At 36.9% G+C, this 72089-nt stretch overlaps 4 protein-coding genes and 1 long non-coding RNA gene across 5 annotated transcripts; 3 read left to right on the forward strand and 2 right to left on the reverse strand.

Annotated features, from left to right (window-relative positions):
• Positions 1-624: 624 nt before the first annotated feature.
• LOC125471318 lies at positions 625-1019 on the forward strand. Its single transcript, XR_007253567.1, has 2 exons — positions 625-832; positions 988-1019. It is a non-coding gene; the product is annotated as an uncharacterized LOC125471318 (long non-coding RNA).
• A 22348-nt stretch (positions 1020-23367) lies between these two features.
• LOC103929787 (formin-like protein 3) lies at positions 23368-23934 on the reverse strand. Its single transcript, XM_009339023.2, has one exon. It carries the CDS (start codon positions 23932-23934, stop codon positions 23368-23370), a length of 567 nt encoding a protein of 188 aa, XP_009337298.2.
• Positions 23935-25882: 1948 nt separating this feature from the next.
• On the forward strand, positions 25883-29516 carry LOC103929762 (guanine nucleotide-binding protein subunit gamma 2-like). The gene is made up of 4 exons (XM_009338995.3): positions 25883-26468; positions 28902-28954; positions 29041-29085; positions 29164-29516. The coding sequence occupies exons 1-4, from the start codon at positions 26334-26336 to the stop codon at positions 29246-29248; spliced, it is 318 nt and encodes a 105-aa protein (XP_009337270.1). The 5' UTR covers positions 25883-26333; the 3' UTR covers positions 29249-29516.
• On the reverse strand, positions 29424-33100 carry LOC103929761 (ADP-ribosylation factor-like protein 5). The gene is made up of 3 exons (XM_009338994.3): positions 32908-33100; positions 32411-32635; positions 29424-30077 (listed from the first exon to the last, which is right to left on the reverse strand). The coding sequence occupies exons 2-3, from the start codon at positions 32600-32602 to the stop codon at positions 29718-29720; spliced, it is 552 nt and encodes a 183-aa protein (XP_009337269.2). The 5' UTR covers positions 32603-32635; positions 32908-33100; the 3' UTR covers positions 29424-29717.
• Positions 33101-45251: 12151 nt separating this feature from the next.
• Positions 45252-49881, forward strand: LOC103929767 (pyruvate kinase isozyme A, chloroplastic). Its single transcript, XM_009338998.3, has 6 exons — positions 45252-45937; positions 46036-46126; positions 46226-46419; positions 47483-47604; positions 48011-48489; positions 49176-49881. The coding sequence occupies exons 1-6, from the start codon at positions 45368-45370 to the stop codon at positions 49475-49477; spliced, it is 1758 nt and encodes a 585-aa protein (XP_009337273.2). The 5' UTR covers positions 45252-45367; the 3' UTR covers positions 49478-49881.
• The last annotated feature ends 22208 nt before the right edge of the window (positions 49882-72089 follow it).

Genomic DNA, 72089 nt, shown 5'->3' on the forward strand with positions numbered 1-72089 from the left:
TTACCATTAGTCTCTTAACTCATCAAAAGATGTAGTTATGATCATTTTTTTCAACTTTGTCAAAACAAGTTATGTTGGAAGGACCATTACTACAATTGGATTAAGGTTGAGGGACTATTTCTTTAGTTAGATTAAAGTTGAGAGACCAATAGTAATGAATTTTTAGTTGAGGGACCATAGCTACACGTTTTGATGAGTTGATGAACCAATAGTAATAGATATCTAATTGAAGGATCACTGCTCCAATTGAGTTAAAATTGAGGAACCATTGCTTCAATAAGACAAACTTTAATTGTACAATGACTCCTCAACTTTGGTTTGGGATCAGGATCCTCGCCGGATCCATTCCCTAGGGATCCTAGGAATCATGCAATCGTGTCCGTTCACCGTATATCGCACGATTAGAAATCATTTAAAATTTAAAATTCAAATATAAATAGTACCTAGCGAAAACTGACTGCACAATATACGATAAACGGACATGATTACATGATCCCTAAGATCTCTAGGAAATGAATTCGGCGAGGATCCTGATCCTCAACTTTGGCCTTTGTAAGCAGTCACTAATTAAACGGATGGTTTCAGTAAAATGACTAATTTGGCCTTATTGGAAACGTGTTGGTCATCTGTTATTCCATTCTTCAGCTATCGTTGGCTCCTTTTGACAGCGAGAACCGTCGACCGCTCCTTCACCGCTGCTGCGTTTACCCTCTATCTTCCTTCCTCATACTCAATCCACTACTGCTTTAATTCATATGTTGTTCTGTCAACCAAAAAGCCAGAGCCCTGTTTCTCCAACTCTCTCCTACAGCAGAACCACCGCCACCATCAGGTGCGGCAGCTCTTTTCCTTTCCCCGTTCCTACTCCTCCACTATCCTCTGTCTTTATTCTTCTTGTTTCTTCTCTTTAATTTGTATTACTTTTTTCTATCAAGCTTTTGAAAATATTTTGGCTTAGAATTTTGTTTTGTGTGATTGTACTTGCAGAGCAAGGAGAACGTTACCCCCAATGATTACTTTAAAAAAAAAAAAAAAAAAAAAAAAAAAAGAAAAGAAGAGCAATTTGGTTCTGCCTCAAACCTACAACGAGTAAGATGAGTAAGTTCCTCTGAACTGTGATTTTTAGGGTTTCGAAAAAGGTTATCGGCTAGAAATAGTTTGAGATTTTGGGAGTTAATGTTTTGAGAAATAGCTCTGAATTTTTGGTTTTATTTTTGCTGATTTTCGAAGTGGTTGTGGAAACCGGTTCTTTTGAACCAGTTTAATCGGTTTTAGTGATTGCAAGTGGAGTGGGTTTTTGAATTTGTTTAGCCTATCTCAAAAGGTCAAGATTATATTTCCCTTCATTTTCTAAGTAACCAAACAGAAAATTAGCTCTCTCTCCTTTGTTATGTTTAACTTTACCAATTGATATTTTAAAATTTTCTTAAGTTACTTCAACTATTAAGTTTGAAATAATTGAATACTTGAAAATTGGGTTTTGTTTGATTGTTTGTGCCAATTGAGCTAATCTTTTGTTGTGCAGCAACAAGGAGAAATGAGTCTGCCGGAGGACTTTGAAGGATGATTGTTGTTGTTGCTGCTATGGATATGCCGGCGGAGCCTTTTGGAGGGAGAGTTTAAACTGGAGCTGTGCCCAAGGTGACCCTGATCCTTTTCCAAATTCTCACATTTGTGGTTGTTATTGAATGGTATGCATATGGAAGAAATATGGGAACCATTGAAATGTTGAATACTTTGATTTTGTGCATTTTTTCAAGGAATGGGAGAACCTTTGAATAAGTATGCTTCCTTAATTGAAGCAATTCATGTCAGTTGTGCATCTAATCTTATGTAGATCGGCATTATTCATGCTATCAAAAAGCTCGATAGTGATCTTCTAGCTATGGATTAGCGGTTTCACTTCATGCATCCGTCCAAGAAATCTGTTGTCGGATAATGCCTGCAGCTCGGGCTTTTCCTTTAGTAAAGCTTATGGATACATGGCAAGACTACCAAGAGGCTTTTCTGACCGGAAAGAAAGGCTAAAATCCATTATGATATATTGTAAACAAGGTTAGAAAACATATAAATTTAGTTTGAAGTAGCAATGTGGAATAACCTGCCACATAGATTCCGTCCAATATTCACGCCAAACATTTCCAGTTGCATCACGTCCCATTTTTTCTGAACCAAGCTCCTTGTGGCCAAACTCATCTGCAGCCTCCCAGTACTTATCTTGCCACCCAGTAACTTGGTCAGCACGACTCAGTAACTTGGTCAGCACTAATACCTCTGTTCATTGTCCACTTGCAATTCAACCCATCAGGCCTCTGCTCAATTCCAGATTCCTTCCACTACCTAGATCCATCCGTATTCACTCCATATGATGACGCCTCATCCACCGCATCAAGAGCCTGAGCTGCCTCTGCTGCATGTGCTGAAAACTCATCACCAAGTTCATGTTCCTCGCTCAAGGAAGGTGCCTCAGAGACGTCCACTTTCTCAACCTCCATCAGTGACTGTAAAGGAGGAAGAGGAGGGTTTCGATTGGGTTCTTGAAGCTTACTCTCCAAGGGAATTGAGAGATAATCTACAGATCGTTCTTTCTCTAGTACCGGATTGCTTAAAATTGACTTTGCTGAAGTTTTCCTCGCTGTCGGCAAGTAGCTGACACCATCTGAACCTTTATCACCACCCTGAGGGGGTTCCCATGACCAAAAATCAGGACCTGGAGTCCCGGTCCTTGAAATTTCCGATTGAGGCACTGGAACAGCTACACTCCTAATCTGCGCTCCTGTTGGAACTACAGACTTTTTAATATCCATTACAAACAAAATGCTGAAATGGCTGACATACAAGTTACAAGAAACAAAATAAATAAATAAATAAATAAAAAGGCATCAGTTCAATTGATAACAAAATTCAGATGCTCATCCACTGCCTACTTCAAATACTAAATCAGCATGCCATTACTTCCCACTGCAACTAAAAGTTGTACCCCGTCGACTGCAGGGTGTATTTCCTCGTATTATCCAATGCCAACATATGTTACAAATTCGCAACTCTAACTAAAATAAAAAGAGTTAATTGATAAGTGAGAAATGTATATTGAAATGTTAATGTGATACACTGTTCTAAATTTGTCGTATTTTATATTATCAAACGTATGAAATTAACAAATTGGCCTTGAAGCATGAACGTTGACTTTCGTTGACCACCTCAACGTAACGCGTATTACTAATTTTCTTAGTTTATTTTTATCCTACTCATTGCCACGAACGCATAGGCACGAACAGATTCGAATTTGGAGTTGTAACGAAGATTTTACATTACGAAACGTCGAACATTTTTTCGGATATTTCAAGTTTCGTCTTTAGCGACCTTGTTTTGTGAGCCACTAGGGCCCACATGTTTCCCCTTGTACCAATAAGTCCCCGTCCCCTTTTTTGAAAAAAATATCTAGCACTCTCTTTCTCTCTCTCAAACTCTCTCCTTCACCTCTCAGCCCTCTCATTTCTCTCTAAAAAACCAGCCCTCCCTGAAGGCAGCACAAACAACAACAACCATGACTACATGACCACCTTCCTTTGTAGTTCCTACGAGTTCCTGAACCAGAAAATAAAAGAAAAACCTTTCAAAAACTCACTTCCCAAGCTGCGCTATAGAAGGAACCCAAGGTCCCCCCGTAGGTTTTTCGACGTCCTGAACCAATTTACGATGTCCGTTTTCCCAAATTCAATTGTTTTAATAGAGTTTTATTAATTGGTCCTTTTATGTGTTTAGGTGCGTTTGTTAGTGGCGTTTCCGTCCCTCCTAGTTTGAACGGCTCTTCGACGACGGAGTATTTGTGGGTGGACCCCTTCCAAAATGTATCATTTTATTACTAGAAATGCATACATGAAAATCATGATTTTATGATTACGTTTTATGAAACATTTATGAGTAAATCGGATTTATGCTTTATGAAATATCATGCTTTATCGAATTTATGTTTACTGAGATATTTATGAGCATGATTTATGATATGATGTTTGAGCTATGGAGCTCCGATAAGATATATTTTGGAAAGACTATGTTCATGATTTTCTGTACTTACTTAGTGGATATTCATTTATATATGCCTTCGGGCAGGTGATTTAGGGCCTTCAGGCAATTGACACTTATATATGCCCTCGGGCGAACGATGTAGAGCCTACAGGTGGAAGATTTATATATGCCTTCAGGTGGGTGATCTAGGGCCTACATGCAGAAGATTTACCTTCGGGCGGGTGATGTAGGGCCTTTGGGCAAATGATATCTATATATGCCTTTAGGCAGGTGATGTAAGGCCTTCGGGCGAATGATACTTATATATGCCCTTCGGGTGGGCGATGTAAGGCCTTCGGGTGATTATGATACCACTACTAAGCACATTATCTATAATATATGTTTTACGAAGGTTTTATGACATGCTAGGGTTTTTGGAAAACCTATTACTTATTATGCTATATGAGTTTTCTAAAATTGGGGGTTAGTACGTTGAAGAGTAATTGTTTTAGTATTACATATATAATAACTTGGTTCAGTCATATTTTATTTTGCACCCCTTCAGGACCTAGGAACGAGGCATACAACCCGAGCTATGATGCATTCCCATATTAGTGAATTTGTGTCCTCCTCTCTGCGTCGTACATCTCTTGTAATTGCACTTTTTGATATTCCTTTCGCTTGTATTTCGAATTAATAGTATACTCTGAACATGTCATGCATTATCACTTTTAAATTGGTGACAGTTGAATATTATCTTTTATTAAGATTTGTACTTGATTACTATATTGCGTAGTTACACGCGAATTTATATGCATGTTTTACATGTTCTTTGTATATGCATTCATGAAATGACTTGCATCACCTTCAGTTGTTGGCCAGTACGTGGCCATCCCATTGTCCTTTGGACACCGGGATCTGGGTGTGTCAGATTGGTATCAGAGCATACTTAGGACTTCATTATTTCCACTTTGTTGTCATAATCCTTCGTGCAGCCACAATCTTTCGTCTTTCTAAATCTTGTTTGCCTCTTATCAAAACCATGGATATTGGTGGTGGGAATATGCCTCGTCGGCCTCGTTCTGGTTTGATGGGTGGAATTCAACAATTAACCTCCGCTCTACAACATGTTTTCCCTGTTTGTAAGGAGGCCAAGGATTGGCTCGAGAAAATGGACACTTTAGAGGGTATGTCCTGCCTAGCGGCTGATTGGGCAAAGACTGCAGGTTACTTTATCCAGGGTAGTGCGAGATTTTGATGGAAATCAATGAATAACTCTCGGCCATCTAACTCAATGATGACTTGGGCTACTTTTAGGATACTCTTCAGTACACACTTTTTGAGCCCCTAGTATCAGTTGAGAAAGATACAGGAATTCTCGAGTTTGCGCCAGGGCAATTTAACGATCATGGAGCTGGATAGTACTTTTCGACGATTGGGGAGACACCACTACCCGGTCTATGAAACCCCTTAGAAGATGATGGTACAACTTGAAATTCCTTTGAATATGACATATGTGAACTCTTCGCACCACAAACTTATGCATCTTATGAAGAGATAATTCAGGCAGCGTTGAGGGTTGAACAGTCACGTTGGAACGGAGTTACCCAGAATCACCTCGAAATCAGAATTAGCAAGGTCAAGGTTTCAGATCTTGGAGCACGAGGGAGCCTTCCACTCATTTCTCTTCTTTCGACCCTAGACACTCATTTTCATTCAAACGTCATGGCCAAGGTTCGGGATCTTCCAGTGAGGGATCTGGCAATGAGATAGCGAGACAGTCTTTTAGTCACTTTAATCCATGAGCATTATAGGTCACTTTGGTTGATCGTTTTGATCACCAAAATGACATCTTCTTACCTGAAGTAAGAGGCCTTAAACTTCAAGAATAAGGGCAAAGCATCCGAAACCATGGATGCAGATATGTGATATCGTTGTGGTTCAAATGATCATTGGTCCCATGTTTGCCATGCTCTCTAAAAGGTTGTAACTGAATAACATTCTCGTCGTAAGAAGTTTGAATTAAACTTTGTGCAAGTGGACGAACCAGAGAGTACCAAAATAGAGGTTTCTGACTTTCAAGAGACCATTACTCCTATGGAAGATTAGAATCTTAGATTTAAACTATTTTTCTAGTTGAAATTTAGACATTAGGGTCGAATTCCAACTAGTGGCCGAACTCCTTCTTGTTTTTGGTTATTTTTGAACAATTTTCCTTTATGTTTGGATTATTTGTTAGTGATTTGTTTTTTGGATATTAAGTTTTTAATTAATTACCATCCTTGAATACTTAAAATTATTTTGAATGAATATTTGTTTTTAGAACTTTTATGCATGTGACCGATTCAAATTAATTTTCATTTTAGGGATGATTAGTGGGGAAGTTAATTATCTGGCAGATAGGGCAACCACGCACACTGTTTTACGTGAACGCATCTATTTCACTAACTTCATACCTAAGAATGCACCTCTGACAACCCTTTCAGACTCATCCAACCTGATTGAATGATACGGAAAGACACGTATAATGTTGTCCAATGGTACAATTTTGACCATTAATGAGGCACTTTATTCTCCGTGTTCCGAAAGAACGTTGTTGAGTTTTAAGGACATTAGAGATAATAATTATCATGCTGAAACCTATGTAGAAAATGGAGTTCAATTTTTGTGCATAACTTCATACGAATATGGCCAAAAGCGTATTCTAGAGAAGATGAAACGTATCCTGAGTGATCTGTATACTAAGACCATACGCCCCATAGAGAGCCATTATGTGGCTGGCTCTACCTCTAGGACCACACACAAAATTACACTTTGGCATGATCGTTTGGGACACCCTGGACGAACAGCGATGCGCCTTATCCTCAAATCATCACATGGGCATCCACTAACCCAAAGTTTAAGTTCGATTCAAGGAATTGCATGTCAAACCTGTGAAGGAAAATTTGTGAAAAACATGTTCATTTAAGCAACATCAATAGCATGCAATTAACAATTAAAGGCGGAATCATGCTTGTATGCACTTAAAAACAAAACATTTACCCATGAAATTCAAAGCCTAGTAGATAGGTGAATCAAGACTCAACTCAAAACAAAATGAGTTGAGAAATCAATACCTTTGTAGATTCCTCTTTGCATAAGCAAAGGCTAATCACCCAAAGAGAAGGCCTTCATTCCTTGCATCTTGGATCCATGGATTTGGATGGATGAAAAGGTTTCTCCAAGTTCCCAAAATTGAGAACCTCTAAGTCTCCACACCAAGGTATATTGCAGAAGAAATGAGTGACCTAGAGGAAGTAAGATTGCTAGCTATTCCCCTCTAGATTGGCCGGCCTCTTTGAGAGCAAAGGGAGGTTTGTGTTCTCATCTTTTCTCCCTAGAAAACCCTTAGGATGAAATGGCTATAAAGATGTCTTTATACCACCTCACAATGGAGTGGCAAACTTGCAATTAAGCCAAGTTCACTACCCTCCTCTAAATGGCCGGCCTATGGGGATTAATTGGGCTATTTGGGCCTTTGTGAATCATTATTCATTAAGTTGTCATACAACTTAAGTCAATGGACTTGACGTTCGAAGCCCATTGGGCCTTAAGGTCCAAAACTATCCCGAGGTCTTCAACGAACTTATTCGTTTGATTAATAATCATATTAATTAATACTTGCCATAAATAATTAAACCATTTAATTATTCTTACTCATCTCCGTTGAATCTTCAAACTCTACCTTACACGGTGTACGATCCATTAGGTTCCTTTTAGCGAGGCAGTGGGCGATTCAAACTCTTTCAAATCGATTGTGAATTGAAACTTACTTTCAATTCTCCCGTTAGTGATAATACACTTTTAGGGCTTCCACAAACCATGAGTGACACCTAGCAGCATATCATGGTTACCCAAGCTAATCAGAAGAGGTGGAGAACCTATTCAGTTTAGGATTACAAATGCAATACGGTCTTTCTCTAATACAATACTCTTGACCACATTGTTTGGTTTGATAGTTTATTCATGTCTACTATCCAATGTGAATCTTTGTACTTATATGATTACCTTGAATGTGATCTGGAACGCATTCCAACATCTCATTCATACTCTGGCCAGAGATTCCAAATCATATCATAGAGTATTCTCCCTCAAATAGTTTGAAGGTTAGAGATCCCTTGTTGCGCATTCACTTGCCTTCATGGCTAAGTGGCTTAACCCCAACGATGCCGTGGACACCCTGATAGAGTGACGTTGACATAATCAAAGATTAAGGACCTAACCACAAGACAACTGTGATGCCTCGGGTCAAAAGACTAATTTGCATTATCCCAACCATGAGTTCTCATGTGACATGAATATGAGAACTCTTCGTTGATCGTGTTCAGTGAACTCATTCTCTATTGAGCACCTACGTACTTGTCTTGATGTCACACACACCAATGACTCGAGACTAGTCACTCTCCCTGATAGAAGACATAGCACGTACTGATCTTAACGGACTGTCAATGCCCAATTGACAATCCTATGATCAGGAACGTTTAGGATGTGTCAACGAAAGAATGGTCTCATGAATCTAACTTCTTTAGATCGCATTCTTCCAATCACATATTCCTTGGACTTATCGTTTTAAGCATATAACATTTATATTAGACGGCTCAAACAATAATCTTTGCCCTTTACATTTAAACTACATTAGTTTGAAATGAACTACATTAGTTTGAAATGTCCGTAAAGTATCATCATATGATTGGTTTTAGGGCACATTTCGAACAGTCTCCCACTTGCACTAGAGCCAATCAGCTTAGTCATCATTGATGATACCTCTTCTGTAATTCATTTCATAAATGGCTGAGTAGTAGGCCTAAACAATGGATATCTATATGTTATCCATAGAAGCAACCTTGAGAATAACGACGTCACCATTATACATGATTCTCAATCATGTGGTTCAGTCTCTCATTTGAGTTCGGACCTTGATGAGACCTTGATTCCCTGGCTTGAGCTATCGCCCCATTAGTGTCATACACTTTCTGGTTGGAACCGAATGAAGAGTTCATGAATGAACTTTCCCATCCAAACAACAATGTTGTAAGCTTCTATATGGCAATATATTTTGCATACATGATGGAACACATTAAAGTCATTTACTTTTAACGTTTCCACCCAAATATCTCTTTAGTCATAATAAAGAGATATCTCATTATCATTTCATTCATAATGAAGGGATATTCTATGATGGATTAGATTCATAATCTAATACATTTACGCTTCTATTACGTTACTCTAATTCTTCCTCATTCTTGAGGAATCCATCCTTAGTATTTCTCAAATACCTAAGGATTCACTTGACAGTTGCCATGGTTCTGATCCTGGGCTTGCACTGATATCATCTTGTACCATTCTAGGTACGACTTATATCAATGTTTTCATACAATATGAAATACATAAATCACCTTTCTACGTATGCATAAAGGATTCTATTTACGCATTATTTCTTTGGGAGTCAAATGGTACATTCCCTTTGAGAAGAACAACTTCCTAGTCTCACTAGAATTGTCATTCTAATTGAAGTTTATCATCATATGAGAAACTTCCTAGCATCTCTTGTCTATTTTAGGGATTGATATAATCCAATTATATCTTGAAATCTATCATTATAGATTTCCATCCCATGTATATAGACTATGTCTCCCATATACATTCTATCATTATAGAATGTTTAAAGTCATAACTTTAACGATGAAGAATTCCTTTCATTTTCAAAATTAATATATATCATGTATATATATATATATATATATTCTAATTTAGGAATATGATCAACTCTCACTAATCTTTTGTAAACCTAGTAAACAAAAGATTCATTTACATCTTTATGAGAAATTAAACAATTGATCTTTTCTCATAAGACGCTTATAGCTCCCACTAGCTTGCTAAGATCCATGATGGATGGATCTCTACAACTAACATGTCTTAGAAGTATATATCATATATATATGGGTAATTGATAATGTCCAACGAACTAAATCTTTATTCATGTTCATTCTTCTCCTAATGGAGAAATACATTATCTTACGATGCTACTTTCCTTGATATTTTTCAAGGAAATTAATCTTAAGTGTTACTTTTTCCTTGGATCAAATCTAAGGAGGTAAATACTTTAGACGTCTTACTCATCTACTTACATTTCTTGAATTCTTTGAAACCTTTTGCAAAGTATTCGGACTTGTGTTTATTCAAAATAAACTATAGTCCAACCGAGAGTGATCTTCGGTGAATGTCATACAACATGAGTAGTATTATGTTGTGGACAAGTGCCACTAACATCTAAGTGAATCAACCTCAACAACTTTGTGATTCTTTCTTCTTTCCAAAAGAATAAAGATTCGAACATTTCGCCTCTATACAATTTTAACAAGAAGGTATTGAATCCGGATCTAACGATCCAAAGCATCCATCTATGACCAACTCATAACTTATTTTTTTAGGGGTATCACAACTCAGTTGGGATTAGTCACTACCTTGCAACCTTTTGGGTTTTAAGCATCATCGTATTCTAAACAGTTAAACTACCACATCATCTCTACTATAGAGACAACCAATTAAATTACAATAATCTAATTATTGATTAATAAAGAACAATGTTTTTGTCAAACAAAACATTTATCCATCTCTACTATAGTGACGGATTTAAGTTCCTTAAAATTGGAATGTAAAGACAATCTTTAGTATTTTCCAATTTCTTTGATAGTTCATATGAGGAAGTAAGTACAATCCGCTTTCGCAGAGATCTATATTCGATTCACGTTTGGAATGTGAAGTACTTTCTCTTTTCTCATTAATCTTCTACTTCTTATTAGCACACTTTTACAACAATTGTAAAACATAGTTACTAATACGGAATCAAGCATTCAAGTAGAAGAACCAACTGTTTTGAACTATTTCAAGAACATATTACAACACCTTCGAAAGGTGTGTTCTTGACACTTGCAAGACATTTCTTGCAAATACCCCTTCCAATGTGTTGGAAGTATGCCCACAAAGCCACTCATTTGATGTAATAGCTTTTTGGAATACTTATTGTGTTAAACTTTTATATGTTTAATAGAAGGGCAAAGCTTATTGTTAATCACTATTTATAGTATCTTGTGTTTAAGCAATAAGGGAATCCAAGGAATGTATTTGATCTAAGAGACAAGTGATTTAAGTTAGTTAAATTAACGAGACCTTTCTCTTATGTTCATTCCTAAAACGTTCCTAGCCATAGGATTGCCAATTGGGCATTGACAATCCGCTAAGGTTAGTATGTGTTATGTCGACTCAAAGCGTGAGTATGAACTAGTCTCAAGTCATTTGGTGTTGGACACTAAGGCAAACACATAGGTGCTCGAAAGAGTAATCGAGTACACTGAACTACGATCAAACAAGAGTTCGAACATACATGTCATGTAAGAACTCAATAGTTGCAATATGCAAAGTAGTCCTTTGACCTGAGGCATCATTGATGTCTAATGGTTAGGTCCTTGATCTTTGATTATGTCAACGGCATTCCATTGGAGTGTCCACGGCATTGTTGGGGTCAAGCTATCTAGTCATGTAGGCATATGAATGTACAACAAGGGATCTCTAACCTTCCATGATGGAAGGAGAATACTCTAAGATATGATTCGAGAGTCTTTGGCCAAAGCATATGAATATGACTAAGGAAGATGTTCCAAATCTTATTCGATTGAATCATATAAAGAAGTATCACATTGGATAGTAGACATGAAACAAACTATCACTCAAACAATGTGATTAAGAGTATTGTATTAGAGAAGGACCGTATTGCATTGTAGTTGTAACTGGATAGGTTCTCCAACCACTTCTACTTAGCTTGGGTAACCATGACATGCTGCTAGGCGTCACCCATGGTTTGTGGAAGCCCTAAAGATTAGCAAACACTAATTTAAGGGAGAATTGAAATGTGGTTTCAATTCACAATCGATCGTTATGAGTAACATCGCCCACTACCTCGCTAATTGGAACCTAATGGATCGTACACCGAGTAAAGATATAAGTGAAGAAATTATATGAAATGGATAAGCAATTAAATGGTTTAATTGAAGAATGGTCAAGATTAATTAAATAGTTAATTAATTATACGAAACGTTCGTATTGGGCGTTTAAGTTAGTTTTGGGCTTCGGGGCACAAAAACGTTTTGGCCCACAAGGCCCATTATGTTTAAGATTGTATGACAACTAAAACAAAATGGGCAATTAAGCCCAATAACAACTAATGGCCGGCCATAACCTTAAGGGTAGTGAACTTGGCTTAATTGCAAGTTTGCCACTCCATTGTGAGGTGGTATAAATACATCTTTATAGCCATTTCACCTTAAGGGGTTTCTAATTGAATTTGGGTGAAACCTATTCTCTCATTACCTTAGGTGAGGAACATCTAGCAATCTTTCTTACCTAAGTCATCCATTTCATCTTCACACAACATCTTTGGTGTGGAGACTTAGAGACACTAAACTTTTGGTGTTTTGGAGAACAAATCCTCAAATCCTCAAAGAAGAAAAGGAGCACTAAAAGGGAGGAAATCACAAGGAAGATTCAAGGAGCAAGGAGGTGACTTGAAGGCCCTCCACTTGGGTGAATCCCTTGTGTAATCAAGGATGAGCTTCAAGGGTAAAGAATCTCTAAATTCTTATTCTCTTTAATTTTGTTAAAGAGTCTTATGGTTCACCATATACTAGGCTTTGAAAGTCATGGGTTTTATGAATTGTTTTTGAATGCATGCCTACTTTAAAGAGTTATTAGTTTGCATATGTATTCAAATGTTCTTACATGTTCTTAGCTAGGACAAAATTTTTCCTTCACAATGTCCATCCTTTCATAAAGAAAGTTTGTTCCCTTGGAGTTATTTTGCCTTCTTCATTTGACTTCCCTTTTGATTACCATAGTCATGGTCCCTAAACTCCCACTATCTCTCTTGAAATTTATTTCAAATGTGTTATACACATCAAACGATTTGGAGAGCGTGCAGTTATTGTTCACTATATAGTTTACAATAAACTTAGTGAACCATTAGGATAGGGACACAAAGGTGAAGTCCTTGCCTAGTTTCCGTCTCATTAAGTGGTTTAACACTTCAACACTCAATGATTCAAAATCATCATAAGTCCATATAAATGGACTATTTTTGTCAACCAACCATTATGTTCTAAACATAATAACAAACTTTCAAGAGTTGTTCAAGGCAACTCTCATTTCTTCATACAACATTTTGTAAGTGAAGAATCATGGCACATAAAGTGTCCATGCCCTTGTGCTTACTTCTCAAGTTCCTTGTTCGTGTAACAAAGAGACAAGCACTAGAGTTTGCATTGTCCTCTTCATGGTAGACTTATCTAACATGTTCTTCCATTGATACATTATCAATAGGAAGATTGTGAGGATGAGACTACTTAGGTACTTTTACAATCCATTCAAGACAATCTATGGGATTGTGATACCAAGTTCGGAAACTAAAGCGTTCGGTTTTTCTTTGTCAAGTTTTGGATAGCGTTTGCAAATATATTGGTAAACAAATACATAACGAATATAAATTGATTGATTTTAAGCCATTTGATTCGGGTCTTTAAATCAAATAGCATCACCCACTATTTTTGGCAAATTCCATATCCCTCATCGGAATTCGAGAGTTTTGGAGGAAACTCTTAGTAGGGTATGGGAGGCTCACCATTACCAAGCCCACCTCACGATGATACGATGTTGGTTAGCAAAAATAATGATGAGAGAATAACGTTTTACTCATTTACAACGTTTGTAATTACCCATCTTGTTTGGCCTCTAGAGAATGTTGCCTCACGATGATACGATGTTGGCACTATTGCACTTAGTTAAGTTATTCCCACCATGCTTAGTTCGTGTAGGGGTTCAAGAATAACCTCACGATGATACGATGTTGGCTATCCTCGTTGCCTACATTCACCTCATCATATGCGTATAGACTCCTCCTGAATGTAAGCATGCACTTTGTACTCCCCCATGATAGGGTGAAGCCGGTGTACAAGTCACAAACGATTGAAGCCTACCACGGTGGAAGGCCACGAAGAGATATTCAAAGCATCTCTCGCTTATCAACTTAATATTGATTTGGTTGAGGGTTTTTAGGTCTCATCACATATAAACATACATTTTAATCCAATTAAAACATTTTGGTCCTATTACAACTATTGGTCCATTTGATTGATTTAGTTGTGTATAATACTCCCACTAAGCTTTTAAAACGGTTTTTAAAGCAAGAGTATATGATACTACTAACATAAGGTTTGCATTCATTGATGGACTATATAGTTGCCTTAGGGCCTTAGGATGACTATGAACCTTTGATTCGATTCAACACGAGCCTAATGTTGAATCTCGGTCTAGGGATGGTGATTGATTTTAGTTACGCGTTTAATCACATTAAGGCGTGTTGTCTTATTGGGCGTTGGACCCAACTACTCCAATTTCATGCATATCGAATAAAACAAGAAAGAAGTACTTCAAAGTAAATAAGAGCTTATGCTCTTTTACAACAATTGATCAAATCAAATTACTTTAAAGTAAAGAAGAGCTTATGCTCTTTTACAACAATTGATCATATCAAATTACAACCAAAATTTAATCTACACATTCCCATGGTTCAAACAAATTTGAAACGGCCTTTCACATAGCTCAATTATCGTAGGCTAAGGTTCATAATCACCATTTCTTTAATTAATTAACGCTTTAACTAATTAAACTTGAATGCAACATTTTCATTTGGTTTTTGTATCCATAGAATTGATTTAAATGGAACTAAATATAATGAAAATCCAATTCTCATTAAAGAGACAAAACAATTTTTGTTCTCATTCTATTTGGGCCATTTTGCAAAAACACAAACTTTTGGGTCAAAATACAAATACACAAAAGTATCAAAACTTTATTTAATTGCACAAAAGCACCCCACTAGAGGGGTGGCCGGCCATAGGATAGTAACATAGAGATTTTTGATAAAAAGAATTTTGTAAGTGGATTTTGGTGGGTGAGATTAAAGATGGTGGGGATGGTTTGAAAAGAAAATATATCTTTGATATAATTAAAAACATTTAATCATTTCTTACCAACAAACATCATCCATCAACTAATATTCAAAATTATATCTTTGACATAATCATCACCCATCAACTAATAATCAAAATTATATCTTTGACATAATCATCACCCATCAACTAATAATCAAAACTTTATGTAAAACATAAAATTTTTGAATCAAAACTTCAAAACTTTTTGTTCTTGATAAGAACTTCAAGAAATATGAAGAACATACATGAAAACTCATAATAGCTCCATGGATGTTTTCTTTCATCAAAAACTCAAATTTTCACAACTCAAAAGAGGGTTAATATCCTAGGGTACTTAGGGGTTCCAAAAAGCACTTTAAAACCATTTTAACAAGCCTAACATGAACCCAAAAAATCACCCTTTGGATTTGGCCGAAAATCCCAAAACACGTGGCACCAACTTTTAGTTCCATTATTCATGCTCATATGAACTACATCTACAACATTTGAGATGGCAAATTTTCTAACAAAATTTACATTCAAAGAAGCAAGAATAAAGCTTGTAACAATTACAACATTCAAATCACAAACTATGAACTACAAAACCCAAAAGGATTCACCAACTACTAGACTTAGGCTCTTGATACCACTTGAAGGAAAATTTGTGAAAAACATGTTCATTTAAGCAACATCAATAGCATGCAATTAACAATTAAAGGCGGAATCATGCTTGTATGCACTTAAAAACAAAACATTTACCCATGAAATTCAAAGCCTAGTAGATAGGTGAATCAAGACTCAACTCAAAACAAAATGAGTTGAGAAATCAATACCTTTGTAGATTCCTCTTTGCATAAGCAAAGGCTAATCACCCAAAGAGAAGGCCTTCATTCCTTGCATCTTGGATCCATGGATTTGGATGGATGAAAAGGTTTCTCCAAGTTCCCAAAATTGAGAACCTCTAAGTCTCCACACCAAGGTATATTGTAGAAGAAATGAGTGACCTAGAGGAAGTAAGATTGCTAGCTATTCCCCTCTAGATTGGCCGGCCTCTTTGAGAGCAAAGGGAGGTTTGTGTTCTCATCTTTTCTCCCTAGAAAACCCTTAGGATGAAATGGCTATAAAGATGTCTTTATACCACCTCACAATGGAGTGGCAAACTTGCAATTAAGCCAAGTTCACTACCCTCCTCTAAATGGCCGGCCTATGGGGATTAATTGGGCTATTTGGGCCTTTGTGAATCATTATTCATTAAGTTGTCATACAACTTAAGTCAATGGACTTGACGTTCGAAGCCCATTGGGCCTTAAGGTCCAAAACTATCCCGAGGTCTTCAACGAACTTATTCGTTTGATTAATAATCATATTAATTAATACTTGCCATAAATAATTAAACCATTTAATTATTCTTACTCATCTCCGTTGAATCTTCAAACTCTACCTTACACGGTGTACGATCCATTAGGTTCCTTTTAGCGAGGCAGTGGGCGATTCAAACTCTTTCAAATCGATTGTGAATTGAAACTTACTTTCAATTCTCCCGTTAGTGATAATACACTTTTAGGGCTTCCACAAACCATGAGTGACACCTAGCAGCATATCATGGTTACCCAAGCTAATCAGAAGAGGTGGAGAACCTATTCAGTTTAGGATTACAAATGCAATACGGTCTTTCTCTAATACAATACTCTTGACCACATTGTTTGGTTTGATAGTTTATTCATGTCTACTATCCAATGTGAATCTTTGTACTTATATGATTACCTTGAATGTGATCTGGAACGCATTCCAACATCTCATTCATACTCTGGCCAGAGATTCCAAATCATATCATAGAGTATTCTCCCTCAAATAGTTTGAAGGTTAGAGATCCCTTGTTGCGCATTCACTTGCCTTCATGGCTAAGTGGCTTAACCCCAACGATGCCGTGGACACCCTGATAGAGTGACGTTGACATAATCAAAGATTAAGGACCTAACCACAAGACAACTGTGATGCCTCGGGTCAAAAGACTAATTTGCATTATCCCAACCATGAGTTCTCATGTGACATGAATATGAGAACTCTTCGTTGATCGTGTTCAGTGAACTCATTCTCTATTGAGCACCTACGTACTTGTCTTGATGTCACACACACCAATGACTCGAGACTAGTCACTCTCCCTGATAGAAGACATAGCACGTACTGATCTTAACGGACTGTCAATGCCCAATTGACAATCCTATGATCAGGAACGTTTAGGATGTGTCAACGAAAGAATGGTCTCATGAATCTAACTTCTTTAGATCGCATTCTTCCAATCACATATTCCTTGGACTTATCGTTTTAAGCATATAACATTTATATTAGACGGCTCAAACAATAATCTTTGCCCTTTACATTTAAACTACATTAGTTTGAAATGAACTACATTAGTTTGAAATGTCCGTAAAGTATCATCATATGATTGGTTTTAGGGCACATTTCCAACAACCTGTTCTATGGGAAAACTTATTATTAAGCCTTCTTATGACAAGATTTGTTCGAATCCTCCTATTTTCCAACAAAAGATTCAAGGGGACAATTGTGGACTGATTTACCCTCCCTGCAGACCATTTAGATATTTTATCGTTTTGGTTAATGCCTCCACATGTTGGTCACACATGTGCTTGTTGTCCATAAGAAACATTGCATTTTCCAAACTGTTGGCTGAGGTTATCAAGATCAGTGCTCACCACTTTGATTATCCGATCAAATATATTCGATTGGATAATGCTGAAGAATTCACATCTAAATTTTTTTATGACTATTGTATGTCGGTTGGGGTTGAAGTTGAACATCCAGTACCTCATGTTCACACCCATAATGGCTTGGCAGAGGTGTTCATTAAGTGCTTACAAATGATTGCTTGATTGTTAGTCATACGTACCAAGCTCCCGATGGCTACTTGGGGACATGCAATATTGCACGCAGTCATGTTGGTACGCATGAGGCCTATTATGACCCAACCATATAGTGCCCTTCAGTTGGTTACCAAATACAAACCCGACATATCGCATCTGCACATTTTTGGTTGTGTGGTCTATGTGCCGATTTCGCCTCCCTTACTTACAAAATGGGGCCTCAACAAAGGATGGAAATCTATGTCAGATATGATTTTCCTTCAATTAATCGTTACTTAGAACCTTTGATAAGCGATATGTTTATAGCTTGTTTCGCGGATTGTCACTTTTATAAGACAGTCTTCCCGTCGTTAGAGGGAGATACGAATGTCAACCTTCCTGAAGAACGATGCAAATTATCGTGGACGACTCCCACTTTGTTTCATTTTGATCCCCCGCACCGCTTAGTCTGAAACTGAAGTGTAACACATATTAAATCTCCAAAGCATAGCTCAGAGCATGCCAGATGCTTTCACCAATCTAGCGCGAGTGACAAGATCAGATATTCCAGCTGCAAATGTGCCTGCAAACATGGATGTACCAAATCTACGTTGAACTTCCCTCTTGAAGGCCCGGGACGCCAACTTTGGTAATCCACGTACATTAGTGGCTAGCTAATCATCTACCCATACACAAAAGGGTGGCAAACCTCTTGGTTCAAAGGATTCACACCCCCGGAAGAGGAAACCCACGACACGGGCACCTGAAAAGCCTACCGTGAATCCAATTGTCGCTTACTCATTCTATCCAACTTATAAGGAAATTATAAATTACGGAAGCGTCATTGAAAAGACTAATCTACCTTCCGAGAATTGTGAGATTTCGGTCTATTATGCTAGCTTAGATGATGTATGGTGTAGAAATGAGATGATCGTCGACGATGAATTAACATATGCAATAGCTATTGAGATCATGCTGAGTAATGACATTGAACACCATTCCATTGATAAATGTCAACGTAGAACCAATTGGCCAAACTGGAAACAAGCAATCTAAGTCGAACTCAATTCGCTTGCGAAACACAAATTGTTTGCACCTGTAGTTCATACTCATCCACATGTGAAGCCTATTGGCTATAAGTAGGTTTTCATTCGGAAACGTAATGAGAAGAACGAAATTATGCATTATAAAGCTCCTCTTGTTGCGCAAGGCTTCTCACAACACCCCGGGATTGACTATGACAAAACTTATTCACCCGTTATGGATGTGATTACTTTTCTCTACCTTATTAGTTTGGTAGTTAAAACTGAGTATGCAGTTGGTGGACGTAGTAACTATTTATCCCTATGGGGATCTTGATATGGAAATTTATATGAAAGTTCCCGAAGGATTTACATTGATTGGATCAAATATTTCAAAACCCCGAAACATGCTCTTAATTCGGCTGAGGCATTCACTCTATGGTTTGAAGCAATCCGAAAGAATGTGATATAACCGTCTGAGTGAGTATTTGACTAGTTAGGGATATGTGAACAATGAACTATGCCCTTGTGTGTTTATGAAGAAGTCACATTCTGGTTTTGCGATAGTTGCAGTTTATGTTGATGACATAAACCTTATCGGAACTCCTGAAGAGCTCGCGAGAACTATCGCGCACCTAAAGTCGGAATTTGAGATGAAAGATTTAGGAAACACTCAATACTATCTCAATCTCAAGATAAAGCACCGTTTGGATGGAATCTTAGTACATCAAATGAACTACACCCAGAAGGTGTTGTGCCACTTTAATGAGGATAAAGAGAAGCTTTCGAGTACTCCTATGTTTGTTCGATCGGTAGATGCAAAACGAGATCCCTTCCGTCCAAATGAGGATGATGAAAAGATTTTGGAGTCTGAAATTTCTTATCTAAGTATGATAGGCATTTTATTGTACTTAGCTTAATGCACTAGACCCGATATCTCATTCGTTGTTAATCTTGGCAATATACAATAATGCACCAACACGCAGACACTGAACTGGTGTTAAAGACATTTTCTGTTACCTTAAGGGTACTATGAATCTGGGCTTGTTATATCGCTACAGATCCTCGAGTGATGCCACACCCTCTTATCTCGAGTCGATTCTTACCTTGTTGGTTATGCCGACGCATGATACTAATCTGATCTGCACAAGACGCGTTCTCAAACGGGTTATGTCTTTACCGTTGGAGGCACTGCAATCTCTTGGAGGTCAACTAAACAAACCTTAATTTCCATTTTATCTAACCATGCTGAAATTCTCGCCTTACACGAAACAGCTCAGGAATGTTTTTGGTTGAAAGCAGTTGTGGACCATATTTGAAGCTCGTGCGATCTTTACCCCATCGTTGATGTCCCAACGACAATCTATGAAGACAACGCAGCATGCATCGAACAGCTCAAGAAGGGTTACATCAAAGGAGATAACACCAAGCACATTGCGCCGAAGTTCTTCTTCTCTCATCAACAACAAGAGCATCAGAAGATTGAAGTCACGCAAATCCGTTCACAAGACAATCTGGCCAACCTCTTCACCAAGTCACTACCGAAAGTGATGTTTCAAAAGCTTGTTCATGGAATTGGTATGCGTAAACTTTTTGAGTTGTAATATTGCTAGTTCTCTTTGGAATTATGTCAAACTTAAGGGGAGTATCCTGAAGTATACTTGCTTGATCTTAATGTACTCTTTTTCCCTACGATTAAGAGCATTTTTCCCACTGGGTTTTTGCTACCTAACTAGATTTTGACAAGGCACCCACCTTGGGTTGATCATATCCCTGATGACGTCATGTAGATGTTTCATTTGACTTTGCATTACTCATGCATTTTTCCTTAGACTATGGGTTTTGTCCCTACTTGGGTTTTTACCATAGCCATAGGGTTTTTTGTAAGACTTACTTCCTTATGCAAGTTCCTACCTTATTAAGAATAGTGTGTTCCCAGAATCAGTGTCGACGAGTCGACTTCCTTAACCTTTACATGATGCTGAATCTACTTAAGTATTTACACACTCAAGGAGGAGTGTTATAAACTTCTAGTTTAAGTGTGATTGTGTAAATCCTATATTAGATTTGATTCTAGTTATTCTTTCTTATATGAACTTGTATTCCTTGGAGGAGAAGGATTTCTTCTCCCTCTTATTACTATAAATAAAGGCACTGCGTAAGGGAGATAACAACATCCTCAACACATTCTTCTACACAACCCTACAAACACATCTCTCTCCAATATCTTTGTCTGCTACCAGCCTCCTTCCTTGTCAGATAAAATAGGCTACAATAGTCCAGTTATTCCTCTTTACTTGTAAGTAAGAGGTCTTAAGTTCGATTCTTGCCAAAGACGAATTTGAACAACGATATTGCTAACCCATTGTGAGATTCAGTCCACTTCATCCCCTTATGGTAGATAATATCGTTTGTTTAAAAAAAAAAAATCAACGGCAAAGTTAGGGGCAAAGCAAATTAAGACAAAACCTTAAAAAGTTAGGATTTTAAGTGAAGGGAGAACAAAGCAACAAAAGCAGCAGCAGCATCTTTATACATATGGTATGCAGGTACATGTTCATGCAAGAGAGTGCATCATCAACATCGATCATAATCATCCCCATGTTTATGGCATGTGGGTGCACAATTAGGGTTATGCACACGCAAGGAAGCGACCACAGCAGGGTTCAACGTCTGATACCAAGTTAAACAAAGTATTAATTAATACAATCTCATATGTCAACATGAAGTGCGCTTACGTGACACTTCTTGGTCCTGGGTGCGAAGGTTGGTGCTGCTGCTGTTGCCTTATTCATATGTAAATGCATGTGATTAACAAAATTCAACTATTTCATTATCTTTTTCAAAATCAATTCAAACTACATATGGTATGCTCCTTCAATATTTGTTGTCTTAAAGAGTACCAAAAACTCTGAATTTCAATTTTTCCAGTAGCTCCTACATGAATTTGTTTACTGTTAAGATTGAAAATATACCATTATATCAGGGCCGGCCCTAAAGGGCTGCCAAGCGTGCGACCGCACAGGGCTCCCGATTTTTAGGGGCCCCTGAATTTTAATAACCTTTATAATATACTACATATAAAACAATGTGTGAGCATAATTCCTGTTGTTGCCTTAGGTGAGTCGTCTAGTGCTGGTGCTTACATTTGTGTTTGCACGGGTTCGACTCCCACTAGCAGATCCATTTCGGGCCTTTTTTGAACTACATTAATTTTTTTTTCTTTTCTTTTTAATATTTGTAGTTTAATTTCTATCATTATAAAAGAGTACATTAATTTTTTCTTTTCCTTTTTTGAACTACATTAATTTTTTTTTCTTTTCTCTTTAATATTTGTAGTTTAATTTCTATCATTATAAAAAAAAAATTTTGATGATAAATCTATAATTAAGAATATCATAATTAATTAAAATACTTAAAAATTTAAAGATATAATCTTTAAACCCCCTTTTCATATATGATATCATTTAATCGAATACATGTCGTTCGTTTATTCTTTTGATCAGCTTTTAAGAATCATCTAATTTTCATCATATTTGAATACTATTTTATCATCCATATATAATATAACTTTGCTCACAACACTGAAATGGAGGTAAGCAGATGATGCTCATCCCCTATTGATTACCGTTAAATTAATTTAGTTTAATTAATTTAAGACACAAATCTTGAATTCTAACTAATCTAATGACAATCCACCGAGTGAGGGTTAGAATTACCCTCACTTTAGAGAGTGAGAAAAAATGCAATAAAAAAAACCTAACAGTTCATTATAAGATACTACAAATATCATAACCAGTGATTTGTTTAACTAGTTCATAATAAAGAACATGAGTTGTTCTGATTATGATATGTGTACGGTGACATGATATGTACATAACCACCACATCATGCTTTTTGTATTTAAAAAGTAAATTCGAACCCAAAAACATAAAAAATGTAAATACATAACCACCAAACCATGCTTTTTTTTATTTATTTTCTTTTGCGTTTATATCAATTTATAAACAAGAAAATAAAAGAAAATATAGCAACCAAAATTTAGACCTTGTAAGAGCCTCTGTTTGAGTCTAGCACAGGATCTCCAAAATCTCAGGACCGGCCTTGCATTATATGATTTCAACTTTCAATCGAAGTTATTTCACATGAAGACGACAAGAGGCTCAACTATGCATTGCTACTTCAAGAGCATAAATATTGTCTGCCTCCGAATATGTAAAACAATATTAACAAACTCCAGAGATCTAAATTAGCTTCAAGACGGAAAATTCATTTCATTTGTCCAAAAAAAACCAAATCATTTCATTTGTCCATACAAAAAAAACAAAAAAACCAAATTTTTTAGTCATGGAACAAGTAGATTGCTTCTATATACATCCAAAATTTCCCATCAAATTTCAAAACTTAATTCACAACCTAGACAACAATAGGCCCGCCCGGGCCAGTTGGTGGTGGCGGTGGAGCTGGAGGAGGTATAATCTCAGGCGACGGCGGAGGCGGAGGCACGACCTCAGGTGGCTGCGGCGGCAGTATACCGGGATTAGGGAGCGGGTTATCTGGAAAAGGTGGCGGAATATCGGGCAGAGGAGTCGGGTTCAAGGGAGGTACCGGAAAATCCGGACCCGGGTTCGGACCGGGCTCTAGTGGTGGAGGATATGGTCTGACTTCAGGTGGTATAGTAGTAGTCGGGTCCACTTCCGGAAAGGTGGAAATTCCAGGGACCTCAGGAGGAGTAGAAGGCTGGTCGTAGCGGCCTGGAACTGACGGAGAAAACTCTGGCGGCGCCTTAGTAGGGTACTGGTCCGGCGGGTCGGGTAGGGCAGGGGCTAGGAGATGAGATGCTGAGGGGAATATGCGTTTTTTGAGGGATAGAAACTGTGTAGCCCCGTTTCCGGTCGTGGCTAGGGTAGTAGTAGCCGCGGATGAACAAAACGGGATGGTTCGTTTTAAGAGGGAGGAGGAGATTGCAGAGACGGATGACATGGTTTAGGGTTTTAATTAAGGAATTTGATCGACTGAGTGCAAGTTTATGTACTGGCTGCAAGAAGAGGTTGCATGTCGGGGACACGTGGACGTCGGTGGCAGTGGGCGTCGACAGCTGTGTGGCATGCAGTAACTGGTGCGAACGGGAATTGGTCTTGAATAGTCGGGTTCGCTCTGGATTGAACACGTCGTATATGGTAGCTCGTCTTTCATCTGAGAAATTTGTTGGTCCGGATTTATAATTTAGATATGGGCAAAGGAAGTAACAGTGCATATACTCATCTAATATGTACAATAAGAAAAAAAACAGAGTTCAAATGTGCAATAAGACTACAGAGAGGAACGTAACTTTCTTCCCTTCGACGAGTCGTCTACGAATCACTAAAGATAAAAATTGTAGATGATTATGGGCTCAAATAGGTTACTGAAGGCCTAATATATGCAAAGCTTTTGGATTTTGAAGCTGGATTTACGCCCTTTAATTAATCTTCAATTCACCCAGCCATCTAAATTACATCGAGTACTCATTTTAAGCAAGTACATGCACCAAAATGAAGGATAAAAGTGAGAAGAGTGGTATGAGGCAGTAAGGGTTCCTCGGAAAGTGCTTTTAAAATGGTTAAAAATACTTTTAATGAAAATACTTTTGAAATCAATCCCTAATAAAACGGCAAGTGAATAGTGAAAAAACACTTTAAGTACTTTTGGAATCCAAAAATGTTTTCTCTAAAATAACTTTCAGCCATTTTGAAATTAGTTTCAATCAAGCCCCAATGCTTTTGAACAATAAGAAGAGCAGATGAACCTATATATGAAAAAGAAAACGTTAATTTTAATGTGGCAGAATAGTTCGTATCATGTGATTTGTTGATGTAGCATTAAAGTGTGTAATACTTTTTAAGGATTTTAGAGTTGAACAAATTTTTTAACGTTCATCCACTCTATCTCGTCTTCTGTAACTCCAAATTGAGTATATCTGATTTCATAATCTCGCAGATAATGTGGAACAATTGATGTATATAAGTATAAACATTACATTCTATTTTTTTAACCCACTACACCAAACCTAATCATCTGGTACAATAAATTTACAAAAATTATTCACTATTTATGATTTAGTATTAAATTTTTAATATTTGCACCACGTACTAGGTGAATTTGTTTTTTTCTTCTATAAAAGTAATATTGGAATAGTCCAACCTCAAATGCAAAAGTAAATACTCTTAATCATCTGGCTTGTAATCTCTTTTTGTAATATGTGAATTCATAACACAACTCCAATATACCACACCGTCACACAAAAGAAATTGTACTAACAGCAATAGGTGATAAACCTAAACCACCACTAGATGGTAAGGATATGGATTGCGGCTCCCCAATAAAAAAAAATGTGGGAGATCCCGAGTTCAATGCACCGAGCTGGTGAGTCTACTTGACTGTGATCACGGACAAGGTGAAATTTCTCATAGCCTCTTTGGGCCCGAAAGAGGTGGATAATCATAACTTATCATCACTTATCTCTTTTTTCTATAAAAAAAAACAAATATATATATATGTATATATAAACCATATTCATATATCACAAATGTCCCTTTTAAGATTCAATTCATGCCTCTCTATCTCTCCTGTCTCGGAACACAGTATAATATGAATACTATTTTCATCGAACAAAAGTATTGCCACATATTCTAAATAAAAAATAAAAAATAAAAAAATGAAAGAAGTATTGCCACATAAATATTTTGGTCATCAGAACGCCACAATAGTGACATACAAGCGCATAAGTGATATCCTACAAGGCAACAAGGGGCCACAACACCAACCCAACAAGTAGCGTGATTCTACGGACATTTTCTTCCCCTTTCTACTTTGTACTACTTAAAACCTGAGATAAATATTGTCCTTTCCAAGCCCACAGTATCATGCGCGCACCCATCCACAATTACCGGCGCAAAGGTTGGGGGAAAAACGCCGCGTGGGGGCGGCTCAACAAAGTAGAGAATCTGTATGGCTGCTTGGACCCCAAAAGTAGAGAGAGAGTAAAAAGCAGAGAGAGAGAGAGAGAGAGACAAAAAAGACAGAAAATTATAAAAACAGAAAAAAGAAAACAAGCTTTCATCCTACACTCCCTCCACTACCAAACAACGAAACATACAAAGAAGAAAGAAACTTTCTTCCTTTCCCCTTTCATTCCCTTTCTCCTTCACTGCTAGATCCGCTCCTTTGCGTGTTTCTGGTGAGAAATTGGTTGTGGGGTCCATGAAGATTTCTGGGTCGTTGTTGGTTTCCTCTCCAATGGCGTTTCTGCGATGATCAGATTGTTTCTTTGTGATATATGTTGGTTTTTGTAACTGGGCATGTGCTATAAAGTTTGAAGCTTTAGTGGGTTCTGTGATACGATGCAATCGGATGGGTCGGAAACATTGAGCCCGACAACCCAACGGCTGCAGTCTTTGTCAGCCGCCGATACGAGAGGGAAGCACAGGATACATGCCGAGTTGAAGCGGCTCGAGCAAGAAACTAGATTCTTAGAGGTCAGTGTGATTCTTTTACTTTGTCTATGATATTGGGAATTTGAGTTCGTCTGATGTTGTTGGGTTTTGATTGTCTTATGCTTCGTTTCTGATTGTGATTGGATGCATGTGGCAACATATGGTGAAAATTTCCAATTTTCAAGGTTGAATTCAGTTAGCTGCTGGATTTGTACGGTCACTGAATTTTCTGTTTGTTTGGAGTTTGAAGGTTTAGGGAGTCAATGATGGAATCTAGGATTCGAAGTATATTAAAAATGCATTTATTGGAATTGTTAGATGTATGATGAATGTGATTAAATGGTTGTAGAGTTTGAAATGGTTTGGTTTGATTGTTTTGGCTAGATTGCGGTCCTGTTTCATCGATCCGTAGGTTCGGTTTCCTAGTGTAACGTAAGAGTTTGGGAGGCTTATGCATCACCCTTTTGTGTGTATTCTCAGCTTTGCCTATTGCAGCCATGTGACGCTCTTATTCGTTGTTACTCATAATTTATGAGGGTTGTTCTATTAAATGTGACCCTCTTAATCAGGTTTTCCGTTTGCGGCCATGTGACCCCCTCTCTAACCATATGTTTGCAAAATGTAGAAATTGTTGGAGTTATTAGTCGTTTAGTTTAGTCAGGTCGAGTTAATATGTATGTTTGCGCTTAGGCGTAGTTTGATTGATGTCTCGGTTGTTATAGTTCATGATCCGATGTGCAGAAGGGTAATTTGATTCGCAACAGATAGATAATAAATAATAATGGGGTAACACACGTGATTGGTCAGGGGCTCTTTAGTGTCGATTTCTCATGCCTTGGGTGAGTACATGTTTCGTGTGAACAATTGATTGGTTTTGTTGGTGATGAAAGCATGATAACTTTTACAGCTAAGAGGTGTAGCTGTGTATTTTAGTTTTATTTGTTCACCTTTGACTCTTGAGAAGTAAATCGTCGAGCTCTACACATTATACAGTGGCGTACTTTCCTCATTCGTTTGGCTGGTGTGTGTGTATACATATTTAAGCCCTCTGCAACAAACTCTGAAGTTATGTTTTTGATGATTCTCTTGTTGCCAAATGTGGTGCAAGACACTTGCAAGATTCTTGTCTTTAAGTTGTGAAGACAAAAGTCCATTAGGGTGACAAGATGACCAGGTAACCAGGGTTGTTGTGGATAAATAAGTGAAAGAATAAGGTTTCAAATGTATGCTGCGTTGTGAAAATGAACAACGTATGGAATTGTTGATAACTGAAAATTAGAATAAAATTGAAAATTTGATGACATTGGAAGGACCTACACAGCACAAGAAAAGAACTGCAGTCAAAATGTCAAATAGCTTAAACGGCAGAACATTCAGTTGAAAATAACAATCTCCAAAACTATTTTAAAGTTACCTGAGGCTTTATTGATAATATGAATTTGTAATGGTTAAATTGGCCACAGCTACTAACATTAAGAGTACCTTGAGCCCTGAGTTTTGACTTTTCAGCTGTAAAGTTCACCATAAATGACAGGCTATTTAAATGGTTTCGGAGTGTTTTGAAAGAAGGCTTCTCGTGTGCTGAGTAGAAAACTAGGAATTTGTTACATTTGTGTTTGGATATTTTAACCTCTTTTGAGTGTTGACTTTAATTGTTACTGCATCCACCAACCTAGGAGCAACCACATATATCGGTGGGACGTGTCATTATCTGGGGCTAAAAGCTGTTAAACTTGCTGCTAATGTTGTGCTGCATATAAGATTGTGAAACCAAATATCTTGGTGGGACAGTCATGTCTGGAGTTATTTTCAAGTTTTGGTTTGAGGTGTGGTCTAATTATACTTTCATATCTCAATTGATGCCGCGTGCTCTTGAAACTTACAAAGCATACCTTCTTTAAAGAAACACAACTCCATATCCTCTGTCTTGGGAAACAACTAAGGTTAAAGATTTCTGAGTTTCGTGACTCACTCTTCCACCAAGTTGGTAGGGTACCTTGAGGAAAGAGTGAGGCATACAAAATGTTCTGGGCAAAAAGTTGGATGTCAATGAACTGTAGGGTGTTAAAACTTTTCTTGTTAAGATAAGTTTGAAATGTGTCCTTTTGCATCATTGTGTTAACATTTTTGCTTAGCTACCACCCACCATTGTCAAGCATTTAGTGACATGTTTCAGCCTTGCACAACCCTGAATTTTTATGGCCAGCGTCTAGTGACACTTTTCACATGAGGTTTAATGTGGAATTGGAGATTTATCATGGTTATTGCTTTATCTGTTTTCATCTTTTTGGTGGGCAGGAGTTTCCATTTTCTGCCATTTTCTGGTCCTGTGATTTGGTAATCCAAAAGGCACCCTGAAAAGGGACTCAACAGCTTGTTGCGTGCTTTGGCGCGTGTGCTTTGTTATGATTTATCAGCATGACTTCATTATTAAGACTGATGAATGGATTTCATTCTCCTCATTTTTTTCCGCAGGAAGAACTGGAGCAACTTGAAAAGATGGAAAACGCATCATCTGCGTGCAAGGAGTAAGCACAGCAGATACTTAGAATATTGTAGAATCCAAGTTTCGACTCTGACCATTTTGCTAACCAACTTTTGTTTTGTACTACAGAATACTCAAGGGTGCAGAGACAAAGCCGGATCCATTACTCCCAATGTGACATCTCTATTCTGCTTGTTTGCTTTGTTTCGAAAACTACCCATTTTCCTGATTGTCATTTCCCTTGATTGACAGAACACACGGCCCTCTTAATCCATTCTGGGATCGATGGTTCGAAGGCCCCCAAGACTCGAAAGGTTGCAGGTGCTGGATATTGTGACGGTCTTTACCGAGTTCCAGGCTTCCATCGTCTTTTGTTCACACAGGCTTCAATCAGGACGTTTCAAAGATTTCATTGTTACTGTTGTTCGCACGCAGGCTTCAATTAGGACAGTTCAAAGATTTTGTTACTCCTGTTATTCGCAAATGTTTTACAAAACGTTACATCGTGCAGATGACAATTTATGGCAGTACTTTCATTTCGAGAGCCTTTGATTTGAGGCAGATTGTGCAGAGTAACAATTTTTCAATCAAAATGTTTCACTGTATCGGCAGAGCGTTACAAATCTCCACGCATATTGTATTGTTTAATGAACTGCTTAATGATTCGGAAGGTAAAATATTTTTCCAGCATTTGAAATTGGAAATGATCTACACGTTTGTTCAGAGCAAATAGCTTTGATGACACAACTGACACTGTATCATGAACTGGCCTCGAAACCCCGCTTACATGAAAAATCTGTCTTTCTTCAAGTGGGCGCTTTCCCTGTAACGTGCTGGGCAATCCAACCTAGACCATCGTACAGCCCGTCTCCTGTGAGGGCACAACAGGCTTGGATGTGCCAGTCATGATTCTTGATGCTGTGAAGAGAAAGCATGTCAGTGATCTCTGCTGGGGTCATTGCATCCTTGAGGTCTTGCTTATTTGCAAAAACCAGCACAACAGAATGTTGAAGATCCTCATGTGCCAGCAACCTGAATAGTTCATCTTTCATTATTGAAATTCTGGCTCTATCTGTACTGTCTATAACCGCAATGATAGCGTGAGTTCCACGGTAATATGTTGCCCATGAAGTCCTCAGTCTTTCTTGTCCCCCAAGATCCCATACCTGTCATTGACATGATTTGCAGGTATCATCTTTAGCTCTTTGCATCTAACAATATATAAACCTAAACTGATGCAGTGCCTTGAAGGAGAAAATGAAATGAAAATGACAACGGAACAGAAAACTGAGAGCACGACTGACATTTGATCGAGCTTAGGGTTGAGATATAGAGCCATCATTTAAATGCCGTAGCTCAAAATATTCAATGAGCTCAAATTTTAAAAAGACTCATACACAGACCAAGGATACGACTATACATGAAGCACTATCTTGTAGGTTTTTTCGTTGATCACCATACATAGTTATCATGCTCGGTAAGTAATGTTGAAGTTTCATGCTTCCTGAATGGTTGGAAGTATCCTGACATGTTTAAGCACATACTTCAAAAACACATGGACCGTTAAATTTTCCCTGTTCAGAACCAGTACATCCTCCAGATATCACAAAATGAAGTCTATGCCATTTTAGATGTCCAAATGATGATATATATATATATACACACACACACACAATTATGTTAGTGTGCTGATGTGGCACACAAGTCCAATAATATGGTGCCATGTGGATTATACCAAATTAATTGATTTTTTTTTAAATTATAAAAATCCATAAAACAAAACAAAAAACAAAAAAGTATCAAAAGAATGTAAAATAAGATAAAATAAATCCAAATGAATTTTGGTCATCTTTCTCCACCAAACTCCTCCATCACAGCCAACAACACGCCTCGCCACAAATTACAGCTGGTTCTCCTTTATTGCAGCCCCAAATTTTAAAGTTAAACCAATAAATTCTCATTATAAATTACAAATTATTATTCAAATTTGAACCCATTAACTCGTAGGGGAAAAAATGTGTATTCTAAATTTCTAATCTAATTTAACCCCACCCTGATCCCCTGCACTCGCTGCCGGAGCCTACTATTACAAGTCGGCAAGAGGTTGCAACCTCCAATCTGAAGGAAGACAAGGTCGCTAGTAGTCCTAGGGGCGATGCTAGGGAAGCAATAGAGTCGGGGAAAGGTTTCTTCAGTTTTCTGCAGCTCCTCCATTGCTAGCCAAAACCCCAATCCCCAGTTCCGATTCCGGATAAACCAATACCCTCCATACACAATTCTACAGCAGAATCCTTCTCCGCAGAAAATCTTGTTCCCAACTAGGGTCAACAACTTCCCCACAGCAAACCAAGATTGAAAGTTCCTTCAAAGAAGAATCTTGAGGAGCGATGTGAGGAACTTAGACCTGGAGAGGTTGGTGGACATTGAGGTGAGCTGGGTACGAATAGAGAGAAGTGAGGGAGGAGAGAGACATATTTTTATTTTGCTTTCTCTTTTCTTTTACAGATTTTATAAGTTGAAAAAAAAATTACTTTGGTGTAGTCCACATGGCACCATATTATTGGACTAATAGCCCCTATATGTGTGCCACATCAGCATACTAGGAATCCTAACGGAATGAATGATTCTCTTATATAAAGACCAGGAATATCTTAAACTAAAACTTAAACCAACTCTTATCATCTTCCCACAAAAGAATGTTCAAGCACTTATTAAAGTCAAGAACTCTCATGGGAAACACATCCAAACTGTGAGAGGATTTTAGAGAATATGAAAAAATAGTGTGTTTCCGATTAACTCTTAACCTTTTGTCTAATCGCATCAAGCACGGTATACTTCCTAATAAAGTACTTGATGCGAAATGCTTCAACATATTGTGTGCCTATGGTTACAAAAATTCCGTCAACCTAAACAAAAAATTACTCTTGATTATTAGAACAGATAATCAACTTTGAAAGTTACCGGGAAAAGCCTACAAGACAACAACAGCCAACAAGACCATTTGGATGCCAACAAAATAGAAGCGAGGTTGACAGAACCTCAACAGCCAACAGATAATCAACCTCAAGCTTGCTATTAGCGAGGTTGACAGAACCTCAACAGCCAACAAGACAATTTGGATGCCAACAAAATAGAAGCGAGGGAAAACCTACGTGCACTATTAAGAAACAAAACAATTGGGAAAGATGATTTCTTTAAACACCCCAATCAACTGCATAGCTATCTTGAAATATCTACCAGAAGAACAAAAAAGGAAACTGAGAAATTCAAATCAATTTCCAAACATCTAGTATTAGAAAGCCTAACAAAAAAGGTTGTTAGAAAACAAGAAGAACTCAATAAACACAAATAAAAAGGACCCCTCGACAGCTCGATCACACACAAGAATGCCCTAACTTGGTCAAGAAACTCATCCATCCTAAAATGGATAACCATCCGTTAACGAAATAAACAAAAGCATAACATAGAAGAGCGATAGAGATGGGAATGGTTAAGGTACCTCGAACCGAATGTTCTTGTAGACAAGCTCTTCAACGTTGCTGCCTACAGTAGCGTTTGTAGTGACAACCTCTCCCAAGTGTAATTTGTAAAGGGTAGTGGTCTTCCCAGCATTATCCAACCCAACCACCACTATCTTATACTCTTTTGCAGGAAACAACATGAACCAAAACCTGGAAATGAATGCCCCCATCTTCTATCCCCAACCCAAAAATCCAAACTTCACCTACAACACCGAATATTTATCAGAAAAAAAAGAAAAGAAAAAAAAGTTACCCAGAAAAATTAAAATCGAAAAACAACTATAAACAAAAATAAAAAAATTATATGAATATTTGATTTATGTGTTAATTCTGGATGGTTTAGTCAAATCAAGATCGAAAAAAAACAGTAATCGAGAAGTAATGATGAAAAATTAATGTGGGTTCGCTCCGAAATTAGCAGATCGATGAACACAAAGATTTCCAGAATAAAAAAGCAAAAAGGGAAAGTAATAACCTGGAATTGGATTTTGCCGGAAGGGAGAGATGGAAGAGGTGGCGGTTGATCGGCGGGCAAAAGCGTTTTGCGATGGTTCGGGATGCGAAGGACTGGAACCAAGAGAAACCCCAAGATTAAATTTGGTTTAGGAATAAGAATCCACCAAAGATTTGGGTTTCAGAAAGTTTTCTGAGGGTGCGATGTGTATGGGGAAAGAAAGCTTGGTGGTGGTGTGTGTTAAATATTCAGCGTTGAATGAGAAAGTAGCCACCGAAAATACTTATTCGTTGGAGTCGTTTCTGTGGGAGGCGCACTGCTATTTGGGACATCATCATGGATCGACGTGTACATGTTGATTGATATTATCCTTTTTTATTTTCAATTTGTGGATAAAATGATTATTTCCGGATCTTTTCTACCAAGATCATCGAATTAAGTGTTTCAGGTCCTTGAAAGTTAATCTAACAGCTAAAATTATTATTACTTTTAAAAAAGTCTCTGTTTTTAGATGTTGGATCAAGTTTCAAGGACCCAGATCACTTGATCCGGTGGCCTTGATGAAAGAGATTTGGAGTTGAACAATTTTTTTTAAGCGTGTTGGTGATGTTGTGGCTCATTATACTGAAGGGGTGCGGCAATGGGAGTTTGTGTTTTATGTCTCGTGTCTTTATTTATTATAAATTAAGGAGAATCTTTTTTTGTAAGACCATTTTTAAATGAGATGTCAAAAGTGTCACGTAGATAGATAATAATAAAAAATGGCAGCACACTCTCTCCAACCAAGCTTTCAACTCATGTGGAGCAAGTCAATTGAAGGCAAAATCTCTTGCTGTCAAATTTGACAACAAATGTCAATTTATTAAAAAAAAATTTAATATATAGTAAATGTCGTGTTTTTCAAGTATTTGATTATTTGCTTCAATCATTAAACCCCACAAAAAGATGACAAAAAGCTTGTTAAATAATATTATTATTTAATATATCGGATGAAGCAAAATATGGTACAAATTTCAAATTGCCACATAAGCCATCAAATATTATGTTGATTTTTAAAATTTGACATATCTTTTAAAGATGCTTTAATTCAATCATAAAGGGATAAGATTTTCTATTATCTTACATACAATTTACTAGTGATATATACAGTCACACATGTACTAGAATTTTACGTCACAATCTCCTCATTGAGTGTGTAAATACTCAAGTAGATAGCACATTAGATTTTCAAGCAAATGTAGAAGCAGTTGACGAAGTTGTCTCATCTATTCAGCATAATATGTGAATTCGAGTCTCAAAACACATAGATTATAAATCTCACAAAACCTCATTATGTTAAAATACAAGGTGGGATAAAAACCCTAGTCTAAAGAAAAATGTGAGAAGTTTCTTTGACTCAAAGCTAAACACCTTCAGGACCAAGTAGAACGTACAAAAGGGGATGACCAGCCCAGGATCGGTGCCTTGTTAAAACCTAGTCAGGTGGCAAAAACTCAATGGAAAAAATGCTCCTAATCGTAGGAAAAAGAATATATTAAGGTCATGTGAGTATATTTCTAGATACTCATTATGTGTTTGGCTAAACTTTCAAATGAAAATTACAAGCATTGTATTACGCATACAAATTCCTCGGACAAGTCTGTTAGGTTAACTTCGACAGTGACTTTGTAAAGAGGTTGGCAAGGTTGTCTTGGGGTCGGATTTATTCGACTTCAATTTTCTAATGCTCTATTGATGTAAGAAAAACACAATATGCTTGGTGTTGATTTTGTTGATGCATCATGTCTTGTTCCAATCAATACATTGCGACATTGTCATCATAGATCGTCGTTGGGACTCAATGATGGATGAAAAATGCAGGTACTTCGAATATGTTGAACAATAGCTCTCAACCATGTCTCCCACGTGCGGCATAGTGAGGTGTGGTGAATTTTGGAATGATTCAAAGATTTTTTAACTAAGTTACTGAAGGAAAAATTTTGTCCTAGCTAAGAACATGTAAGAACATTTGAATACATATGCAAACTAATAACTCTTTAAAGTAGGCATGCATTCAAAAACAATTTATAAAACCCATGACTTTCAAAGCCTAGTATATGGTGAACCATAAGACTCTTTAACAAAATTAAAGAGAATAAGAATTTAGAGATTCTTTACCCTTGAAGCTCATCCTTGATTACACAAGGGATTCACCCAAGTGGAGGGCCTTCAAGTCACCTCCTTGCTCCTTGAATCTTCCTTGTGATTTCCTCCCTTTTAGTGCTCCTTTTCTTCTTTGAGGATTTGAGGATTTGTTCTCCAAAACACCAAAAGTTTGGTGTCTCTAAGTCTCCACACCAAAGATCTTGTGTGAAGATGAAATGGATGACTTAGGTAAGAAAGATTGCTAGATGTTCCTCACCTAAGGTAATGAGAGAATAGGTTTCACCCAAATTCAATTAGAAACCCCTTAGGGTGAAATGGCTATAAAGATGTATTTATACCACCTCACAATGGAGTGGCAAACTTGCAATTAAGCCAAGTTCACTACCCTTAAGGTTATGGCCGGCCATTTAATGTTTTTGGGCTTAATTGCCCATTTTGTTTTAGTTGTCATACAACTTAAACATAATGGGCCTTGTGGGCCAAAACGTTTTTGTGCCCCGAAGCCCAAAACTAACTTAAACGCCCAATACGAACGTTTCGTATAATTAATTAACTATTTAATTAATCTTGACCATTCTTCAATTAAACCATTTAATTGCTTATCCATTTCATATAATTTCTTCACTTATATCTTTACTCAGTGTACGATCCATTAGGTTCCAATTAGCGAGGTAGTGGGCGATGTTACTCTTAACGATCGATTGTGAATTGAAACCACATTTCAATTCTCCCTTAAATTAGTGTTTGCTAATCTTTAGGGCTTCCACAAACCATGGGTGACGCCTAGCAGCATGTCATGGTTACCCAAGCTAAGTAGAAGTGGTTGGAGAACCTATCCAGTTACAACTACAATGCAATACGGTCCTTCTCTAATACAATACTCTTAATCACATTGTTTAAGTGATAGTTTGTTTCATGTCTACTATCCAATGTGATACTTCTTTATATGATTCAATCGAATAAGATTTGGAACATCTTCCTTAGTCATATTCATATGCTTTGGCCAAAGACTCTCGAATCATATCTTAGAGTATTCTCCTTCCATCATGGAAGGTTAGAGATCCCTTGTTGTACATTCATATGCCTACATGACTAGATAGCTTGACCCCAACAATGCCGTGGACACTCCAATGGAATGCCGTTGACATAATCAAAGATCAAGGACCTAACCATTAGACATCAATGATGCCTCAGGTCAAAGGACTACTTTGCATATTGCAACTATTGAGTTCTTACATGACATGTATGTTCGAACTCTTGTTTGATCATAGTTCAGTGTACTCGATTACTCTTTCGAGCACCTATGTGTTTGCCTTAGTGTCCAACACCAAATGACTTGAGACTAGTTCATACTCACGCTTGAGTCGACATAACACATACTAACCTTAGCGGATTGTCAATGCCCAATTGGCAATCCTATGGCTAGGAACGTTTTAGGAATGAACATAAGAGAAAGGTCTCGTTAATTTAACTAACTTAAATCACTTGTCTCTTAGATCAAATACATTCCTTGGATTCCCTTATTGCTTAAACACAAGATACTATAAATAGTGATTAACAATAAGCTTTGCCCTTCTATTAAACATATAAAAGTTTAACACAATAAGTATTCCAAAAAGCTATTACATCAAATGAGTGGCTTTGTGGGCATACTTCCAACAATCTCCCACTTGCACTCAAAGCCATCCTCCCATGTATCTAATACCCATCTTTTCCATATGGCGGTCAAGTTGGATTTGAGACATTGGCTTCGTTAGTGGATCTGCTACGTTATCGGCTGAAGCAACTTTGAGGATGTTGACTTTCCCCTCGGCAGCATATCTTCTAATGATATTGAAGCGCCTATCAAAATGCTTGTTCTTTGGATGTGCCCTGGGTTCCTTGGCTTGAGCTATCGCCCCATTATTATCACAGTACAAAGTTACTGGTGACGTAATGGTTGGAACCACTCCAAGTTCAGTGATGAACTTTTGCATCCAGAACGCTTCTTTGCCGGCTTCAGCTGCAGCGACATATTCAGCCTCTGTCGTGGAATCAGCAATTACACTTTGTTTCTTGCTTTTCCAGCTGACAGCCCCACCATTCAGAGTGAATACATATCCGGAGTTGGAACTTCTATCATCGACGTCAGATTGGAAATCTGCGTCTGTATAACCTTCCACTCGCAACTCTGATGCTCCTCCATAAACGAGGAACATGTCCTTAGTTCTTCTTAAGTACTTAAGGACCGTCTTGACAGCTGCCCAGTGTTCTGATCCTGGGTTAGATTGATATCGACTAGTAATGCTCACAGCATATGCGATATCAGGCCTTGTGCATATGTCATCTACATATAACACTAGGAATACAACTGCTTCCCCAACGACTTTTTGATAAACACAATTGTCGTCTTCGTTTTGAGTAAAACCAAACGATTTGATTTCAGTATCAAAACGAATGTTCCAGCTTCTGGAGGCTTGCTTAAGTCCATAAATGGACCTCTGAAGCTTGCATACCTTAGTCTTTTCAGACTTGGACACGAAACCTTCGGGTTGAGCCATATAAAGCTCTTCCTCTAGGTAGCCGTTCAGAAAGGCTGTCTTCACGTCCATTTGCCAGATTTCATAATCATGGTACGCAGCTATAGCAAGCAAAATCCGAATGGACTTAATCATGGCTACAGGAGAGAAAGTTTCTTCATAGTCAATCCCTTCTCGTTGCCTGTAAGCCTTGGCTACTAGTCTAGCCTTATAAGTCTCCACGTTCCCATCAACGCCTATCTTCCTCTTGAATACCCATTTATTTCCAACAGGTACTATACCTTCTGGAGGGTCTACAAGAGTCCAGACTTGATTTTGATACATGGAATCCATCTCGGATTTCATGGCCTCATGCCATCTTTTTGAATCAATGTCGAACATTGCTTCATTGTAGTCTCTAGGGTCCTCCTTTGTGTCATTGTCACCTAGAAGGTGCAATTCCGCAAAGTCATTGTCTAAGCCATACCTCCTAGGTGGCTTATTGACCCGTTCAGATCTACGTGGAGCTAGGGGTTCAGGAACAGGGTTGTCAACATGTCGAGTGCTTGTTTGTGGTTCATCATTAATCTCATTAATTTCCATCGTTTTACTTATAGTTTCTTTGAGAACAAATTCGTCCTCTAGAAACTTAGCAGTTCTGGCGACAAAGACTTTCTGGTCGTCAGGATGGTAGAACTCATATCCCATAGTTTCTCTAGGATATCCCACAAAATAGCACCTTTCTGATCTCGCTTCAAGCTTAGTAGCTTCAAGCTTCTTGACATATGCTTCACAACCCCAAATCTTAATGTGATTAAGACTTGGCTTTCTTCCATGCCATATCTCATAGGGCGTTTGTGAAACTGATTTGGAAGGTACTCTATTAAGCAAGTAAGCTGCTGTATATAGAGCGTATCCCCAGAATGTTACTGGTAGATCAGCGGAACTCATCATAGAACGAACCATGTTCATCAAGGTTCGATTTCTCCTTTCAGAAACGCCATTAAGTTGTGGAGTTCCCGGTGGAGTCCACTGTGATTTTATTCCACACTCTTTGAGATAATCTAGGAACTCATTACTCAGATATTCACCCCCTCGATCTGATCTTAGGATCTTTATCTGTTTCCCAGTTTGCTTCTCAACTTCATTCTTGAATTCTTTGAACCTTTCAAAGGATTCTGACTTGTACTTCATAAGATACACATAGGCAAACCGAGAGTGATCGTCGGTGAATGTGATATAGTAGGAGAAGCCTCCTCTCGACGTAGTAGACATAGGTCCACATACGTCAGTGTGGATTAACCCTAGAATTTCAGTGGCACGCTCTCCTTTCCCAGTGAATGGAGATTTGGTCATCTTCCCTTTCAAACAGCATTCACAAGTACCCATCTGGTCATTACCTAATGGGTGGACATATCCGTCTTTCGACATCTTGCGAATCTTTTCAAGGTTCAAATGTCCAAGTTTAAGATGCCACATCCTTTCTTGGTTAACTTCTTCTCTAGCCCTTTTGGGTTTTGAGGTATTCCCGCTTTCAATACAGTGCATCCCACTATTCGTCTCTAGGTGAAAAAGTCCCTCTATCATATTACCATGAGAGATAATACGACCGTTCAAGTATAAAGTGCAACTCATTTTGTCAAACAATACTGAGTGCCCATCTCGTAAAAGCTTAGAGATAGAAATCAAATTCTTTATACATGAAGGAAAATATAAACAATTTTTAAGTTCCAGGACTTCCCCAGAGGGTAGGTTAAGCATGTAGGTGCCTATTGCTTTTGCAGAGATTTTGGCGCCGTTCCCAACTCGCACAACAATCTCCCCATTACGCAGTGTCTTGCTCCCTACTAGTCCCTGCATCGTATTACAGATATGTTGACTAGCGCCTGAATCAAATATCCAGGAATTGGAGCTCACTGTAAAAGCACTTTCTATGACCGAAATAGTCTCTTCAAAAGTTCGTGTCATAAGGCTCGCAATGCGCACCCTGTATTTCTTCTTCCAATGTTCATCCCTTCCACAATGAAAGCATGTTCCTTTGGATTTCTTTGCCTTCTTCTTAAGAAACCTTTTCCTTGTTTTTGCATTCTTACTCCCACTGTCCTTTTTGAAACATCTTTCAAATTTACAGCACATGTCAATCATCTCGTTAAAAGTATGATCGAATCTATTCACTTTATAGTTTACAATAAACTTAGTGAAATCATCCGAGAGATATGCAAGGAAAAAGTCTTGGGCCATTTTGTCAAGTATAATGGTGGGTAGTATTTTAGGCATGTCGTTAACTACATAACATAACAGAAATCGTATTAGATTGTTGATTAATCTACTTGATTGGGTCTTGAATCAAATAGTATCACCCACTATTTTTGGCAAACTCCACATCCCTCAATGGAATTCGAGAGTTATTTTGAACTCTTAGTGGGGTATGGGAGACTCACCATTACCAAGCCCACCTCACGATGATACGATGTTGGTTAGCAAAAATAATGATGAGAGAATAACGCATTACTCATTTACAACGTTTGTAATTACCCATCTTGTTTGGCCTCTAGAGAATGTTGCCTCACGATGATACGATGTTGGCATTATTGCACTTAGTTAAGTTATTCCCACCATGCTTAGTTCATGTAGGGGTTCAAGAATAACCTCACGATGATACGATGTTGGCTATCCTCGTTGCCTACACTTACCTCATCATATGTTTATGGACTCCTCCTGAGTGTAAGCATGCACTTTGTACTCCCCCATGATAGGGTGAAGCCGGTGTACAAGTCACAAACGATTGGAGCCCACCACGGTGGAAGGCCTACGAAGAAATGTTCAAAACATCTCTCGTTTATCAACTTAATATTCGTTTGAGGGAGTAGTTTTGGGCTACATCAAAACATTTGAATCATATTAAAAGAACATGGCCCTATCATAACTATTGGTCCAAGTTAATATGATTTAGTAGCATATAATACTCCCACTGTTTCGTTGAAACAAGCGAGACTATATGGAACTACTAACGAACGCATTGCATCCTCATATGGACTATATAGTCATATTAGGTTTTAGGATGATTATGAACCGTTTGATTTGATCCAACACGAGCCTTGTGTTGGACCTTGGGTTTAAGGTAGATAGTTGTTGATTTTAGTTACGCGTTTAATCCAATTAAACCGTTATTTCCTATTGGGCGTTGGACCCAACTATTCCAATTTGCATACATATAATCAAAGAGGAATACATGAAATAATAAGAAGGGCTTATGCCCTTTTACAACACAAATAATGGGCTTATGCCCTTTACAACAACTTGAACTAATCAAATTACATTCATATCTTCATTACTTAAAACCCAAGCATTCATAATGTAAATCGGCCAATCACATAGCTCAATTATCGAGGCCTTTGGTTCATAATCACCCTTTTCTTAATTAACTAAATTAACTAAGAAAGCAACTTTAAACAATTGGTTTTTGGATCCATAGAATTGATTTAAATGGAACTAAATATAATGAAAATCCAATTCTCATTAAAGAGACAAAACAATTTTTGTTCTCATTCTATTTGGGCCATTTTGCAAAAACACAAACTTTTGGGCCATAATACAAATACACAAAAGTATCAAAACTTTATTTAATTGCACAAAAGCACCCCACTAGAGGGGTGGCCGGCCATTCATAGATATATTGAGTTTTTGATACAATAAAATTTTGTAAGTGGATTTTGGTGGGTGAGATTAAAGATGGTGGGGATGGTTTGAAAAGAAAATATACCTTTGATATAATTAAAACCATTTAATCATTTCTTACCAACAAACATCATCCATTAACTATTATTCAAAAAATATATCTTTGACATAATCATCACCCATCAACTAATATTCAAAACTTTATGTAAAACATAAAACTTTTGAATCAAAACTTCAAAACTTTTTGTTCTTGATAAGAACTTCAAGAAATATGAAGAACATACATGAAAACTCATAATAGCTCCATGGATGTTTTCTTTCATCAAAACTCAAATTTTCACAACTCAAAAGAGGGTTATTATCCTAGGGTACTTAGGAGTTCCAAAAAGCACTTTAAAACCATTTTAACAAGCCTAACATGAACCCAAAAAATCACCCTTTGGATTTGGCCGAAAATCCCAAAACACTTGGCACCAACTTTTAGTTCCATTATTCATGCTTTAATGAAATACATCTACAACATTTGAGATGCTAAATTTTCAAGTAAAATTTATATTCAAAGCAAGAACAAAGCTTGTAACATTTACAACACTTAAATCACAAAATATGAAAAATCACAAAACCCAAAAGGATCCACCATAAACTAGGCCTAGGCTCTAATACCACTTGAAGGAAAAATTTTGTCCTAGCTAAGAACATGTAAGAACATTTGAATACATATGCAAACTAATAACTCTTTAAAGTAGGCATGCATTCAAAAACAATTCATAAAACCCATGACTTTCAAAGCCTAGTATATGGTGAACCATAAGACTCTTTAACAAAATTAAAGAGAATAAGAATTTAGAGATTCTTTACCCTTGAAGCTCATCCTTGATTACACAAGGGATTCACCCAAGTGGAGGGCCTTCAAGTCACCTCCTTGCTCCTTGAATCTTCCTTGTGATTTCCTCCCTTTTAGTGCTCCTTTTCTTCTTTGAGGATTTGAGGATTTGTTCTCCAAAACACCAAAAGTTTGGTGTCTCTAAGTCTCCACACCAAAGATCTTGTGTGAAGATGAAATGGATGACTTAGGTAAGAAAGATTGCTAGATGTTCCTCACCTAAGGTAATGAGAGAATAGGTTTCACCCAAATTCAATTAGAAACCCCTTAGGGTGAAATGGCTATAAAGATGTATTTATACCACCTCACAATGGAGTGGCAAACTTGCAATTAAGCCAAGTTCACTACCCTTAAGGTTATGGCCGGCCATTTAATGTTTTTGGGCTTAATTGCCCATTTTGTTTTAGTTGTCATACAACTTAAACATAATGGGCCTTGTGGGCCAAAACGTTTTTGTGCCCCGAAGCCCAAAACTAACTTAAACGCCCAATACGAACGTTTCGTATAATTAATTAACTATTTAATTAATCTTGACCATTCTTCAATTAAACCATTTAATTGCTTATCCATTTCATATAATTTCTTCACTTATATCTTTACTCGGTGTACGATCCATTAGGTTCCAATTAGCGAGGTAGTGGGCGATGTTACTCTTAACGATCGATTGTGAATTGAAACCACATTTCAATTCTCCCTTAAATTAGTGTTTGCTAATCTTTAGGGCTTCCACAAACCATGGGTGACGCCTAGCAGCATGTCATGGTTACCCAAGCTAAGTAGAAGTGGTTGGAGAACCTATCCAGTTACAACTACAATGCAATACGGTCCTTCTCTAATACAATACTCTTAATCACATTGTTTAAGTGATAGTTTGTTTCATGTCTACTATCCAATGTGATACTTCTTTATATGATTCAATCGAATAAGATTTGGAACATCTTCCTTAGTCATATTCATATGCTTTGGCCAAAGACTCTCGAATCATATCTTAGAGTATTCTCCTTCCATCATGGAAGGTTAGAGATCCCTTGTTGTACATTCATATGCCTACATGACTAGATAGCTTGACCCCAACAATGCCGTGGACACTCCAATGGAATGCCGTTGACATAATCAAAGATCAAGGACCTAACCATTAGACATCAATGATGCCTCAGGTCAAAGGACTACTTTGCATATTGCAACTATTGAGTTCTTACATGACATGTATGTTCGAACTCTTGTTTGATCATAGTTCAGTGTACTCGATTACTCTTTCGAGCACCTATGTGTTTGCCTTAGTGTCCAACACCAAATGACTTGAGACTAGTTCATACTCACGCTTGAGTCGACATAACACATACTAACCTTAGCGGATTGTCAATGCCCAATTGGCAATCCTATGGCTAGGAACGTTTTAGGAATGAACATAAGAGAAAGGTCTCGTTAATTTAACTAACTTAAATCACTTGTCTCTTAGATCAAATACATTCCTTGGATTCCCTTATTGCTTAAACACAAGATACTATAAATAGTGATTAACAATAAGCTTTGCCCTTCTATTAAACATATAAAAGTTTAACACAATAAGTATTCCAAAAAGCTATTACATCAAATGAGTGGCTTTGTGGGCATACTTCCAACAGTTACATTTCTTGGACCTCCAAGATATTGCGGCATCCCTTATGGTCATAATTTGGAAACATGCCTTGTGTTGGTTTGATGAGTAACATGCGTCGTCAACATAACAAACAAGACAAGCATCATTCAAATGATCAGGGGGTTGGACCTACTCGGGATACATAAGGATAAGCCCAAATTTGTATTACCTTCAGAATAATGGAAAAACATCTTTAATGCCAATTCAATAGCTACCTGTAGCTGCAATGCTGCATCTTTACCAATTTATCAATAGCGAAGGAGATATCTTGTATAATGCAATGAACTAAGTACAACAAAGAGCAAAGTTGAACTCAAGTATGGAAATTCTGGTTCCACAATCTCTTCAAGGGTCTCATTTGCATCTAGCGTATGGATAATCAAGGGTGTACTCAAAGCAACACCTTATGAGTGTAGTTCAACCAGTGGATTGGAATATTGTCAGACCAACGCTTGAACTTCAGGTCAAGGCGTAAACGAGTGTTCTCAAGATCATCTCAAATTTCGTCTGTAGGTGTAAGGCAAGTTTCTCAAGTTATTTCAGAGTCTTAGTGAGATTCATGTTATAAAGATAAATTCCAACTCTCGCAATTCAGAATATGACCTCTAAATTTAACACGCAAGGGAATAATTTATTATGTCCCTATCTGATCAAATAATCACTTAGACGAGTGTACCAAAGAAATTTTAAGAAAACATAATAGATCAACTTGACCAAACTAGTTGCCATGGTATTGGTAGATTGACCAACATGTGTTGGTGGACTACCTTTATTAAACAGATAATATAAATGTAATATGATAAATGCAACATTACTCATATGAATTTTGTTTTGTTTTGTTTTGTTTTTTTTTTAGACAAACGATATTATTTACATTAAAGGGTGAGGAGTGGGTTAAGTCATATAATGGACTATCAATAATTTGGTTCAAATTTGCATCTGACAAGAATTGAATTTAAAACATCTCACTTACAAGTAAAAAGAAATACCACTAAACTGTCTAAAAATATTAGGTTGACATTGAGCAATATGAATTTGATGAAGGCGTCACAATAAATTAATAGTTAAATAGACATGAGATAAGATTAGATTATTCCACTAACTTGGTTAAACTCGAGTATAGAAAAGTGCTCCTGTTTAAAGCATCTTGTGTTTCAACACCAAACAGTCCAATAATCATCATTAGGCAGGTGGTGAACATCACCTAATTCCACCCAACAGGATCCTTTCCAGATCTTTTATTGAGGATAGTAGGAATTTATGAATTGTGTTTGTTTATCATATCATGCGATCAGTTTTTGTTAGATATTATTTGTGTTTAATTTTAAATAAAAATATTTAAAATAATTTATGACCGCACGATATGTAATGAACGGACACGATTCACAGTTTTTCAAAATCCTCACAAAAAAATTTGGCAAGGATCCGAATTCCCACCACTCACCCTAGGCCACGTCACCCAAATCGAACGACACCGTATCGCTACCCATCAGTCCAGCTGCTTTTGTCCCTCCTTCATTTCCTCGCTTTGGAAACTCCTCCCAGAGCTCTCTCTCCTCTTCGGTAGCTCCGTCCACCCCTTTTAAACCCCCACCTTCTCCCTCCGTGACCGTTCACCGCCGCTCCCCCCCAGTCACAATGTCGCAGTCCATACATCTCCTCAGCCCGTCCAACCTCGCCATCGCAAAGCACCACTCCTCCTTCCTCTCCAACTTCAATCGCCGGTTGCCGGTCATCACCACCACCACCAAAACCACCGCCCCTTCTTTCCCAAAGCTCTCCATCAAAGCCTCCTCCTCCGATCCCGAGCCTTCCGTTCTCGTTACCGACAACGGCACGTCCTCCTCGGGGCCCCAATCCCCTCCTTCGCAATCCGACCATGCTCTCTCCAGCTCCATCGAGGTCGACGCCGTCACCGAAACTGAGCTCCGGGAGAACGGATTCCGTTCCACCAGGCGCACCAAGCTCGTATGCACCATCGGCCCCGCCACCTTCGGATTCGACCAGCTCGAATCTCTTGCCGTTGGCGGCATGAACGTAGCGCGCATCAACATGTGCCACGGCACGCGCGAGTGGCACCGCGAGGTCATTCAGCGCGTCAGGAGGCTCAACGAGGACAAGGGATACGCCGTCGCCATCATGATGGATACCGAAGGTAGCGAGATTCATATGGGTGATTTGGGTGGCGCTTCCTCCGCCAAAGCTGAGGTTTGTTTTTTTTTCTTTCTCATTTCATCAAACACCTTGTGTGCATTGTTTCATGCTGCGTACTGATTGCCTGATTAGTTTGGTTTTGGAAAGTGCAGGATGGTGAAGTATGGACTTTCAGTGTCAGAGCTTTCGGCTCCACTCTGCCCGAACACACCATCAATGTGAATTATGAAGGTTTTGCCGAAGGTAAGTGAATTAGATCACCAAATTTCTCAATTTTTAAATTTTTTTCATCTTTGTTTTAGTTGAAATGGCGAAAATTGATGGATGATATGATGCGTGCAGATGTGAAAGTGGGGGATGAGCTGCTTGTGGATGGTGGGATGGTGAGATTCGAGGTGATCGAAAAGCTTGGTCCCGATGTTAAGTGTAAGTGTACTGATCCTGGTTTGTTGCTGCCTCGGGCTAATTTGACTTTCTGGAGGGACGGGAGTTTAGTGCGAGAACGTAATGCCATGCTTCCCACAATTTCGTCCAAGGTTTGCTCATTCTTTACCTTCTTTTACATAATCAAAACATCGAGGGACTTATCATTTGATGTTTGTATTGAATTTCTAAATGTTTAAGTGTTGCATGTCAATTACATATATTTTTCTAGCTATAAACTATATTGATTGATAACCAAGATGACTTTGACCTGTAATCCTGGTATGGGAATCCGCAGGGGCTGCATTACACTCTTTACATTGTTTTTCGAACCCTATTAGCAAGGCTTTCTAATGTTCAATCCGAATATTGGTACATTAGGTGTGTCCTTTTGGAATTCTCAAATTGTTCAAATTGAATTTTCGAAATGTAGATGCATCTCACATCCAGTGATTGTTCTGTTGCACATGCCGTTGTTTCAATTGGCAAAGCTTGTTCAAAACTAGTTAAATTATTTAATTCCATTACTTTGAAAAAGGAGAATAAGTTTTGAAAGTTTGAGCTAAGAGTCCAAGACAACTCTTTTATGTCATCTTTTGTTCAACTTTCCCATATGTTAATTTTCATTTTTAAAATCTTTTGTTTCTAACGATTCTAAAAATAAAAATACATTTTTTTTCGGGTAAGCATGGCTTTATCATATTAGTCCTCTTTGATAACTGTATTATTGATTGGTAAGCATGGAGTTTTGGTTTCAGAGCATTAGTGTCTTCTGATACGAAGCATCCTTGCCTACAGATTTAGTATCACAAAGATGGATCCTCTCTTGAGCAAGATTACAAAAAAGAAACCCAAAATTTCAATTTTTGCATAATTATTAATTCTTGTCACGATCTCAACTTGGTCATAAAGTGAAGTCTATTCTCCATTAACCCTGTCTGGACTCTGGAGTGTGGTCTGGTCTAACTTCTAGTCTTAAAACCATATCATGAATTGGCAATTGGAACTTTAAAAAGTGTCATTTGTGCTTGTATATGCTAGCGGTGACATGCATTTGTGATTGTTATTCATTTCTTATGTTCTTGTTAAAATGTACTTGTGTATTTCCACATAATAATATTGGTAAGTTCTAAAACTTATCTTTTGGTCTCACACTCGAGTTTTCAATATATTCAGGATTGGTTGGACATTGATTTTGGGATTGCAGAGGGTGTTGATTTTATCGCTGTATCTTTTGTCAAATCTGCGGAAGTGATTAATCATCTTAAAAGCTATATTGCTGCACGGTCTCGAGATAGGTAAAGTACTTAAGTATTAAATATGTATATTACACGCATACCATACATATTATATTTCTTGGTCATATGTTATCACACGATAATGAAGCCTCCTTTCAGTTGTTCCTACTAAGAATTAACTGCTCCTGTTGGTTCTTTCATTGTTAAGAGATTTGATATTTTATTGCACCTCCTATCTGCATTCTGTAATGCTTGGGGTCGGTGAAATTTCTCTTCTATGTTGTTTTTGCAATCATTTTGATTCAATACTTAAAGGTTAAACACCTATATGCCGCTTGAATGGATATACAGAAACTAATATCATTCCTACTGATTATTTTTATTGTACTTTGGGACTTGGTTTTATAATCAAGATGCTTAACTTGTGTTGCTCCTTTAAGCTTATTTTTCTAATCATTTGGTGCAGTGACATTGCTGTCATTGCAAAGATAGAGAGTATTGACTCTCTCAAGAACCTGGAAGAGATCATCCGAGCATCTGATGGAGCAATGGTAGCAAGAGGAGATCTAGGTGCTCAGATACCACTGGAACAGGTCCCAGCAGCCCAGCAAAAGATTGTTCAAGTTTGTCGGCAGCTAAATAAGCCAGTCATTGTGGCTTCTCAATTACTTGAATCTATGATTGAATATCCTACACCGACTAGAGCTGAAGTGGCTGATGTTTCTGAAGCAGTGAGACAGCGTGCTGATGCTTTGATGCTTTCTGGTGAGTCGGCTATGGGCCAGTTCCCAGAAAAGTCATTGGCTGTTCTCAGAAGTGTTAGTCTGAGAATTGAAAGATGGTGGAGGGAAGAGAAACGTCATGAAGCTATGGAACTACCAACTATTGGATCTTCATTTTCTGACAGTATCTCAGAGCAGATTTGCATTTGTGCTGCCAAGATGGGTAAGTATTCACTAAATACATTTATAAGTGAGCTAAGTTCAGCAGTTATCCGTTTGTTTGCGTATTTAATAGTACTATAGTTAGGGAACTCCTGGGTTGGTCGTGTCTCTCAATATAAACTACTTATAAAACATCTACACTGAGAGTATCGATGTAAAAAGCTCCTCTATTCTCTTAGGGTGTATTTATGCCAGGATTTCCATCTAGTGTAATATAAATTGCGTCTTTCAGTATAAGTAATAACAAAAACAAAATTCTCACTTATACCAAACTCACACACCCACTTGAAAGTAATGTTGAGATAATCATATGTGATTTATACATTCTGGTAGCCACATTACATCTGGATTGGTTTCTGACTTTCTTCAAGGTGTTTTCCTTTTTCGTATTGTGTAAAATGCACTTCCTTGTTGTACAGAAGCTGAACCAATATATCCAAATGACATAAGTATCATATTTTCTCTTACAATTTTTTTTTTAGATAGCATTTCGGTTGCAACTATTTTATGCATTCTTGCATGTGTTCATTTATTCTCACCCTTCTCATAAGATGGCTAATGAAGTTCAGAGGAATGAATATATTAGGATTGAGCCTATTGATCCTTTCTGCTGAATTATATTCTTGTTCTAGTCATTGCTTTTGCTGCATTTGGAACAATATCTTGATGTGAATTGCGATTTTGCAGCCAATAATTTGGAGGTAGATGCTCTTTTTGTCTATACAAAGACAGGCCACATGGCATCTCTCTTGTCTCGCTGCCGGCCAGACTGCCCAATCTTTGCTTTTACTAACACCACATCTGTACGGAGACGTCTAAACCTACAGTGGGGTCTGATACCATTTAGGGTAAGCTTCTCCGATGATATGGAGAGCAACCTTAATAAAACCTTGTCACTGCTCAAGGCCAGGAACTTGATCAAATCAGGCGACCTTGTTATTGCTGTCTCAGACATCTTGCAGTGCATCCAAGTTATGAATGTTCCTTGAAAACTGAATTTCGTTTAGCTTGGAAGCATTTTCTCAATCCTTCATTGCTACTGGTTGAAAGAAAAAGGGGGCAATCTGGAGGTGATTCAGCTTTCCCCTAATGATCTTCCCGGGCCCTTTTGAGAGGGTTTCTTTCTGCCACTTGAGCTGCCTGGTATTTTTCGTGATAATATCTTGTGAAATTAATTTGCTTAGTTAATTTTAGGGTTATGACGAGAACTGTGTCGTTGAACGGCAGATAAATATCTTTGTGCTTTTGCATTACGCATAATTTTTATATGCGTTGTTTTGGTGTGTGTGTAAAAATTGGATCAAGCATGGTCAACAATAACCATTTTCAAGCTACTGTTTGCGGTTGCTCATGTATTTGAAATAAGTAGACGCAATTGAATGTGTTAGGGTTACTCATGTGTTTTTCATCTATGCATTCGAGTTCGGATCTCCTTTGTTTATGATCTAGTTGATGCGTTGGCAAGGTGTTTAGCGAATGTGGCCCTTCTCCTGTTCGTGTGGGGGAGGTGGAAAGGGGGTGGGGGAATTGGATTACACGAAGATTACCTTTTGAGTGCTTCTCACTGCCTTTTCAGGACGATGATACCGTCGGCCGCAGAGCCGTGCGAATTGAGGAACCTCTGAACCACTCCGATGGCTTGGTTTGCATTCGCCACAACGACCCTAGGATCCGAGGATGAGCCATCAAAATGGATTCGGGTATGATTCAGTTAACGATGACTATAAAATTGTCGAAATTGCAGAGTTTTCTGTTAAGGTTGTGGGTTCTCAAGCCAGCGTCTATAGCCTAAAATCCAACTCGTGGAAAATGATTCAAAGCATGCCTTGCCATGGTTCTAAAGTGCATGGAATTTAAATCATGTTTTTGAACGGTGCTCTCAGTCGGGAGGCAGAAGCTCCCCCTCTACCTTTACGAAGAGTAAAATTTCAATCAGTAATGTTGCCTCTCAATCTGGTAGCCAAAGAAACCAGAAGATGATCAGAATCAGGGAGATCACAAGCATTTGAACTCATGCTCCTTTTTTAAGACCAGGCTTATTTGTATATGTTATGAATGTTATTCTGTCTTTGGGTTTAGGGTACCATTATCGGACACATATTTTACAGTTGTGTGCAAAACATAGAAGTTAATACTTGCACTCCGCAATGCTACGTTGAGGAGACGTCATGGCATATGTTGTTTCAACCTGGTTGCAGTGTCGCCAAGGGAAGGAATATCTTGGTTATTTATTATAAGTTAGACAACAATGACTCTCCGGATGTGTATGGTTGTTGATCCTAAAAACTACAAGACCTACGTGGCTCACAAGGTGAGTAACTATTGAGCTAACTACGTTCTTCTTGTGAATGCACGTGTGCCAACTCGCAACCAAGCTCGGTCGGGCGACTAAAATAGATGTAGTTGTGATGGTGTCAAATGCATTGCTAACTTCTGCACCTAAATGACTACAGTCGAGGAAGGAACACATCTCGGCCTAGGGTTTTACAAACCTAAAGACAAGGTTGCCCCTTACTGTGAAGTTCAATAAAGGTTTGGCTTTCAATGTGCCGACCACTAAGTAACCCCATGAGTAATACCTCACTTTGCGCAAGAAAGCTAATGAAGTGACCTTTATAAGCAAAATAATTGATAACTCTTCACTGGTTGAGACTTGAATAGATAACCAACCAACCATAAGCAGTGTTGTTAATCCAAACTAAAGATGCTCCTAAATCACCTGATTCTACGACTCCAGTATTGTTAATTCAAACTAAACATGTCACTAATTGTCAACACAGTGCTGTTTATTCAAACTGAAGACGTATTGATGAGAAGTTACGATAATTAGTATTTTTAGTAAAGTTTTTCACATTGAGTGTTCTGGGTGATTTGTTGAGTTGAAAGGGCCTCTCACATTAGTAAGACTAACTATATGATAGAATAATGCACACCCGTCACAAACTCGGAGTTTTCTCTTTGCCACGCTGTACTTCCGAAAAAAAAAGAAAAAAAAAAAAAACCATGTATATTAATGGTGGATACCCTGCACGCAACAACGAAAGATAGACGTTCATTCATTTCACGAACTCTCCTCATTTACAAGGGCGTACCACTACAGTGACATCTTGTGTCATTAATGTATACAAAAACACGTAAAAAAACACTAATGTATATCCTTGTATTATTGACACGGGACAACTAGTGTCATACAAATTCTTCTTCACATATATATGCATGAATATGATACTTTTTATATGAAAACTGTAAATGCGAATCGTTTTATACGTATATGCCATACAGATCGATATATCATGAATATGATACTTTTTATATGAAAATTGTAAATGCGAATCGTTTTATACGTATATGCCATACAGATCGATATATCATAAATTCTTTGCTTACATTAATTCTTGCTGAAGTGGAGTTGCTCGTGCTCATGCTTCTCTGTGAGCCACTTTTTTAGCCACTGTATGATTAAGCTCTCTGACTTCTCTTAACTCACACACAAATAAAGCACGCAGAATATATCAATAAACAAGGGGCGTTTGTTTGCCCTCACTAAGTTGGACTGGATTGGACTGGACTAGCTATTAGTCCAATACTGTGTTTGTTCCATGCTGGGACTAACATTAATGAGACTAAGGGGGACTAGCATGGACAAAACCCTTCACTAAGAGGTCTTAGCGAGACCCCCCAATAACCATGGGACTAGCTGAGACTATCCTCTCTTTCTCGTCCTTGTCATGCTCAACGACCACTCTCAACAGACTCTTCGTCATCTCCAGTCAACTAGATCAATCATTAACTTTTCGACTCTCTTTCAGATCCATTTCACAACCAACTTTCATACAAAATATACCAAATTGAAGCTGGGAGTGACAAGATTACGATTTTACCTGAATCGAGGCCAAAATGTGGTCGAATGTGGCTGGAAAATGGCCTGGAAGTCTCGGCCTGTTTGGGCTTCTTCAAATCCATGACAGATTCGAGCATTCAAAGCTAAGATCTCGGTCCAGGGATGGTGATAAATTTTTTGGCGGTGCTAACTTCATCCAATTTAACGAGGAAATGGTAGGAAAAAATGAAGAAAAAGATAAGATCATAATAAAATATTAATAATTTATATATTAAATAATATAATATTATAATTTGTTATTATCCAGCTTCTTAGTCCAATACTGCATCAAACGCTTCACTAAGTTAGTCCAGCTTAGTCTAGTCTAAGCCAGTCTAGCTTAATCCTTGAAGCTAATCCAGTCCGAGATAGTCCGGCGCAACAAACGTCCCCAAAAAGTGTTAGATTGTTTGTTCTAACAAACTTGTAATGACTCGTTAACATGTGTTAAATTGCACTTTTAACGCGTATCGGAGAAAACTCATTAAGAATCCTGCGGTTTAGAATATGAAAGACCCGAACATCCTAGGCCCAACTTCATTTTGGGTTCAAACTTAATTTTATACGAAGAACCACTGAACTTCATGTTGAGCAACAAAGCACCATTTGCATATCTTAATAGGAAAAGCACCATTGGATTTTTATATGGGCTTGGAAAAAATAACACACATTATTTTGAGCCCACATAAACGGAGTCGAACAACAACCAATTTCTGCCCACCAACTTATAAGTTTATTGTAGTTGTAGAGTCCTTGTAATTCTGTCTTTAGGATACCATTATGTTTAAGATAATGCTAGGAAGATCAAATTTTTATATCAAATTTGTAAACAAAATGATATGTTATCAATAGAAAATAAACACGTCAACTGGAATCATTATAATTCTCCTCTGCCTTGGCAGTGCCAGTCTGTTTATTTTCTTTCTTTCTGGTCCTGTGGTATGGGCACATATTTTAGGACAGCTGTGTGCAAAACATAGAAGTTGATACTTGCACTCCTCAATGCTACGTTGAGAAGACAATGGCATACGTTGTTTCAACTTGGTTGCAGTGTGGCCCTTTTTTTCGCTTGAAAAAGTTAGAAAAATAGGAATCAGGAACACAAAAACGTTGACAGAAAAAGGAAGCTCAAGGCATTTGCGGTTTCTTGTATTTCCTGCAACATTTCCTCTGCAAGGTGCGAAGGAATCTCATATCTCTAATATATAACAAGCTTTTACTCTTCTACGTACATATGTTTATCTTCTAGATTTCTCCGAAGAGGCGCATGAGTTCACATACTTGTAATTACACCTATAAATTCACAGTCGAGAGTTATGATTCTCTACAATTTTTATGAATCACCATCAAGAAGACAAAGGCTCCCAGCCAAGACGGTTTCAAAGTAAAGGGCCAGACCAGAATTAGTTGGCCTGGTACTGGTAGTACCGCCGGTGGAGTTTGGTTATAGGGAAAAAGATCTTATCACTAATTCAGCTTATGACCTTCAATCATGGGTAGGGATATTTATATGCATAGAGTTATATATCGTTTTCCTCTCACGTGTGCCTACATTAAATCTACGTACGTATTGTTTGAGAAAAATTACATACGCAAAATGAGAGACCTAATACGTTGTTATGTGCAAGATATTTTCATGAGCGTGGAATATGTTATGTTGCAGGCCCAAGAATCATAACCAAAACTCTCTAACAACCCTACTTGAATCATATGAAACCCACGCATTTACAATTGGAGACAGCTAGGCTAAGTGTGCACCTTTTGTCCTCTCCTTCTTGTGTTCATCTCTTTTATATTCATTAGAGGAATGAAGATTAAAATCAATATATATGTCAAGTAAATATGATCTGGGCAATTGATTTTATATTTTCCGTAGAAAAGGAGACATAATAATCTTTGAATGGGGTGGGGTGGGGGGTGGAAGGGAATGAGTCAATGGCTTCGCCTTGAGCCTTCTCCCAAGTGCAAAAGCTAGAGTGGCCTCGAACCATCACTCTCCATCTTCATAATTCAAAGGGTCCACTTATATGATGCGAATTGCCATCATAATTCAAAAAGGAAAAAAGGTTTTGGAGGTGACTTGAAAGCTCATATAATACCTGCTACTTTGGCAATTTTTTGGGGAGCTTCCAAACTTCACTCTTTTTCCTTGGAGGGATAGGAAGGAAAAACCTTTCATTTCGATAACCCTTCTACAGTTAGAGCCGGTCCAGAGGTAGGGCGAACAAAACATTAAGTCCCGGGTCTCACTTTGAAGCCGACCTCATATTTTCTATGCTCTTATGTTACATATATTCTAAAAATATACTCATTCATTATATCCTTAACTAAAGAGAAGGTAAAGACCAAAATTTTTACTTGTTCTCATAAACTTAATATGTGTGTCTTAAATTCATATTGTTGGGAAAGTGATTGGTTGATTAGATTGTAAAGTTTTCTATTTTCACTAGGTTATTATGAAAAATCCTATTACTATGCTAAATCAGTAAGATCTCATTGCATTTTCATCTTAGACATCCATTTGCATCGAGACATCTATGAGTTAATAAAATAGTTAACTCGGCTTTTATTTAAAAAAAATAAAATAAAATAAAAAAGAACATGGAATGATACAATTTTCTTATTCTCTCTCTCATTACACAACTTCATGTCACTTTATCAAAGTTTTTCTCACTAAAAGGTGGGTTTATTTGAAGAAATTATAATAATGATTAGGACAAAATGGGCTATCACTACCAATGTGAATTGGAGATCCTCGTTAAACCCAAAAATGCCAATGGAAATAAAAACAATGCTTGTCAAACAGAACAGGAACATATTAAGAAAATATGTGGTGGATTTAACACTTGATGATATCTTGGCAATTGGCACCATCAGTGGGGGTCCTACTGTATCAAATCCACATATAACTTAACTTCTAGTATTCTGGACTGCTTCAACGAATCAACCCATCAGCTAAACACCATTATGAAGCAGTTAATTATACAATTATTGTAAAACAGTAACCTAAACCTCATCATAATAATAATTAAAAATACCATTTTAAAAAACTAATATAGGAAACAAGATCAAGGGCAATTGGTCAGGTCGGCTTTTACCAGGGGAAAAAAGCAGAAGAAAAATGCAGGACCCAGCAAGAGAATAAAACTGGCAATGGTCCAAGCAGATGGGTTGTGGTGTTGGGTGGACAAAGACAAGGCCATCATTTCATGTATAGCTTTCCTTACCCCTAGCTCCTTTATGTCCTCATCATTCATCATATCTGCCATTTAAAAGCAAGCAAAACACATACATATCTTTCTTATTTTAAGGCTTGTAGATTATGATGGTGCACCTTCTCATCAGGGACAATAACTAAGGGGATTCTCTGCCCTCAGATCTGTTGACAAAGTCAAGCCTTAGAAATGACTGATGCAAGAATTTGTTTTAATTAGGAGGGTGCTAATCCCGGGGTCGTGTCATTGGATATGATTTGCCTGTCCTTCTATTTCTATATTCTTTTCATGTTCTACTATGATGTATGGTCACGATTAAAAAACGTCAACATTAATATTAATTTTTTATAGAAATAATAAAACAAAAAGTAATAGGAATATAAAATATTAACGTGGCTTAACCGTGACTACACAAACAGGAGGACATATGAAGAGTATGGAAATGGAAAGGCACACAATCCACCTCTGATTTTTACAACAATACCAATTCAAACATTAAGTTCTTTTATTTGGTTTGTAAAAGGATACAATGTTGGAAGAACAAAGATATGGAATTTAATCCACTATATAGTGAAAAAGTTATCATATATGACAATAATCTCCCGTGATAACTGACATATTGATGTTTTGTTACATGTTAGTGCGCTAACTAGTACAATATTTGAGCTCATCTATCCTAGCGAGGATTATAAAATAGGAAAACTAATGAAAATGGTTTGAAAACTTTGAGTTTTAACGATAAGAACAAAATAAAAGGTAAAGTGAATAGTACCAAGATTGACTTTTTAGTATAAAAATATGGTTTTTCGTTAAAATTCCCTTATAAAATACTATATTTGAGCTCATAGGCAAGCATTGTGCATGTCTACACAAAATGGGCCAAAATGGGCAAGCTAAGTAAGTAGAGCATGTCATTATATATCCGATATATAGAATTAAGAGCTAGCTATTAATTAACTAATTAAACAAGAAATTAAGATAAAGATGTGACTAGTTTAATTGGGAATAGGGGTTTGGTAGGCCAACAGATGCCATCCTTTGGAAGTTTGGAGAGAGATATTATAGAGCAGTAACACTAATGCAGTACATAACACTAATGCAGTACATAACACAAATGCAGTACGTGACATAAGCACTCTTTTTTTGTTTTTTGGAGAAAGTTAAGCACTCTATGTTAGTATTTTAAGTGGTTATATAGTAGATGGGGCTTTTTTAGTAGATAGCTTCTGCAGGATGGTCACCAAATGCTGGTAGTTTATATCATGACATTGACATCCTCTCTCTCTCTCTCTCTCTCTCTCTCTCTCTCTCTCTCTCTCTCTCTAGCTATATTTAGGTTGGACCCGGGTTCATTGCCCTCCCACTTCCCATACAATCTTATCCCTTCTTATTTTGTGTGATCATGATTAAGTCATGTTAATATTTTATATTAATTTTTTTATAAAGATAAAAGACAAAAACAATAGTAACATAAAATATTAATGTGGCTTAATCGTGATCACACAAATAAAAAATGATAAGAATGTATAAAAAGTGAGAGGACAGATAAGCCATACCATTTAGGTTAAAGCTTCTGCTGAGTTGGGTTCGAATAATGAATGCAGTTGGTATTTGCATCGATCAACTTTTAGCAGGAAAAATGCGACGTAATCTTTTCGTTAAATAGTTAAAATATCAGTACACATTGCCCTCTCCTGTGCCTTTCTCTTTTCTTAGTTTGTCACTCTGCAAATTTCCAATTACTTATAAATAACAAATTAACTTGCTAATCAATACGGAAATCTCCTCTTGTCACTTCATACATGTTTGGTATAATGTATCGATTTCTTTCTAATTTTATATGGATGGAAGAATTTGAAAAATATAATTTGGATTTGACAATAGGCAAAAAATTGCTAACAAAACTAGAAATCAATAGATTTGAATATATTGGAAGTGCACTTGAAATAAATATATGAAACGAATCCTTTCAAATTAATATTTTTTTTCTCTTATTTTCCTTCTTATTCAAATCGCAAATCTTGTCATACATGGATTGAAATAGTCTAAATAAACAATTTAACCTTATAATATGTCTAAAGCCCTAGGTTTGGAATGGATTCATCCAAACAAGCCGCAAAGTTACAGCGTGTATATCATTAAATAATTTTTCTTATACTAGTTTAACATATTATGTTGTTAGATATTGTTAATTTGAATTATTATTTAAGTAAATTCCTTTTCTAATGTGTATCGTGAAATTGATTATGTGGTGATAACATAACATACTATATATCTAACAAAAATAACATTTCCAATTATTAACTTCTTTTTTTGGTTGACAACGGGCCATAAGCCCGAAAGAAAATGAAAAATTATCTAAGAATATCACGAGACCACGATACCCGAGCTATATCTGCACTAGCAAACCGATGACAAGAAGAAGAAGCTTGCTAAAAAACCGCTAAACTCAAACTTTATGACAAATCCAAATGAGTCAAATCATTAAAACAAAGCTCTTTTCACGCGAAACATGACTTTGTATTATAACAAGTTAGAGGAATGGGTCAAGTTGGAGTGCTATAAACTAGTTAGCAGTACGTCACACAGAGTCTTGAAAGTCACCCAAATAGAAAACAAAAGCGTAGGTAGGATCCAAAACCTTGTGAGTTGTGAATGAATGAAGCACAAGCGTGATATCATTCATTCAAGAAAATGGCGGATTAGATCAACCTTTCCAAATAGTATTACCAGATTACCGTACGAAGGGAGTATATCATGCGTTATGTAATTCATTCACTGGTCATATGGAGAGATGAGATTGTAGGAGGATGACTATACCTTTATGTCCCCTTACTGTCAATTGCTAAATCAGCTTTTTTGGATGTTAATTACATGGTATCCCCAGTTGAATTGCAAGGATGAAGCTTTTGCTCTTTGTAGCTGCATTTAAATTGAATAGAAAAAGAAAAAAACATTTGTTCTTGATCATTTTTTAATATAAGTAATAGTCGGTAGGTAAAATCAAACCTAAAATCTCAAGTGTAAAAATAAATGACCTAACTACTTAAACTATAAACTTCTTGCAAATTTGTTCTGATTTAGTCGTACTTCTTTTTCTAATAGCTCTAATGGTATTGGTAAATGAGTCATTGACATTCGGTTCAAATTCCTCTCCAAGGTTAGTATTTAAAAAAAAGGTCAATTTGCTACATAGAACTGTGGTCTAGTAGTATCCCTCTTCATTTGTAAGTGAGAAAATTATATATAATGACACAAATGGACATGATAGTGGGGGTGGTAGTGATGACAGCGGTGGCAAGGACATGTGGTTGTGGTTGTGGTGGTAGCAGTGGTGGTTGCAATGACAATTGTGGGGTACGATGGTAGTGCCAATACTGGGGTGTGGTAGTTGGAGTGTAGAGTTAACAATGTTAGTAGGGGCATCGACATCGGCAATAGTGGCGGTTGTGGTTGTGGCAACAGTGGTAGCAGTAGGGGTGCAACTTGGAAGGGTTGGGCGAGTTGGAAGGTTAACCCAATCCTAACCCAACTTTTACAATTCGGGCCCGGGTTGGGTTTCATTCAGGTTCATTTGGGCTTAGGTTTAATTGGGTTAGGGGCCCAACTTTTTCAAGTTTAATCTTATAACAACTTAGTTTCCAAAGAATTCCTAAAAAAATTAAGTCAAGTAGCATCAACACTAGCTAACTCTAATTTCATAAATCAATCTACTATAAAGTTTTAGGGTTTAGAGACTACGAATATGGGCTGACTAATCAAAGCCTCTTATTCCCTAAAAGCTTAAGTAATTTTAAATGGTAATTTATTAAAACATTATTAGAAAGGGCATTGGTTTTTGGACTTGGCACACTTGGGCGTAGTATGAGCATTAATTGATATGGGTTACAATCTGGTTAGATTAGGTTTGGTTAGTCGGGTTAGGGATAGACGGACAAGTGATCAACCCAACTCAATCCAATGAACGAATAGGTTGAAATTGGGTTGAGTTCTGGCGGGTTATAACTAAAAAAAAACCGCTTGTTCGAGTTTAAAGTTGGGTTGAACATGGGCGGGTTCGGATTGGCCCAACCCAAGTTGCACCCCTAGGTAGCGGCAGTGGTTATGGCAGTGGTGGTGGTAGTTGTGGCTGCAACAATGGTGGTGGTGGTGGCAATGGCGACGGCGGATAAGGTTTGTATTGGTAAGAATGGTGGTCTTTTTTTGGCCTGTCAAGAGTTCCTTTCAAGATCTTAGCAATGCGATCTTCAGCATGTCTACAGATAAACGAATTTTGTGATGGGTAGTGTAGTGAACTATAGTATTGATTTAGATTTAGGCAACTTTTACTTTGATAATCCTCCTTCTTGTTCAGTTTGTTTTGTTCATGAGGATCGACTTTGGATATTCCAGTCTGAATTTTTTTTTTATTAGTTTTGTTTGGGCTTTTGCTATTAGGCCCATTTTCAACCAAAAAAAATACTCATTCAACTCTGATTTCTATGAAAGCAGTTTTTAAAATCAACATACATGATACTTTTAAAAGCTATTTTCGGGAGGCCATTGCTTTCTAAATAAGCTGGATATTTTGTTTCTATTAAACACTTTTTATTGCTTAACTTTGAAGTGAAGCAATTTTTTTATTTAAAAAAACAATACCAGACGGAGCCTAAACATATAGATTCAGAAACAAAATGTACCGATACCATTCTACAATAAAAATCTTGTACCCATACAAATTTTCAAATTGTATATATGTTTACATGTTGAAGAAATTATTGTAGCTCAGTAAAATTAACCCTATGGGTACATTCTACATACATACAAAAACAACGTAGCCATGATTCATACATAAAAAACAATGAACACATATACTTAGAAAAAAAAATGAAATTCTACTTGATCAAAGCAATGAAATCAACAATGGCACATACCAAAAAATACAAGAAAATAGTTTTGGCATATGCTTAAAATATATATAAATATACTATTTGAAATAGCATTGTATCCACGTGAAATAATATAATAGGAGAAACAAGGTTTAAGTTAAAAAAGATTGATAGCTAAGGATTGAATTCTAATTTTTAAGCAACACGTATAATAAGTTTGTGTTATGTTGCCATCTTAAAAAACGTTAATGTCCAATATACATGATATAATTTAATTAATTTAGGTTTTAAAAATGTAGGCACCATCATTTACTTTCACACGCCAAATGAAAAATTATTAGCAAGTAAAAATAAAACAGAAAGTGACGCCTGCTCAATTAAAGAAAACTAGTGGTGTGGAATGATCCTAAGCAACCCCACAAGAGAGGAAAATAATTTGTTTCAACATGAATTAGATCTCATCCGATCTACTTTATAGGAATTTTAAGAATCATTATATCTTAATCATTCATCGTGTATCGTACAGTTAGAAATCATTTGATTTTTTTTATTTAAAATTAAACACAAATAGTATTTGATGAGAACTGATCGTATGATGTACGATGAACAGATGGATCTGAAGACGATCCACTTCCGTTTCAACATGGTTTGATGCGACAAGAAAACCTGTCATCGGGATGCATTGAGTCTTGACAGAACGTACACACACACACACACACACACACACACACACATCTTATCATTATTCATTTCATTGAGTGATCAGTGTACACACACACACACACACATAGCTATGAGAACAGATCGAATACAAAAACTAGAAGAAATAAGCATGATGAAGTGTCCAAAATTATGTGATACTAGGTTTCCCAAATACCAGATTTACCAAATACGATAAGATGTCTTTATATCTATCTATATTTAGCTGTAGTTTATTAGTACGACGAGCATGCATGCGTTATTGTAGGTAGGGTTTCTGCAGAAGGACTTGGACCTCTCATCTACTAGCAAACATAAATACACAGATGCCCACTTCCTACCATTCACATATGCACCTCCATCAACTGCCATGCTAAATGGAAATATCGAAAGTGACGCATGCAACTCGGCACTGCAATTACTTAAGTCCGATCATATCCAACTTTCTTTTTCTTTCTTGACCAAAAAATAGTTTAGTTGCTTGTCGTCTATCTGTAGGCCTTAATTATTATTATTATTTTTTTATTACGAGGGAGGTACCTTAAATTAATCAAATTTTCAAGCCACTGCCATGAAAATAAAATAATATATATGGTTTTCTTAAAGATTTCTCTGAAGAATTAATCGTTTGATATTTTTTGCAGTGAGTAATGATATGGAGACTGAATTTGAAGACTAAATTTGCAAATTAAATAATGTGTCACAAATAGAAATGAACATGTCTATCAACGCTTAAGTAATAAACTAATCATTATCTTCCATATCTTTTAGTTTCCAAATTTTATCTCTCTAGCATTACTCTTTTTTGCAGTACTACCTACTTACAAAAATAGTTTAATTATCAAACCTAAAATGCTCAGTCGTCCACTCCACCACAAGCATTCCCCACTTAATTAATTACCATTGTTAAACTAGTATACATTACTCAATCCACCAATCAACTAATAAACTCTAACTGTATATATTTTCCATATTTGTCTATCTTATTGTTATGCATTTTACTTGATTTATCTATTCATTTATTTCTAAAATTTTATGATCATTTCTAATAACGTGAATGGTAATACATAGAACCATTGATTGTATATTATTTTGTTGCCAATTACATTTCACTTTTTGTTATTTTGTAACACAATGCCTCTTAGGGCATTGTTTTATTTGTTTTCAGTTGTATAATTATATTTAATACTTCTAACTGACTCATTACATTGTTAATTTTGTTTTGAAAAATTTTATATGAAACCATGTAACATTTTTCTACACCCAATTTACCTCGACACCCATATTATTTTTAATTAAAAAAATTAATTTCTTTAATGTGACAGTATGTCCTGGATTATTCGTACCGTAGGTGTGAAATGACGGTTTTGCCCTTAGTGGTTATGTTTCATTGTGTGGTTGTTTTGGGGTTTTGGTTGGCTGCATCTGGACCACACACACACACACACACACTCTCATCCTCATCTTCTTCCCTGTCATGTGTCTCTCTCTCGTTTTCTTCTTCTTCTTCGTACGGACAAGAACCAAAGCACTCGAAAATGTTACGGATCGAAGTAGAAAACTATATCTTGGTGTCTCTCTCTCTTCTTCTTCTTCTCCTTCGATTTGACGTCGAACCATGGAACCCCGATTTTGGTCACTGTTCATGCATACGAAAAATGTTGTTTTTCAGGGAATTTGAAGCTTGTAGGAAGCTTAGTGAGGTCCTTAGGAAGCTCGGGGTGGTTCGTTGGAAGGTTTTGGATGTCAGGATCGTGAGTTGCAGGTTTGGCCGGATTTTGTGAAGTTTCTCCGGTGAGATTCCGTGAATTTCAGGGCTTGAAAGTGTTAAGGTTTTGTTCTACTTGTTGTAAGCTTCATTTTGGTGCAAATTTCATGAAATTTGGTTGAAAATCGAGTGAGAAACAAAGGTTTGAAAATTTCCCCTTTTTCCGGCGACGGCAATGGCACCGAAGGTGTGCTGGAGAAGTTGACGGAATATTCCGTTAGTTTGGACGGAATATTCCTAACGGCGTTAGGTTAACTTTAACGGAATCTGTTAGTTTTAACGAAATATACATGACGGCGTTAACTGGCGTCGTCAGCGTGCCTGGCACATGGCGGCGCGTGGCCAACGCGTGGGAGGTCAGAAAATTATTTTAAAAATATAGGGATTTCGTGAGGTTGAGTAGATCACGTTGGTGTATTCACACACCCCATTTGAGCATTGTATGAGAAGTTATTACCTAGTTTTGGCTATGTGCTTTAAAGTAACGTTTTTATAGTTGTTTCGCATATAGGTGAGATCTATCCCGAGGACGAGCCCAGTCACTCGAGGCAAGGGGGTTACGATCCTTCCACATACCAGTGAGTGGGCTTTTGGTTTTCCGTATATACCTATATACTGTGGTTTTTCCCAGAAAATGAAATGAAATGTTTATATGTTTTAAATGCCATGCATAGTGTTTGCCAATCTATTTATGCATTGGTAGTTGCATATATGTATGTTTGGTGCTGCGGATGCACATGTAAGTGTCAGGTAAGTTATGGTTTATGAATTTAATTAGTAGTTATGTGAGATGCGTAGAGAGCTTATAACTTGCACCCCCGGTGTTAGTGCTCCCGCCCAGACTAGGGCACAGTCCTTCACGTGATGTTCACCTCCTGCACCACACGCTCATCTTGGATCCAAGTTAGGTGCAAAGTCTTGTCATACAGACCACTATAGGTGGTTCCGACTCGTAGATGACCCGTGATTATTCGCCCAGTCTTCACGTGATCGTAGCACTTGAGCGTATTCATTTACACCCAGTCCTGTCGTACAAACCACTTTAGGTGGTTCCGACTCTTGTGCAGATATAGTTAGTGAGTTGGAGATTTGAGCTCTAGATTCAGCCATACATGTCACGTTAGGTGACTTCGGCTGACATATTTCATTGCATTGATTGGCATTACCTGGTTTACTTACATTTTAAGTGGAGGCATTCGACATGGCATATTTTCTGAGCATGTTTTCTATATATGTGTATATTCTATTTTTTCTGGGAAACTCTACAGGTTTTACGGTGAAGGGTTAGAACTTTGATAATGAAATGATTTTGAAAAGCTTTGTTTTTGCCCACTCACACTTTCTGTTTTGCGCCCCTCCAAGTTCTAGTTTGGATTGCTCTTTTGGTGGTTCTCGAGGGATTTTCGGCATATCTGACAAATTATCACCAGTGTAGGACCCCCTATGGGTGTGTTTTAGTTGGTGTTTGTTCCTTTGGACTGCACTAGGTTTTCTGTGCTCTCAATATTGTTTTTCACACTTACGCTCGCACATGTATGTTAATTACCCTGTGTGTAGTTTGGTTTTTAATTGTTCGTACTTTTATTATTATTATTAGCTTCCGCACTGTGCACATGGTTACGTCACTCTTACGTGACGGCCAACATGCCCTGATTTCGGTTGGGGTGTGTCATTTAAACCCAAATTTATTACCTAAACTACCCCCCAAACTCAATTCAAAATGTAAATTTAATTTTGTACCCATTTAAAAAATAAAAACCAAAATTGAAGAATTTGGTGGAATTTTTACTTATTTATGAATCTTCTATATACCTAGCATTTTTTAATTTCTTATTTTCTTGATATCCATTTCCCTGTAATTTTATTTGCATATAGGAATTAATAGATTTCTTGAACAAAAGATACTTCAAAAGTTGTTTATTAAAAAAAAACTCGAAAGTCTATAATCTTATGGGTCATTTATCTCCCCTCCCACCTTGAGCTCTTTAGAAACAAAGCTTATATTCTTTTGTCTGTCTTAGCTTTTAGCTCTTTACAAACAAAGCTTTTTGCTTTTTAATTTTTTCTCTGGATTTTTCTATCAATTGCTTCACTGCATCTTATTTGATATTTTATGTAAGTTTCAAATTTCCAACTGGAGCTGCGTACAACTCTGTGACATTTCCCATAAATGCCCTGCAGTGCCCCCAATCAATTTATTAGAAGAAAAGCAAATGTCAATCAGAACAACAATGAAGTGCCTACTTTCATATGTCTATACTTAAAGGATAGAACTTCATTGCTGAAAAGATCAGCAGCCAAGTCCAGTTTATACTTAAAACATGATAGAAAATAAAAATAATAATTGTAAAAATTGGTTGGCGTCCAAAGCAAGATACAATTGGCGAGTATCTGCAAATGTAAATACATAAAAAAGATTGACAAATATTTTCAAAAGATAAGGAAATTTCTACATATCTATCAACAGGAATGGACATCCACATTTTTTCGTACCAACTCCTACATTATATTTTTTTGTGATCATTTTCATCTAACCTTTGACCTTATGCTACAATACACTTGTATAGCGCATATCTACCGTTTCTTTCATTAGCAAGTGTTAGTTGAGGGTGATTCACAATCTTACCTTTGATCATATGCTAAATCAGACATTTTCATAACAATTGCCATATTATTTAGTTTTCCTTGTTCATGAAGCCATCTAATGCACATAACACCTATTTCATTTGATTAAAATTTAATTTCTAAAATTAACTAACACGTCAACGACACTATAAATAAATGATTACCTCATATGTAGTAAATTGGTCAGTATAATCCAAAACAATTAAAATGGCCTAAAAAAACCCCAAACTGCCTAAAGAACTTGACTCCCAAAAATGTACGTATAATAATCCAAGTTCTAAAAGACACTAGGCTCTAGTTGGGCAGTGGCTTGGGGCCTAGCATCTAGGCAGCTAGGCGAACTAGGCAAATTTAAGTAAATTTATTAATATCGTATAAATAAGTGCTTGTTTATACTTAAAAAATCTATAATTGTATTAGGATACATAAATTACAAAATAAAATGACATACTGATTAAAGCATTAGAACATATTGAAAATATGAGGAACAAACATATAATGAGTATTCATCCAAGTATTCAACAAATCTTCTTACAATTTATTAAATAAAAATAAAATACAAAATGAAAGTGATCAATTTTATGTCTGAAGGCTAGTTTGGTATTGCTGTGCTTTTAAAAAAAAAAACTGCTTCTACTGTGCTGTGAGAATAAACAGCTGTAAGATAAAACAGTTAAGTGTTTGGTAAACTTTTTTGTAAAAGTACCTTTAACAAAAAAAGCAGTGTTCAAGTATTTGGTAAACTTTTATATAAAACTGCTGCGACTATGTTAGATGACTAAAAAGGATACGATATTAAATATAATAATTTATTTTAATTTTAGTTATAATTTTTTATTTATAATCTCTCTCTTTAGGGTTTTTATTTATCTCTCTTTCAATATTCATCCACCCCAGATTCGTCTTCATACCAAACCCCGATTCGTCTCCATCCAAACAGCTATTGTCTTCTCCTGTAAAACCCATATCCCCTCACTTTTCAATCTCATTTTTTTTTCCTCAAATCTTATCCATTTCTTTCAATTTTCTCAAAGCTTTGTAGGGAGAAGGAGAAGGAAATGAGCGGATCTGTAGTTTGAAGGGGGGTTCTGGCAGACTAGTTCGACAAGAAGAAGACAACAAGAATCGGATTAGTCACTTGGGCTCTCCTAAATTTGTAGACGAAGAAGCAAACCATTTTACGAGGACCCAGATGGCCGAAGCTTCAAACTTGCAGCAGAATTGGATGTGGGACTCTCTAATTCAAGGCCTGCGATCTTTAACCCAACAAAGGAGATGTGAATGTCAACCCAAACGACGAAGAAACTAGGAGGGTATTTTTAAGATGGCTTGACACCTGAAGAATTTTTTTGAAACAGAATATTATCCAGAAGGGGAATGAGAGTGAGAGAGAAAAAGTCTCGGAATTTGAAATTTTTGGATCCAACTCATTGAAGTGTGGGTTCTGGGAAAAATGGGAAGACATCGTGAGAAACGGGAGGGTAGGATTGGAAAATTGAAAAGTTCATTAACTTGTTATTGTTCACCTGTGTTTTGCTGAAATAGGCTGATTTTTGGAAGCTGCCTTTTCCAGCTTTGGGCTTTTAGTTTTTTTCACCCATAACTTTGAAAAGAAGCTGATTTGAGGTGTTTACCAAACATCTAAAATGTCTTAACTTTTTTTCATACCCGCTTTTTTAAAAAGTTAAGCTAAGCCAAACTGGGGCTAAGTGAGAGTTGTGACTAAGGCGAGCAAGACGGGTGTCTAGGCGGTCTAGGCAGATACCTAAGGAGGTCTAGGCACTTTTTATTAATTTTCAAACACTTAGGAACTAATCGGGACGATGACTAGGTGCCTAGCGACTAGCCGGAGATTTTTAGAACAGTGATAGTAACATTGTCCATCTTCAACATTAATTGTAGGAGGTTGCTGGGAAATTTATTTGTAACATAACAAGTATCTTTGTGTGTTTGTTTCTCTCCTTACGTGATACAAATGGATATATAGCCCTATTGCAAGTAAATTTTAACCAATATTTGACAAGTAGTTCACATGTATATCCTCTCATTGGGAAACAAAATCATCGTTTCAAATTATGGAGGTAGGGCCTCCTAACCTAATGCAAATATTAAAGTGTGTCACCAAAGAAGGAACTTCTTTAATTAAATGCGTTACTTTTTTCTAATAAAGTCCAAAATGTAATTAATTCCAAATCTAAATTAAGCATTTGAATCCCCAAAAGCTAATAACAAGCCCATGTTCCCAAAAGCTTTAAAGAGAGACTAATGAGTCTCAAAAAAAAGGAAATTCACTAATTGCATTTGGACATTATCAAAAGAAGTTCACTAAAGTGACATCAATAGTATTGTCTCATCAAAGTCCGCACATAGAGAAAAAATTAATTAAACCCAAAGGGGGTTTAGTGCTTGGATTACTAATCCATGGGACATGATTTTGTTTCACTAATTATTCTTAAAGAGTTGGCTTTTCATCCTCTAAAGCATAAAAAAGAAGGAAAAGTTGCTCGCATTATTTGACAATGGGAAAACTTTGATGTGTGAAGGGAGGAACGTAGGTATCGTATGGTATTTTGGACTTTGGAGAATGAAGATGCTGAGGTTTGACAGGTATTTGAAAACTTTGGCACTCGCTTACTTGCACAAAAATTTAGGTATTAAATAAAGAAAACTGATGAAAATGATTTGAAATTTTTGAGTTTTAATCAAAATGACAAAAAATGTGTTGTAAGTGAATGGTACCAGGAATGACTTTTTAGAGTAAAATTGTCATTTTTAGTTAAAGTGAATAATACCGAGAGTGTTTCGTTAAAATTCCTTATAAATTACGGCCTTCTTAGCATTTTTAATTAAGTAAAACATGAAAAATGAGTTAAATAATAATAACAACCATGATTTTGAGGTGGGAAACAAAATTAGGATGGTCATGAATTAGTAGTAGAATTATGACCATAAACCTGTCATAATGGTTTGGTTTAGTCTAGGGAAGTAGCATAGCATCCCACTGATTATAATGTGAATCATTTTTCATCATTGTTCTTTCCAAAGCTGTAAAAACGTTGCCAAAACACATTGATAAATGCTACGCAAACCATCTTTTTAGATAAACTATACGATGTGGTAGTTGATGATTAGATTCTATTTTTAATAAGAGTGTATTTTTCCTCACCACTATGAATTATAGTGTATGCTCACCATACATCTCATCATTTGATACGCATCTTTTCACTTAACCATAGTTAAAAAAAATTCAAAATTAGAAAAGGAATATTTAATATTAAAGTTAATTATAGTTAGTTGAGAGAACATGTGTCAGATGATGAGGTGTGTGGTGAGCATACACCAAAGTTATGGTGGTGAGTAAAAATACTCTCTTTTAATAAATAAATAAATAAAAATTCAACCGTTATATCATATGATCTATAAAAATTATCTAAAAAGATGATATGTCAAGCATTACTCCCTTAAGAAAATATTACAGGCCCTTCCTCCCTCCTTCCACCGGTTGATATATGGTCTGCATGCATGCTGATTTTATCTTCGTCCCCTTTTGCTTTTAATCCCATGACTTCTCAGGTTGATTGTACCCAAAATCATAACTTTGTGTCCTCACCATATCTTAACTCCGGTGAAAATTGACCAGACATGCGTACAACACAAGATTCAAATATACACGCTCTCACTCTCACACTCACTGTAAATCTTGATTTAACTATTTTTACTGCTAATTATTTTCAAACATATATATATATATATATATAATACCTCTATCCACCTAACGGTCCAATTCTTTCATTATTTTCATTGGTCAATCAAAATCACGGATCGCATTATTACAATATATATATAGACGAGTGAAAATGAATTTTAACGAAAAGTTCACGGTATTATTCACTTTAACGAAAAATCATATTTTTACATTAAAAAGTCAAACTTGGTACTATTCACTTTACCCTTTATTTTGTCCTTATCATTAAAACTCAAAGTTTTCAAAATCTTTTCATTAGTTTTTCTCGAGTGAAATCGATGCATGTCTAGGCCAATATATAATTAAAGCAAATTGTGAGAATTTTAGGTCATTATACATATCATTTGTTTTTTCTTTTTGCGTCACCATCATTTCTTCCAGTTGGACTTATCAAAAGAGATTGAGATTTACTAATGAGCATAAATATATGGCCCAAATTTATTTTTCAAAAAGAGTTGAAAAAGAAATATGCAAATAAGGACGATTTACAAAGAATATTGGTAATATGAGCAGAGGGCTACTGAATTCGCATTTGGATCTTCTTATTTTACTAGCATAATTCTGTTAGGAATTAATCCTTATTATATAGGTTTAGCAAGAAGATAATAAACTCGTAATGACCGTGATGCAAAAGCGGGAAAAAAATGATAATAAAGCTCGTTAATGGCCGCAATCAAACTAGAAGCATTGGCTTCAAATATAGACATGTATGTCAAGAATAAAATGCAATTAAGTCTCCCAGATGTTTTTGAAACAAAGTATTGAGCTCGAACAAAATATGACATGCAGCTGGCTCTTATCGTAATCTGGTTGATATTATGAAAAATGATGATTTGGAAAGTAGTAGTTGAGGATGCATAATTTGCTCCCCGCAATGGACACTAATTGATTAAAAATGGAGCAAGAACTTAAGTGCCTTTGATCATCAAGGGGTTTTCCTTCAATTGGTTTTTTTGTCCTATATATTATGGCGATATATAAAGTGACATTCAATATCCATTTCTTTAGGTTGAGGTTTTGTGTTATCAACATGAACTGAAGTTTATTATACGTTGTTAGAGCATTTATCGTTACATCTAAGTATATATGTTTGATTCTGATCTCTTATAAAATATCACTTGTATTAAGATAAAAAAAAAAAAGTTATATTGTTTTTTTTTTTTTTTTTTTGAAAAAAAAAGAAGAAGAAGAAGTTATATTGTTGTTGTTTTAATCATGGATTATAAGAAAAAAAGAAAAGAAAAAGGAAGTCATATTGTTGTTCTTTTAATCATGGATTATAAGACCAAGCAATGGTAAAGAATTTTTTTTATTTTTTATTTTTTTAACAAACCATATTATCTACACTAAGGAGAGGGGGTGGACGTAGCCTCACAATGGACTAACAATAATGTGATTCAAAATTCACCTTTGCCGAGAATCGAACCTATGACCTATCACTTACAAAGGAATAGAAATATTACTAGACTGTAGTACAAAATGACCACTAATAAACAATTTTATATTGGTTTTATAATGTTTAATCACGCATCTTTGACAATTTCAAATGCATCTTTTTTAACCAAATATATTTATTTAAGGAGTCATTGGTCAAAGGAACAAAACCCACAAAAAACATGTGAAATAAAAGAAACCAACAATTCTTATGATGAGCAATTTCTAAATGTGTTGAGTTCACATAGTACTCACGTTGTCTAGTAAACGTGTCGTGTTTGTCGTATTTGTTTTGTTTTTGTGTCATACTTGTTACTGTTACATCCTGGCCCGGGCCCCCATCGCATCTTTGACAGTTTCAAATACATCTTTTTTAACCAAATGTATTTATTTAAGGAGTCATAGGTCAAAGGAACAAAACCCACAAAATACATGTGAAATAAAAGAAACCAACAATTCTTATGATGAGTGATTTCTAAATGTGTTGAGTTCACATAGTACTCACGTTGTCTGGTAAACGTGTCGTGTTTGTTGTATTTGTTTTGTTTTCGTGTCATACTTGTTACTGTCACATCCTGGCCCAGGCCCTCACCACATCCCGGACTCGACTCCACCGTAGCACGATATTGTTCGCTTTGGGCCTCGACCATGCCTTTACAGTTTTGTTTCTGGGAACTCACACGAGAACTTCCCAGTGGGTCACCCATCCTGGGATTACTCTATCGCGATACTCGCTTAACTTCGGAGTTCCGATGGAACCTGAAGCCAATGAGCTCCCAAAAGACCTCGTACTAGGTAGAAATGAGAATATACATATAAGGCTTACAAGATCCACTCCCCTGGGCAAAGTGGGATGTTACAATCTACCCCCCTTAGGGGCCTAACGTCCTCGTCGACACACATCTGACTAGGGATTGGCTCTGATACCAAATTGTTACATCCCTTCCCGGGCCCCTACTATATCTCGGGCTCGACTCCACCGTAGCATGATATTGTCTGCTTTGGACCCCGACCACACCTTCACGGTTTTATTTCTGGGAATTCACAAGAGAACTTCCCAGTGGGTCACCCATCCTGCGATTGCTCTCGCGCACTACTTGTTTAACTTCAGAGTTCCGATAAAACCTGAAACCAGTGAGCTCCCAAAAGGCCTCGTGCTAGGTAGAGATGAGAATATACATATACGCATCTTTGACAGTTTGAAATACATCTTTTTTAACCAAATATATTTATTTAAGGAGTTATAGGTCAAAGGAACAAAACCCACAAAATACATGTGAAATAAAAGAAACCAACAATTATTATGATGAGATATTTATAAATGTGTTGAGTTCACATAGTACTCACGTTGTCTAGTAAACGTGTCT

This window comes from the organism of the source record quoted next, unplaced genomic scaffold (genome assembly GCF_019419815.1).
Source record: "Pyrus x bretschneideri cultivar Hongxiangsu unplaced genomic scaffold, Pyrus_bretschneideri_v1 Contig6, whole genome shotgun sequence".
NCBI lineage: Eukaryota > Viridiplantae > Streptophyta > Magnoliopsida > Rosales > Rosaceae > Pyrus > Pyrus x bretschneideri.

What these genes read in the sequence shown, in the direction of transcription:
- LOC103929787 (XM_009339023.2), bottom strand. Translation starts at nt 23,934, where the DNA reads ATGTCATCCGTCTCTGCAATCTCCTCCTCCCTCTTAAAACGAACCATC.
- LOC103929762 (XM_009338995.3), top strand. Translation starts at nt 26,334, where the DNA reads ATGCAATCGGATGGGTCGGAAACATTGAGCCCGACAACCCAACGGCTG. An exon ending in AAGAAACTAGATTCTTAGAG is followed by an intron (nt 26,469 to 28,901) that starts GTCAGTGTGATT and finishes TTTTTTCCGCAG; the next exon opens with GAAGAACTGGAGCAACTTGA. An exon ending in GCATCATCTGCGTGCAAGGA is followed by an intron (nt 28,955 to 29,040) that starts GTAAGCACAGCA and finishes TTTGTACTACAG; the next exon opens with AATACTCAAGGGTGCAGAGA.
- LOC103929761 (XM_009338994.3), bottom strand. Translation starts at nt 32,602, where the DNA reads ATGGGGGCATTCATTTCCAGGTTTTGGTTCATGTTGTTTCCTGCAAAA. An exon ending in ACAAGAACATTCGGTTCGAG is followed by an intron (nt 30,078 to 32,410) that starts GTACCTTAACCA and finishes TGTCAATGACAG; the next exon opens with GTATGGGATCTTGGGGGACA.
- LOC103929767 (XM_009338998.3), top strand. Translation starts at nt 45,368, where the DNA reads ATGTCGCAGTCCATACATCTCCTCAGCCCGTCCAACCTCGCCATCGCA. An exon ending in TTATGAAGGTTTTGCCGAAG is followed by an intron (nt 46,127 to 46,225) that starts GTAAGTGAATTA and finishes TGATGCGTGCAG; the next exon opens with ATGTGAAAGTGGGGGATGAG. An exon ending in GCTGCACGGTCTCGAGATAG is followed by an intron (nt 47,605 to 48,010) that starts GTAAAGTACTTA and finishes CATTTGGTGCAG; the next exon opens with TGACATTGCTGTCATTGCAA.